Source organism: Colletotrichum graminicola, assembly GCF_000149035.1.
Source record: "Colletotrichum graminicola M1.001 genomic scaffold supercont1.20, whole genome shotgun sequence".
Lineage (NCBI taxonomy): Eukaryota > Fungi > Ascomycota > Sordariomycetes > Glomerellales > Glomerellaceae > Colletotrichum > Colletotrichum graminicola.
Window position 1 is genome coordinate 638767 of NW_007361024.1, and position 51558 is coordinate 690324.

Consider the following 51558-nt stretch of genomic DNA (forward strand, 5'->3'; position numbering starts at 1 on the left):
CTCCGCATGTTCGGATAGATCGCCAACTTTCTTCGTGCGGGGAAACTTCGCTCCCTCCCGGATGAATGAGTGCCCACGAGGACATAGATGGTGTCCGGAGATTACATTCCCGGGGGTCACCGTACCCTTCTCACGTCCGTCCGCACCAAAGACGAAGAAAAACACGGGTGCTTTGGGAGAATATGGCGCGCGCTCATATAATATGCACCTTCATGGCCTTCTGCCGCACCCTTCCTGTCTTTCTCTTGCTTTCTTAGGCGCGCGAGAGTAGAGCTCCGACGAGTTCGAGTCGAGCTACACCATCGTTATTTTGAGCGCGAGACAAGTCCAAAAGCCAACCCCTAACGAGATGCGCGTCTCTTCTCTCCGCGGCGCGGCGCTCGCCCTTGCGGCCCCGGCCGCCGCGGTCCTCAACACGACAGAGACATCCGACCGCCTCATCGTCGCCAACGACCGCCTCTACGCCGCCGTCGCCAAGCCCGGCGGCTCCATCGTCGAGCTCACCCTCGACGGCGTCAACCTCCTCGGCACCACGTCCGGCAGCACCGGCAAGGGCCCCTACCTCGACTGCTACTGCACGCCAGAGGGCTTCTGGACCCCCGGGAGCGTTAAGCCTACCTTCGAGCTCTTCTCGGGCGAGGACTCGGCCGGCGTCCCCTACGGAGGCGTCAAGATGTCCGACACCTACGCTTCCACCGGGCAGGTCCTCGACCAGTACTGGTTCCTCCGCGAGGGCGAGACGGGCCTGCACATGTTCAGCCGCGTCGCCTACCACAACGAGGAGAAGCCCTTCCTCCGCAACCTGCAAGAGCTGCGCACGCTCTTCCGCCCCAACGACCCCATGTGGACGCACCTCCTGACGAATCCGGCGCAGTACGCGCCCCTTCCCTCCGAGGACGCCGTCGCGGCACAGGTTGTTGTCCAGGATGCCACTTGGTACTTGGGTAACACCCCCGAGGACCCTTACGTCCAGCAGGAGGCCGACTGGTTCACAAAGTACACCTTCCAGGACACGTGGCGCGACATTGATGCCTACGGCATGTACGCCGACGGCTCCAAGACGGCTGACGGCTCCGCCTACGGCGCCTGGATGGTCTTCAATACCCGCGACACCTACTTCGGCGGCCCGCTGCACTCGGACTTGACCGTCGACGGCATCGTCTACAACTACATCTCGTCCAACCACCACGGCAACCAGACCCCCAACATCACAAACGGCTTCGACCGCACCTTTGGTCCGCAGTACTACCATTTCAACAAGGGGCCCGCTGGCACCTCCATCCACGACCTCCACGCCGACGCCACTAAGCTCGCCGACCCGGAGTGGAACGCCGACTTTTACGACGACATCGCCCACCTCGTCCCCGGCTACGTGCCCTCGACCAAGCGCACCAACTGGAAGCTGCACGTCGACCTGCCCCAGGGCGCTAGGAAGCCCATCGCCGTGCTGGCCCAGAACGGCGTCGACTTTCAGGACAACGTCTTCGACACAGAGGCCTACCAGTACTGGTCCGACATCGACTCCGGGGGCTACGCCACAATCCCGCGCGTCAAAGAGGGCACCTACCGGCTTACCATCTACGCCGACGGCATCTTCGGCCAATACGTCAAGGATGACATCCAAATCGTCGCCGGCAAGGTGCAGACGACCCACGCGCGCTGGCGCGAGGAGACGGCCGGCAACGAGGTCTTCCGCATCGGCACGCCAGACAAGTCGTCGGGAGAGTACCGCCACGGCTACGCCCGCGATGAGACCAAGCCGCTGAGGCCCGAGGAGTACCGCATTTACTGGGCGCGCTACGACTTCCCCGACGAGTTCCCCGAGGGCGTGCGATTCCACGTCGGCGAGAGCGACCCAGCTAGAGATCTCAACTACGTCCACTGGGCCGTCTTCGGCGGCAAGGGGAACTCGAAGCGCCCCGAAATATACCTCGGCGACGGCAACGTCAACAACTGGACGCTCGTCTTCGACCTCGAGGAGGCCCAGGTGCGCCAAAAGCGCTACGGCACCTTCACCGTCCAGCTCGCGGGCGCCAAGACGGCCGCCGGCAATACAGATATCTTCAACGCCAGCGAGCCGTACTCCAATCTCAGATACACCGTCAGCGTCAACGGAAAGGACCTCGAGCCCTGGGTGATCCCGTACCACCACAGCAGCTCGTGTGCCGTGCGGTCGGCGGTCATCTGCTACAACATCGCCAACAAGTTCGTCTTCGACTCCAATATGCTCAAGGCTGGCGAAAACGAGATCGTGCTGAGCTTGCCGTATGGCGCAAAGAATTACGAGAGCGCGGTGCTGACGGAGGCGGTCTACGTGCAGTACGACGCTCTGCGTTTGGAGGTCAAGTAATAGACCTTGGAGTGGCCTCCCAATATAGAATAGAGGCTGATAATTGTTAATGAGAAGGAAAATAAGATGATGATCCGTCCGAATAAGCGTAACTTTCCTGTCATGTTCACGAAACGGTGTGAAACTTTAACTCGTAGCCAGGTTCCCGCCAACAATGTAAGATGAAAAGAAAGAGAGTGCGTGCACGCGCAGGACAAAGAGGCTGAGTAAGGACGAGGAACGCATCGATCAGATGAAACCGTTCGTTTCAAAACTGCCAAAAGTGGGAGCTGCCCGTGTCATGGCTTTGTTTGTGATAAGGCCCCGACGGTGACGGCCACCAAAAGCGTAGAAATGGCCGTTCCAGGAGTTCAGGGGCGTGTTTGGGCCTGCGGGTTGGTCCCATATAGGCGTCGCAAAGGCGTGAAATTGGGAGGTGACGAGTAGCCGGAAGAAGAAAATGATTAAAATCGGGAATTCCGGCCTGCCAAGTAGGTAGGTATTGTTGAGCTCTTCCGGTATCGACTCGCGGGGCGCGCAAGCACCTCGGAAAGTGAACAGACAACCGTCCTCGAGGTGTTTCTCGTGATCTGACGACAAGGCAGACGCAACGAGTCGGACTAGCAAGCTTCAACAGCCGAGTGACAGTCGGAGGACTTGTCTTGGCCGGCCGCGCATAACCCGGCCACACCATTCCAGGGAAATCAACACCAACCATAATGTTGGCGTAAATGCAGGCGGTCAGTGGTAGGATCTGCGATGCATTGCCGTGCAAAGGCATGCCGTGTAATGCCGAGTCATCCTGAAGATGCATTGCACAAATGTCGAACAGCGAGTGAGGCGCTTTACCGGAGCGGCATGGCGAATTCTCACCGGTTCCCATGGTGTATGCCGGTGGCCCGGTGGAGTTCTCTCTGTGTATGGCAGACCTTTGAAGGTATGTCCCTGGACGAATGCGTTGTCATCAGCAGCGGCTGCTGCATCGTCATTGTCGGCATAGTGGTGGTGAAGGTTGGCAGCATAGTTCCATTCCCTCAGTCGTCTGCCAGACCAGAGATGATGGCCAAATCGAAGGGCAGGGTCATGCTCCCGTCAAGGCTGATTCGTGATCATCATGGTCATACCGGTAGCGTAACTGCCGTGCTGCCCAGGTTGCTGTACTGCTGAAGCTGCATCCCTGCCAGGTCAGGTCTGACGGTTCAGAAGGCAAAGAAAGGGTGGAAGCGATGACGGGAATACGGGAATCTGGTGTGGTACAAAATGATCAGGGCCAGTGGTATACCTGGGTAACCAACCAACCAACCAACCACGAAAAGAAGGATGTGGTTCCCGGCAGCAGTGCACTTGGTACGCTAGAGAATGAGCACCACCCACCCCTGATCCTAGCATTCAGCGCGGGTAGTTGAGTCGCCTTGCCATGGCAGGTTTTGGTGGTGCATAGGTACTTTGGCACTTGGCTAGTACCTATGGGGGGGTACGTATGGTATGCATACATGTAGAGGCAATTTTGTTGGAGCCCTCGAAACAAAGCAAGCCCTGGCATTGTCTCGCGATGGAGTTCAGGAGAAGGAGAAAAGAAAATTCTCCTGGGGTCTCTCCGCTGCATTGAGCTCAGCAGTCTGCGCCGCGCCGGCGGGAAATAAGCTGTCAACCGAGCATCGAATGAGAGAGCGCGAGGACGGAGACTCTGAGCTCTTGATCGGCTGAGATGGTGAATCGAATCCCGTTTCCAGACTTATGGCTATTGTTTGCCAACGTTTGAGTCGATGGCACAGTCATGCACCATGCGATGACAGCATTACTCGCTTGGCAACTGGTCCACCTGAGTCGTGAAGTGGTCTGCGTCTGCTTCCCGATTGAGTCCACCGGCGATATTCTTGGTCATCCACAAGGTTGCTGATCCTTCCGGTCGAGGTAGGGTAAATAAAGCCAGCCAGCTGGCTAGCTATACGAAGCTTGTGTTGGATGAGGGCATGTGCCGGCGACAAGGCTACGATGCTGTGCAACACTGCACGATGACGGGAGCGGTGCGGTGGCTCGACACAGCACAGCGCGAGAACAGGATGCGAGTCTGAATCATCGGAATCGGTCACGGCTGCGTGACCCGGGGAGGGGGGGGGGGGGGTTATGTTCGGCATTTCGTAGTGTATCCTTTTCTCGATCATTTCAGTCGGACAACAATATGCATCTGGATACGACTCTGGGAGAGGGTGAAGAAAAAAAAAAGAAAGAAAGAAATAAAAGCAAGGTACGTCCCTTGCCACACCAGCACTAGGTAGCAGCCGCCTCAGGTGGTTCTGATACCTAGTCAACTACCTAGTGTACGGATAGGTAGTCGTAGAAAACAGGGGGGCACAGGGGAACCAAAGACGGCCCCGCACGTGGCAGTGGGCGATGCGCATATTTCTCCATTAGGAGGGGGTGGCAGGGCTGTCAGGGCCAAGGGGATGCCTGCTACTTGTAGGTAGGTACCTAGGTAGTTTGAGGACCCCCCTTGGCCAAAGCACAACCCGATGTTCCTTATCGCTCGATAAGAGGTACGTACCGCATCTGTCTCAGCCCCTTCTCGCGGTGGGACAGGACGAACCGTCATCTCAGCATAACGTACAATCTCGTCTGAAACACCGTCTCCTGCCAGTCACCTACACGACTTCAGCTCCCAAGCTCCCCAAGAGCTCGCGGTCGACCCTCTTTCCCCGTCAAACTTGTTCCAGCCAACGACGGCGCTTAACCCTTTACCCTCGAGGAGCCGCTCGCTATCCTCTCTCTACGGATACACACGCACACACAAAACCCTGCCCTGGTCCTTTCCTCTCCTGCCCCGTTCCGTCTGCCCCTTTGTGAGAGCATGGGATGAGCTACTCGCCAAAAAAGTAAAGCTTGGATCGGATGAGGAGGGAGCACAGAGCTGAGAGTAGAGATACTATGTACTCTATCCGTTTGGTTTTCTTGCGTGTCGTGGCATGCGGTGCTCTGGCTCGACCAGGAGGCGACTTCAGATGAAGCCTTGTTTTGTTTTGTGCTTGTTTCCAGGGTGCGAGTAACGACATAGGCAAAGACGATCATGGCGCTGTCATCGCAGGATTCAAAGGCCAGCATAAGCCGCGCCTGCGCCGGCTTTTGCTCATCCTTTCCTTCTTCATACCTTGCCGACATTCCCGCTTCTTCCTGTCCAGCCTCTTCACGCCCCTGCCCCAGAGTGTTGCTTCTCCGGAATCCCGCTAACAAGATTGACTCCCGGGATCAGCGTCGCACCCCCTTCCTCATCGCATTGCCCGTATCCGTTTTCCCACCCACCCTCTCCATCACTGCGGTGCCGGTCCACCTGTTGTTCACTCCAAGGCTGGACAAGGGGCACATGGACCTGGATTCCCATTCACCACTAATATATTTACCATCCCGGCCCTCCTCCCCCGGCAGTGCCTTCTCCTGGTTCTCATTGTTGCAGCCAACACATATATCCTCGCCGGTCTCTGCTCCAACCTCTCCACCTCTACTGGACAAGGCCAGCCGGACCATCTCGTCTCTCTACTCAACTCTCTATTCCTAGTACTCACCAATATGGTAGCCAATATCGGAGGGCTCGCCGCCCGTGCAGTCTTCTTCATGTCTGTTCGTCCTGTTGTTCAAAGGGCAGACGTCACAACTTACACCAACAATGCCGCCGACGCCATCCGGACCCTTCAGACCTCATGGTACGATGTTGGCTCGGGTCTCTGGGACAATACATGGTGGAACAGCGCCAATGCCTTCACAACCCTCGCCGACTTTGCTCTCCTGAACCGCGATGTCGCCAACCAGCTCAACATTGGAGGCATCCTCAGAAACACATTCAACCAAGCCCAGAAGGCCACGGCGACGGCCGCCAAGACAATTAACGCGGCTGGTCTTGTCACCACCTCCTATGCCATCACCAAGCGCGAAAACCACCTGCCCCTCGAGGCCCGCCAGTTCAGCGCTCAGGGCTTCCCCAATTTTATCAACGAGTTTTATGACGACGAAGGCTGGTGGGCGCTCGGCCTGATCCGCGCCTATGACATTACCAGAGACCAAGATTACCTCAACATGGCCGTGCGTATCTTCGCCGACATGCAGACCGGCGGCAACACCAACTGTCAAGGCGGCATCTACTGGAGCAAGGACCGTCAGTACGTGAATGCGATCGCCAACGAGCTCTACCTTAGCGTCGCCGCCTCGCTCGCCAACCGCATCCCCAATGACAAGGCCAACTACCTCAACATCGCGACGGCTCAATGGAACTGGTTCAAGGCCAGCGGCATGATCAACGCCAAGGGTACCATCAACGATGGTCTGGACAGCACCTGCAAGAACAACGGTGCCAACGTGTGGTCGTACAATCAAGGCGTCGTCCTCGGCGGCCTCGTCGAGCTCAGCCAGGCCTCCGGCGACAAGTCGGTCCTGACAGACGCTACCAACATTGCCGAGGCTGCTATCAAGCAACTGGCCGATAGCAATGGCATCCTCCATGACACGTGCGAGCCCAACTGCGGCTCCGACGGAAACCAATTCAAGGGCGTCTTTGTTCGCAACCTTCGGTACCTGCAGGCCGTGGCGCCTCGGGACGACTTCAAAACATTCCTCCTCAACAACGCTGACAGCAACTGGTCCACGAACCGTGATGCTCAGGGAAGGCTCGGCGTCGTCTGGTCAGGCCCCTCGCAAGGTGTTTCCGGGCCGACTCACAGCTCGGCACTGGATTCGATTGTTGCCGCTGTTGCCGTCGCGTGAGCAATCTCCGTCTTCACGGGCCGCAGACAGTTGGTCAGGAGTTGGCTATTGAGTGAGTTTACAGCATCATCGCTTTAGACACTCCGTTTTTATTCATCATCTTTTATTTTGGGCGCACGGAAAAAGGTAATGGGCTAGACTCAATGGAGATGGGGATACCCTCTGATACGGACACTCCCTCGGTACCTAGGGCAGGACAAGGGTCCAGGCGCGCTTTGTGGGTTTATTGGTAATGACGATTTTAATGAGTAATGATACCACAGTTCGTCGAGTAGTTCTTGTTTACTGTATATACATATATATATAGGCTCGGGCAAAGGCATGCAAGCCTCCATCAGCAGAGAGGTGTTGGATAATACATGATCTTCCAGTCCAGAATCGTTACCCAGAAGACATATGTGACACGACAATAAGCGCCATGGTGAGTGTCATGCACTCACTTTTTTACTTGTTTGATAGCTTGTTTTTTCTTCTGTGACGATTTTCAGTCTTATCTCTGTTATATCAGCGAACCTATCTATGGAAATCATCGTGCGACTGGGATCTGCTATATAGCAGGAGCACTATTCAACTGCCAGGCCCAGCAGATGGTCGAAGCGCCAACGGTGTTGAGTCGAATTGAGTTGCGGGCAGATGAACAAACTTTCAGACCAAAAGAAGATCTGCCGATTGATCATCGGCCCGGTGAAAGCTGGTCGGTGGAAAGTTATTTCTAGCGCTATGCTGATCACTTCCCCTTTGAATCGCCCGAGATGATCGCTCGGGACCGTGGGATCATGCGGAGGAAATTGAAATTGGAGACCATCGTGAAGTGTTTCCCCTGGCTGGCCGCGACTGCATCGGGCATGTATGTACCCGATAAAAAAAGCTAAGAGAAGCGAATTCTACCTATGTCGGTAGGCATGTTATGCTGATAAGTGCAGTGGAAAGTCTTGGCAGTGTGGGGCTTGGTAAGGAGACAGACGAATGCGCCGTCAACGATCCGCGCATCCCTCCCATCTCCAAACCTGCATTGCCCCAAGCAAGGTCGAACGTCGCTCAAGAAGCCTTCAGGGTCGCTCATGCCACCTGCGCACGAACCCAATGTTCGAGATGGAACAACCCTCTCGTGACTTCGGTTGACTCTCGAATTATTGCCATTACGAAACCCTTGCTGCAGCTGGCTTATCCGGTCGGACGAACTGAAATCCGCCAACCTTCCACAAGAAGAACAAATATACTTTACGCAATGAGACATACTGTACGCTCGCTGTACCTACCCTTTCGCGTGTGTTCCGTACGACACACGGCAAGGGATGAGTAAACACCCGCGCCGGGGAGTCCATGACGTATACTTTACCCAGCTGGGCGGTGCGGCGGAGTACAGCCACGCATCATGATGCGCCTACGAGAGCTCGGGCGCGTAATTCGCGTCTCATTTATTCCTCAGCCGTTGTGCTCTCATGCTGGCGGCTCGAGAAAGCTACTTTTCATCCCTTCCACCACCACCGCCGCCGCTGCCAATACTGGTCCGACACACCATCACGAAACCAGCTCATCTGGTTTGCGTACCGCGCACCGCGGCCGAGTAACATTTTGAACTTGTCGTCTCATCTTCGGCTCAGTTGTCCTTCTTGCCCTCTCTACGGATCGATTTGCTGAGACGGGGCTATTGTCTCAAGTCCACGGCGTCAGCGTCTGCCATGACAGCCCTCACCGCTTCGAGCGACCCCTTCGGCCAGAGCCTCAAGGATCTGACCCTAATCGCGCTGAGCCTCGCTTTCTTGCCATTTAACACAGCCCTGCTCTTCACATGCTATGCGTGGCAGCGCCTGCGACCCGGCCGGGCTTCCGAAGGCGCTCCCAGCACTGCAGACTGGCCTCCCTCGCAGCACCGCAAGACCATCCTCGTCACCGGCGTCGGTATGACAAAGGGCCTTGTCCTGGCACGATTGTTCCACAAGGCTGGCCATCGCGTGGTTGGAGCCGATTTCTCCCCCTATGCCTGCGGCAGCCGGTCCCGCGCCCTGTCCGCCTACCACGTCCTCCAGAAGCCCGGCCGCGGAAGTTCTGACTCATACCTCGACTCGGTGCTCAGCATCGTCGGCCGGGAAAAGGTCGATCTATGGGTTAGCTGCTCAGGTGTCGGCTCTGCTGTCGAGGATGGCATCGTCAAGGAGGTCCTCGAGGCCCGCACCAGCTGCAGAGCCGTACAGTTTAACGTTGCCACCACCAGGATCTTACACGAGAAGGACTCATTTATGGACCACACGCGGGAGACCGGGCTGCACGTGCCGGAGTCCTACCTCGTCACCAGCCGCAACGGGATGATCGCCGCACTCGAGGGCGCCGCGGGGCTATCGTACAACCTCGACAGGGAGGCCGCCAAGCCGAACAAGGAGAGGAAGCCGCGCTTCATCGCCAAGTCGGTGGGTGTCAACGACAGGGGCCGTGGCGACATGACGCTGCTGCCGCTGCCGACAGAGAAGCTGACGTACGACCACGTTTACCGCCTCGAGTGGCTGGGGCTATCAGACAAGGAGCCCTGGTTGCTGCAGGAGTTCGTCGACGGCCACGAGTTTTGCACCCATTCGCTCGTGGTGCGCGGCGAGGTGCGGGCCTTCGTGGCGTGCCGCTCGGCGGAGCTGCTGATGCACTATGTTGCCCTGCCGCCAGACTCGTCGTTGTCGAGAGCGATGCTTGAGTTCACGAGGAAGCAGGCCGCCTCTTTCGGGGAGGGCTTCACGGGCCATCTGAGCTTCGACTTCATGGTGACCAACACGGACGTGGCCATGGCCAAGATGAGCGAACCCGAGCAGCTGGTACTGTATCCTATCGAGTGCAATCCGCGAGCGCACACGGCCGTCGCGCTGTTCGGGGACACCCCGGACTTGGTGGGCCAGTATCTCGCTGTCCTACACGATGACGAGTCCTCGGACAGGTCAGAGACCGATGTGGTGACGCCGCGAAAACCGGCCAAGTATTACTGGATCGGCCACGACCTCTTTACGCTCTTCCTGCTCCCCACGGTGCGACTACTACTTTTCCAAATGTCGTTGGCGGCGTACAGCCGGTCGGTGTGGGCGTTTGCCGAGCACCTTCTTTTCTGGAAGGACGGCACTTTTGAGCTCTGGGATCCGCTGCCGGCTTGGTGGCTGTATCACGTCTACTGGCCCATGATGTTCTGGGACTGCATAGTCAGCAGAAGGAGCTGGAGCCGCATCAACGTCAGCACGACAAAGATGTTTGAGTGTGACTGAGACCCGGGCTTAAGTCAGAAATAAGCGATTCTACAACCCAGGTACTGAATGAAACGGGCTCTTGGGTATAATCTGGGTCGGAAAGGCGCATATGGTTGACGTACTCACCGAACTTCCGAGACCGCAGAGACTTGGTAAAAGGCATTGTATGAGAAAAAAGCTCTTGATTAAAATGGAAGAAACCCACGTTTGATCACAACAAACAGCCCAAATCCCTGATATCAACCCTCCATGCGCCAATCAACCTACCTCTACTTGTAAAATTTAGCACCCCCAAGACAAAAACTATTAAGAACATACTAGAAAATGGGATCTGGGACTGCTAGGTTGGAAACCATGTCAATTCCTACGCCCTTTGCCCGCTCATCATGTCGAAAGGATCACCGAGACCATGGGCTCGGAACCGTTCCGAAGTCGATCCGTGGCCCATTCCGAAGGATCCCCGCCAATTACCTAGTTCAACCCCTCCCTCGTGCGGCTCAACTTTCATACACGCGCCTTTATCCGAGCCCACCCTCGGAAGACCGGGTGAGTCGGCGATTGACATGGAGTGTGTGTGGGGTAATAGATGGTACCATAGTTGATGACAACGCCCATCGGAAACTCAACCCTGGCCAGGAGGGGCCGGCGCTTGATTGGTGGCGCTGTTCTCGATGCACCCACACGCAATTGACTTCGTCTCATGTCTACGTCTCTAGGCGTGTAATTTGCATCCGGCGGCGTGGCATAAGACCGCTTGGAAATCTTTTCCACTTTCCAGGACTTCACGACGAACCTTGTGGCATACTCGCTTCCCACCCAATCTACGAAACCGTAAAGAAGGAGACTCAGACACACAGTATGGACTCGTCCGAATTCCGCGCCGCCGCCCAAGAGGTCGTGGAAGACAGTAAGTCTCTCACCTCTCACTTTCCCGCCTCTTCATCATGATAGTTTATCATCATCATCATCATTACTACGAACTTCCCTACCGACTAATATCTTTCCTCCAGTCACCAACTACTATGATACCATCGCCTCCCAGCCCAAGGTTCTCCCCTCCGTAACGCCGGGCTACCTTCGCCCCCTCCTTCCGGCCTCGGCCCCGGAGGACCCGGAGCCTTGGCAGGCCATCCACGCCGACCTCCAGTCGCACATCGTTCCGGGCATCACCCACTGGCAGTCCCCCTCCTTCCACGCCTTCTTCCCCTGCTCCTCCTCCTACCCCGCCATGCTCGCCGAGCTCTACTCCAACGCCTTCAACGGCGCCCACTTCAATTGGATCTGCTCCCCGGCCGTCACTGAGCTCGAGACCATCGTCCTCGACTGGCTCGCGCGCCTCCTCGCCCTGCCCGAATGCTACCTCTCCACCGCCCCGACCCGCGGCGGCGGCGTCCTCCACGGCTCCGCCTCCGAGGCTATCCTCACCGTCATGGTTGCCGCCCGCGACAAGTTCCTTCGCGACGCCACCGCTCACCTCCCTGCCGACTCGGACGAGAAGGAGGAGGAGACTTGGCGCCTACGCTCCAAGCTCGTCGCCCTCGGCAGCGAGGCCGCTCACTCGTCCACCAAGAAGGCCGCGCAGATCCTCGGCGTCCGCTTCGCCACCGTCCCGGCCCCCGCCGAGGCGGGCTACGCCATGTCCGGCACTGCCCTCGCCTCCGCCGTCGCCGCCCTCCGCGCCAAGGGGCTCGAGCCATTCTATCTCACCGCGACCCTGGGGACGACCGACACCTGCGCCGTCGACGACTTCCCCGGCATCCGCGATGCGCTATCACCCGACGAGCGGGACCGGATCTGGGTCCATGTGGACGCAGCATACGCCGGTTCGGCGCTCATACTTCCCGAGAACGCGCACCTCGCCGCCCCGTTCGCCGCCTTCCACTCCTTCAACTTCAACCCGCACAAGTGGATGCTCACCAACTTCGACTGCTCGGCCCTCTGGGTGCGGGACCGCGCCTGGCTGGTCGAGTCGCTGAGCATCAAGCCGGCCTACCTGCGCAACCATTTCTCCGAGGCCGGCCTGGTGACCGACTACCGCGACTGGCAGATTCCCCTCGGCAGGCGCTTCCGGAGCCTGAAGCTCTGGTTCGTCCTGCGGGCGTACGGCGCCAACGGGATCCGGGCGCACCTCCGGCGCGGCATCGATCTCGGGGAAAGGTTTGCGGAGATGGTCAGGTCGAGAAACGATCTCTTCGAGATCATCACGGGGCCGAGGTTCGCGCTGGTGGTCTTTGCCTGTAAGGGGCCAAGCCGGGAGGAGAGCAACAAGGTGACGGAGGCGGTGTTGGAGGGCGTGAATGGCGAGGGGGTAATTTACCTAACGCCGACGACGTTGCATGGGACCTATGGCATCCGCATGTGCACGGGAAGTAGCCAGATCATCGAGGAGGAGCATGTTAAGAAGGCGTTTGATATATTGGTTGCGGCGACTGAGAAGACTCTGGCCCAGCAGAAGTAAGTCCAACATCCTGTGCGTACAAAGGGACGGACGGATGGACCTGACCATGGCCTGTGACCTCACCTTCAAATTTAACTTCTTGCCACTTGTTTATATGTAAAAGCAAATAGATGCGTTCAAAGAGCAAGATACTTCTTCCTGGTAATATACTTCTTGAGGCAGACATGAGTAGTCGAGTGGCTGAACAGCGATATAAAGGTTGTACATTGTGGGTAACCGGAGGACGTGGTGATACCAGCATCCACGTCAGAAAATACCATTTTCTTACAGTCATGCCATTTTTACACGTAAATAACAGCGTTTTGGGTTAGGATCATAAAATAAAATTCTTGTATATAAGGTAGAATTATACCACCATTTTCATAATCACCAATATGAGGCATGATATGAAAGCAGTGGTATTATCTTATGTGGCCAGTAGTGCTATGAGAATGCGCGGTGAATTTCATATACATCGGACAACAGCTAAGCTAACGCTTCACCATTGCTATCATGCAGTGCCAAACCCCTCGGTCTTCAAAATGATGCCAATGCACCTTGACTCCGATCCCTGTGCTATGCTAGTCCCCATTAAAGCGTCAATTGCCATCATAGTTTCGTTTAATTTGATGCTGTGCATTGTTGTGTTGTACGGCCAACCCCCCTTCACTGTGGACATTTGAATGGGCTAGAGTTCGATGAGGTATCCTCACCAGTAGTCCCTTGAACGAGACGCTGGGTTGCTTCGGCTGCGCTTGTGCTCATCATACCGCCGACCATAGCCATAATCCCTATCAAACTGGTCAACGGCACGAAAATACTCCCTTTCATCCCTAACGCTGCCATCCCTCGCACTTCCCTCCCTCATTCGCGTCCTTGGCTCAGGGGGTTCGCTCTCGGGAGGTGCGTAATCCCTCACCGACTTGTACTCTCTCTCGTCCCAATCCTGATCGTAGTAATCCATGTCACTCCGATCATCCCGGACGCTCCTCTCGTCACGGAAGCTCCGTTCATCCCTGTCCCTTTCACGATCTCGATCCCAGCCGGCCTGGCTCGGATTGCTCCGCGGCGGGCGGGAACGCGACTGTCTCTGTCTCTGTCTCCGCCTCTCCTCTCGCCGGTCTTCTTCTTCGTGCTTCTCTTCCGTGCGTCTGAGCGACTTGTCGATCCCGAAGACGACCGTGGCGCCGATGAGCCCGAGGGCAAAGGCTTGGCCCCAGTCGAAGCCGCCGTTTTCTTTTTCAAACTCTTTGCGTTGTCTCCGGCTTTGGGGTTCCGCCTTCCACGGCCTGGGGTCGGGAGGGAGGATTTTGGCCGCCTTGACCATTTTGTTTTAGTAGATTGTTCCCTGGTAAAAGGCTAAGGTGTGGTGTGGTTATGCTTGTATTTCCGTCTAACACGGCTCAGAGCTCGCCGGCGTCTTCAATGTATGCGTGCGAAATGGTGCAGTCGTCGCAGACTAGTTGTAAAAATAGCTGCGCCTCTTGGGGGAATATATAATGCTCAAATGACCTGAGGTGGCGTGGCTCTCGCCTTTGAGACCAGAACGAGACACAATATGCAGGGGGGAATTGTTGACAGTGGTGGACGCCCCGATAGCAACCAAATCTGACATACGGCGCTGACTGACAAGCATCGAATTTATTTAATATCAGGCACTTTGGGGCTTCTCCCTTCGGAGTCCGATCTCCTTGGTACTACGTCTTGCAAGTTCCAGCCCCTTCACCGCTAGGCCGATGGTCAACCCCGCTCTATTGACCGGCATCTGACACGCATGGATGTTCAATGCCCGATGCTTGAGAGTTTGCCCATTGGGTTGAGAGTGAAGGCTTGTCGTCACTGTGCGGCATGATGTCATGGGCTAGCCCAGAATCGAGTAGTACTCATCTCCAAGCCGTTGACGTCAGATCCCGATTTGGCCATAGCTCCAGCAAAATGAGGCCCGTAGCGGCCAATGGAATGGCGCTCTTGAGACAAAGCTTCAATGCTTAAGAGCCAACCACTAACTCAACAACATTGTGAGACATCCGCCGATTCTTGGTCCTGCCAATATGCGGTTGATCTGTCTTACCCACGCGACCGATGCAGGGATGCCCTTTGGGTACCTAATTGCTGAACCCTTTGCCAAATGGCTGGGTTCAAATAGCGCAGCTTTTGAGCGGGGTGCACCGTTACGACAACGTTCTGCGTAAGCAACAATGCAATAGTGGTATCCTCCATATATACGGAGTACAGACTCTTCGTATACGTTGTCTCAGTTCTACAAATCTACTAGATGCTGGCTCTTCTGGGCGCCATGGTCCTCCGCATCGCCTTCTTAGCCTCGGTCTCTTCCATAAAAGGCAGCGCACCATCATCTCTTAATTTTTGCAGGAAGCCCTGCCCATATTTGTAGCCCATTTGGTACAACTCGTCAAATTTGCCAAAGTCGAGCGTACCATAGTCGTCGATGGGAGGTCGCATGTAGAAGCAGCCGGGCATGGTCTTCGCCCTTTCCAAGGCGTCGACGCTAGACACGTAAGCCAGTCTAGCCTGGATCTCCGCCAACGTCGGAGGATTGGGCGTACCCGAGAACGGGTTCCACCTGTTCCAAAATGCCCACACACCCGAAAGTGAATCACCATACGCCTGTGGGGTGTCATCATCGAGAGCACCAACGTCCACTGCGAAGATAGTATCCACACCCAGCCTCTTCATATGCAAGACGGTTAGGTTATCAATATAACCGCCATCCAGAAGCATGTTGCCTTCATCGCACAGTGGTGGAAGCAGACCAGCCAGGGACATCGATGCTCTGATGTATCTCCATGCGTAGCCGCTAGTGTGGTACTCAATTCGACTTTTACTGATGTTTGTCGTGTTGCAGTAGTACTCTAGCCAGAAATCCTCAATCTGAGTCTTGCCGAATGCTTTGAAGATGCCACGATTGAACTCGTGCCCAGTGGTGTACGAAGCAGTTGGGTACGTGAGGTCCAGCGCGAAACGCCACATACTGGCCATGCGGCCCGCAAACTTCTTGGCGAGACCGAAAATCGGAACAACGTCGGCATGGCGGGCATAAAGGGCACCTATGAAGGATCCGATCGAAGTTCCACCGACAACATCAATGGGAATACCGGATTCTTCCATGGCCTGGATAATGCCGATTTGGGTCAAGCCTCGAGCTCCGCCTCCACCAAGGACCAAACCAACAGACTTGCCACAAAGCCGTCGGGCCAGACGGTGGAAATCACCCTTGAACGGCGCGTCTGGAGAGTAGAACGCGCTGTGTCTTGTCTTCCTCGAAGTGTACTTCTGGATCTCCGCCTGGATGATCTGGACTCTCTCCTTCAGAGTCGTGCTAGTCCTCTTGGAAGGCGGATGCGCGGGAAGGATGTTAGGTCCGAGAGGCATTTGAACGTGGTAGTGTCCGCCATTGATCCACATACGGTTCCTCAACCAAGCTCTGGTTAAGCCCGATTGAGAGTATCTTTCGGGATGGAGAAGAACGAGGAGCTTCCTCGCTGTCGACTTCATTCCCAGCATAAACCGCTCGTACTCACCAATCTCGGGGGAGCCCTCGGCAAGACCCACTAGCAGGATGCAGTCAGCTTGCGTGATGCATGTCTGAGTCCATGGGGAGTTGACATTGGTATCTGACAAATGGTTAGCATTATTGAATATGCTGCGTGCGCCATCAAAATATTGTGGAATTGGTGTCCAATCAGGAAAAAATTAGAGTTAATGTTTGGCCTTCAGCGGGCTTTGCCTCGGGAAACAGGTTTGTTCATCATGAAAGGGACGGGTTGCGTAAAGTACAGTGGAATCGCTTACCTGCGACGTAGACAACCAGACCGTACTTCTCTTCCAGGTCAGCCAAGTATTGAGAAAGCTTGAGCTTGCCCATCTTATTGAATGCATGTTTGCCGAGATGGTTGAGAATTGCGGACTGGTTAAGAGAGGTGGCGCCATTTGCAGGGCCAACCTGAGCCAAGGCGTTCATCAGGCGGTTGCCGAACTCCACTACAGGAACACCAGAAGTGACAGGCAGGATAGCGACTGTCCTCAGGTTAAGGGAAGACGAGCCCTTAGTGATCGTGTTCGTGTTACCCACCTCTTTGGAGAGGAGCTGAGAAGGGTCGTCAACGAGGTTCCTCATGCGCGACGCGATGATTTTGGAAATCTTGATTGTGATGTTCGGATGCTCCTGAGCAAGGCTGTTGAACAGTGTGCGCGGGAACTTGACCAACTCAGTTTGTCGGATAGCATGAAGCGTACCGGGTCTGACGGACTCGGTCAAGACCTCCAGCTCGCCAACACTCTCGCCTTGACCGTACTCGGCTCGGACATTGACACCGCCATCTTTCCTGTCTTGAACAAGACGGAGTCGACCGTTGAGGACAATGTGGATGGCCTCGCTTTCTTCGCCTTCATGGAAAAGCACCTGGCCAGCATCAACTTGCTCCCAATCCAGAGCAAAGTCAATGTGCATAATGAGACGCGGCAGGAGGCTAGTCAATCGCTTGGCCATTGTCAGCAGGACAATAGGATAACGATCAACGATCCGTTCTAGAGCAGATAGTGGGAGGAATCCGACGTATACATCCGTCTTGGCCACCACGTCGATGAAAGATCGGTATGACGACACAGTGCCGACGTATCCTGCGAGTCCGCCGGGCTTGATGAGTGATACACTGCGACGGTATGGCTTCTTGGTCTTGGTGTCCATATTGTCCGTGGAAAATCCGGGAGAGCCATCCATCCCTATGTAACCAGCATGCAGCGATGTTCTGCTTGCAGACTGCAATATGTCCGCGGAAGAATCCTCCTTGGATGTACAAATGTCGAGGAATCCATCTACCACGTAGTAAAGACCGGGGTTGCGTTCGCCTTGCTCAACCAATACTGATCCCTTGGGGAAAAAGACGATCTCAACGTCATCCTTCATGTCGTTCGCAAGAAGGTGTGCGTTGGGTGGTGTATTCAATGTGAACCCACCAGATGTCATCGATTCTGTATCGCCATCACCAGAGGCATCAAAAGGCCCCATGAGGCCGAATGCATTGTTGCCAGGTCCTGGTCTTGACCGTCTTTGGTCATAGGAGAAGAGCCGAGGGGAGCCTTCGACAGACTCGGCTTCACGTGAAACGCTGCCATTGCTGCTGAGACCGATCGCTTTAAACATGCATTCGAGAATTGACTGACGAAAGAGATTGTCTTCGTCCAGAGATTCTCTGCCATCAACTGATGCTCGGGAATGTCTTTGGGTCGAGAAGGGTTTGAACGAGCGCTGAGCGAGAGGGCTAGATCCTTCATGACGAAGAACATCGGCAACGTCAATGGGACCAGTACTCCCGCCCGACGGTCGATGATCAGCGTATCTCGCGGATTGGATGTTGGCCAAAAGATCGCCAGGACTTGTATGCGTCGAAGCTCTCTCTCTTGGTGGTGCGATGGTCGTCGCAACTTGAGAAAAGGACCTCTCCTTGGTGGCCATAGAGTGTTTCACGGCATCCTTTCGAAGGGTAGACGTCGATTTGCGTCGACGATGAGCGTTGGCATTGTGAAGCGCTATGCCCTTGCTTTCAGATTCACCACCAACTCTCTCCCGCTCTCGATCGAATTTCTCCTTCAGGCGCTGAAGAGCATCGCCACGGAGCATGTTGGGCAATTGGCAAGTGGTGAAGGAAAGCATATTTTTTTCGGTCTGCAACACTTCACCAATGAGCCCCAAATAGTTGTAAGCTGTCGCCAACGTGACTCTTTGGAAGCGGGAAAGGATGACCTGGACGATGTGAGAGGTTGCCTTGGGATAGACCTTGGTCAGGCGGCGGAAGGCGCTGGCCGGAATGATAGCGATGGTCGTGTCAACTGTCGCTCTAGCGATGATGTCCGGATGGGCCGAGCCAGACGTTGCTCGACTCTGAAGCGTAGGACGCTTGGGTTGGCGGGCGCTTCCAGAGCTGTCCAAAGAGATGGGCGGGATTCTTGCGCCACCAGGCAAGTTCGGCGTAGCAGCCCGCTTCGGAGGCTCCTCAATCCGCACGCCAGACCCCTCCTCCGCGTTCTCGGGAAACTCGGGCGTGACAGGGAATGGGCTAGCGGGGTCCGAAGGCATACGGCGGAAACCGGTGTTGCGTGAGAATGGAGATGTTCTCAGACCGGCGCTGCTTGCCGTAGGTTCAGGGGCTTCGTCATCCGTCGACCGAAGTTTGACATCCTCTGTGAACAGCGACATGATAGAGAACAGAGAAGACATCGGTGCTCCATTGCGAACTTCCGTGAGAAGTTGATATCTCTGCTGTCCATGTAGCGACACGTCTTCCTCTTCCCCAGGATAGGTAGAATCGGGCCCGAAGTTATCGCAGGGATCTGGGTCCATGGCTCTGGCATTTCGGCCAGATTTGACAAAGATCTCCACTAGACCGTCCACAACGATACAAAATCCCTTCTCCTCTTCCAGGTTGAAGGTCTCGCCAGCGATGAGCTTACGAGTCTGCATGCTCCTCGTCAGCTCGTGGAAGACCTGTCGTTCCAAATAGCCAAAGATCTTGATGGCACTAAGAAACTCGTCCAGGTAGCTCGATAAACCAGACTTCTTGCCCTCATCATGTGTGTCGGGAAAGAGGTCAACGTCAGGCTCCTTTCTCTGAGGCTCCGGCGGAAGTCGGGAGTACATGTTCAGGATGCGGTATCGCACCACCCAACTAACAGCAGATATAATGGCGACCATTATGACCATTCTATACGTATGACGTTAGCAGAAGCTCAAGGACTTATACGTGCGATGGTGCTTACAACGTAGTAGCGTTCATCGTCACGGTCCAGCTCGTTGAGAACATGGTGAAGAGGACGGTTGGGATGGTAATGGTAACGATCCGTATGGCCCAGTAGAGGATCGAGGAGATCAAAGACAGAATGGCGAGAATCAACCGGCCAAACAGACCCAACCAACTAGACGACCCCTGGGCTGCGACGACTTCCTGCGCGCGCGTAAAGGCAGAAGGCAGGGCATCGGAAGAGGTTTTCATCGTTGCCGACAAGCTTTCTGACACCGCGTGAGCGGCACTCGAAATGTCGGAAGACGACATGACTGCGGTGTTGTGGGACGGGAAAGACCTTGCAGCATAGTGCAAAAGCAAAGGGAGTAAAGACAGGTTACATGTTCGGAAAGCGCGACCCTGGGGGCTAACAGGGCGCGTGCCAGAGAGGGAGATGTTTTAAGCCCGTTGTTGGTGGCTGAGTCGCAAGACCGACGGTGAGGGGTGGTTGGTGATTGGAAGGAAGAGAAAAGGAGAAAAATAGAAAACGGAAGAAAACGAGCTTTTTGCGCTTGTGGGGGGGAGCTTGAAGAAGCTTGGAAGTCCAAGGAACTCGGGGGGCGGTCAAAAAAAAGTGCCGCCCCACGCCGCTACAAAGTTCCAGGGCGGAACGTGCGGGCATGTGACGCCAGGCGCTGGAGGTGCTCGCTCAGCGACAGCGCTGTTGGTAATGTGGCATGGAGGGGTACAACTAGCTTGGGAAACTTCAACTTTTGAACATCTAGTCCTAGTCCGCGACAAACGGTTCAGACGCCACCAACTCCTTAATTTTATCGTTCAAGTGTACACGGCAAATCCAGATCGGATTACTCGGTAAACGCTGCCATGCCTTTTGCGCAGCTTATCCTGGGCAGTCCAGGCTCCGGAAAGAGCACCTACTGCGATGGCAGTAAGAGCCGCCCTTGCCAACGCATGCTTCGTGGCTGCCAAAGCTAACAAGACACGTCTAGTGCACCAGTTCATGGGCGCAATTGGTCGCGCATGCTCTGTGGTAAACCTCGATCCCGCCAACGACCACACAAACTACCCGAAAGCACTCGACATTCGCGACCTGGTGAAGTTGGAGGACATCATGGCGAGCGACAAGCTGGGGCCGAACGGCGGCATTCTCTACGCTCTGGAGGAGCTGGAGCACAACATGGAATGGCTCGAAGAAGGGTTGAAAGAGTTCAGCGAAGACTACATCCTGTTTGACTGTCCAGGCCAGGTCGAGCTATACACACATCATAACTCTCTGCGCAACATCTTCTTCCGGCTGCAAAAAGTCGGCTTTAGAGTTAGTCTCCCAGGTACCACCGGTCCCTTGATCAACCTCACTGACCTCGTGACAGCTTGTCGTAGTACACCTCTCCGATTCTTTCTGCCTCACGCAACCCTCGTTGTACATTTCGAACCTACTTCTGGCCCTCCGTGCCATGCTCCAGATGGACATGCCACACATTAATGTCCTTACCAAAATCGACAAAGTCGCCTCCTACGACAGCCTACCCTTTAACCTCGAGTACTACACCGATGTCGACGACCTGTCATACCTGATCCCGTATTTGGAGGAGGAATCGCCAGCGATGCGCAACGAGAAGTTCAGCCGATTGAACGAGGCCGTCTCCAACATGATTGAGAGCTACAGCCTGGTCCGTTTCGAAGTCCTAGCGGTGGAAGACAAGAAGAGCATGATGCATCTCCTCCGGGTGATCGATCGAGCGGGTGGTTACGTATTCGGAAGCGCAGAGGGCGCCAACGATTCCGTTTGGCAGGTTGCCATGCGCAACGAGTCGGCCATGATGGAGATTCAGGATATACAGGAGCGCTGGGTCGATCGCAAGGCAGAGTATGACGAGCTGGAGCGGAAAGAGTGGGAGGAGCAGGCCAAAATACGGGAGGCGGAGGATCCGAACGCGGGTCCGACCCCCCAGCAGGGTGCGGCGGATTATGATCCAGACTTCGGCGACATGTCGATACCCGCGGATAGTGGTGTAAAAGTAGTGCGCAAGAACAAATGATACCCTTCAGCCGTCTTCTTCACCCATTTCATCCTCGTCAGAGACGTCTGACGCGTCAAACATGATAGTGTCTTCAACTTGGACCTTGGGTTCGGTGAACATCGGCAGAGCGCCGCTGGTAGCAGCCGCGGCAGAGTCCTTGGCGGCGAGCACGAGCTGTCTAGCTTGTCGAACGGCCTCCTCTTCAGCCTTGCGAATAGTGCCGCTCACCCTGACGACCTTGAAAGTACACGGTTTGCCTTCCCCTGTCTTAAGCGGTACGCATTTCATGAAAGTCAGGGCAGCCCAAACGAGGCGGTAGTGTGCTCTCTTCACTTTCAGAATGAAAGTTGACGTTGCAGGAGAAAGGTACTTGACTGCTGCATAATTAGGCACTGTTTAGATAAAACTTGAAAAATCACGCTTACCTTGAAGGTTCCCCTCGATAGCGCCAGAACCATAGTCGCCGAACAGGATAGCAACTTCAGCTCTAATGGCCTTCAGCAGAGACTGGGGAGTGAGACTACCCGTTGTCGGTTGGTGAATGAAGACAAAGTCCGGGACATTAGGCGATTGCGATTTCGAGTCCCCTGGTGGGTACAGAATATTGACGAGAAGATATCTCTCCTTGATTCGGACCATTCTGGCGCGTGGGTGGCAGTGTTCTTCCGTGACTGAGTTGACTGCTGAGGTTGACATTCGAAAAAGTTCATGGCTGGCGGTACGTACCGCAATAGGCGCGACCCTGGCTTGCAGATGGGTCCTTGTGGCGGGACGCTCTTCGTACCTACAGTACGTCACTTACTAAGGCGGGGGAGCTTCACCATCCCCTTCTGCGCCTACGAGTTCCCGACGTCACCAAGCATAGTTCACCAAAGTGATATCAGACGTATTTGTGGTGGTGTGCTCATAAATTTTCGGGTCTTTTATAAGAGATCTGTGCCTCGAATATTACGTTTTTACCAACGTTCTGATACCCCCTAGTCACGATTTACACCATGACTGACGCTCCTCTCAAAGTAGCCATCCTGATCATCTCGACGACGGCGTCCAAGGACCCTTCGACAGACAAGTCTGAACTTGTTCTCAGAGATGTCATCGAGAACGAGGGCGGCGGAAAGTGGAAAGTCACGGAAACCAAGATCGTGCCAGACCATGTGCCCCAGATTCAGCGTCAAATCATGCTCTGGGCAGACCTGGGCCCCATCGAAGGAGTCAACTTGATCCTAACTACTGGAGGAACTGGCTTCGCAGTATCAGACAATACACCTGAGGTACGATGAATGAACTAGGAATGTAATATTCAATATTGATACCGCTGTTTAGGCTGTAGCAACTCTCCTTCACCGGACCGCTCCGGGTCTGGTGCACGCAATGCTGGCCTCGTCTCTGGCTGTGACCCCATGTAAGAGAAGGTAGCATCTCATACAGAGCCATACTGACAGCAGCAGTCGCTATGATGTCCAGACCAGTGGCTGGCACTCGCAATACTACCGTCATCGTCACACTGCCCGGCTCTCCCAAGGGTGCCAAGGAGAACTTACAAGCTATCCTAAAGACGTTGCCTCATGCATGCGTCCAGGCCGCTGGCGCAGACTCTCGAATTCTTCATGAAGGCGGAGTAAAGAAGCTTGAGTCGGATGCTGGTATAGACATAAAAGCCACCTCCACGGCATCAAAGCCCCAGAAAGACCACTCACACGGCCATAACCAAGACCACAACCACAGTCACAGTCACCCCCATGGCCATTCCCACGTTCATAGTCAAGGACATGGGCATGGGCATGGGCACAGAGGCCCCGTCAGACACACGAAGCCGGGCGATAACCCTTTGTCTAACGACCCGAGTCTTGGCCCCACACGCAGACATAGAGAGTCACCATACCCCATGTTAGAGGTAGATGATGCCCTACGACTGATCAAGGATTTTACCCCTGAGGCCGAAGTTGTGACCTCCAAACTTGGCGTTAATCTTGTGAACTCGGTGCTTGCAGAGGACGTCACAGCGAGAGAAAGTGTTCCGGCATTCAGGGCGAGCATTGTCGACGGGTACGCTGTGGTCGTGCCCGATGATGGCAACATGAAGGGTGTCTTCCCTGTCACAGCGGTATCCCACGCCGCACCCGGTAATGTGAAGGGCCTCAAGGAAGGTGAAGTCGCCAGAATAACGACAGGGGCCCCTCTGCCCCCTGGCGCCACTTCCGTCATCATGGTCGAGGATACCGTCTTGAAATCCATGACTAAAGACGAGAAGGAGGAAAAGGAGGTTGAGATCCTCGCCGACGGCGTTAAGCCCGGTGAAAACATCCGCGAAGTCGGTAGCGACATCCAGGAGAACGACGTGATCCTCAAAAAGGGAGAACAGATCTCTGGCGTCGGTGGCGAAATTGGCCTTCTCGCAGCCGTCGGTGTCGCCGAAGTCAAGACTTACAAGCGCCCGGTCGTCGGCATCCTCTCAACGGGCGATGAGATCATCGAGCCGGATCGTCCCGGCGGTCTTCGCCTGGGCGAAGTCCGCGACACGAACCGCATCACGCTCATGTCTGCCGTGCGTCAGTGGGGTTTCGAGGTCATCGACCTTGGCATCGCGCGCGACAAGGCCAACTCGCTTGAGGAGAACCTGCGTGAGGGCCTACGCCGCAGCGACCTGCTAATCACCACGGGTGGCGTTTCCATGGGTGAACTCGACCTCCTGAAGCCGACCATAGAGCGGTCCCTTGGCGGCACGATTCACTTTGGACGCGTGGCCATGAAACCGGGCAAGCCGACCACCTTCGCCACAGTGCCGGCCAAGACAACGCTCGGCGAGCGGGTCACCAAGGCTGTCTTCTCGCTGCCCGGAAACCCGGCCTCGGCTCTTGTGACTTTCCACCTCTTCGTCCTGCCAGCGTTGCACAAGCTCTCGGGGATCGAACCTATTGGGTTGCCCAAGGTGCCTGTGACCCTGGCTCATGAATTCCCCCTTGATAAGATGCGCCCCGAATACCACCGCGCGATTGTCACGGTAGGGAAGGATGGGTCGCTTTCGGCAAGCAGCACTGGTGGCCAGAGAAGCTCAAAGGTCGGCAGCTTGAAATCTGCGAACGCGCTGCTTGCTTTGCCAACGGGCTCGGGCCCACTGGAGAAGGGAAGCAAGGTCGAGGCCCTTCTGATGGGTGATGTCCGGGCAGAGCTTTAAACATATAGGCGAAGAAACGCCTAGCTCGAGTAAATCAGTAATTATATGCCAATTTGGTTCACAAGCACAGTCTGACAACCATGACTTGCAAGAGTGAGGACGTTAGTGCTTCAACAAATGTACCGCGATGTACACATGCAGGTCGGAATTATGAATATGTGCATCGTGTCCGGAATTCTCGCACAGAAATCATCTTGATGAAGAGCTATAATACTTCCATAGTGTACAATACAAAATATCCTCGCCCTGCCCGTATGCCATTAACGCCAGCCCAAGTAGTCTTGGTGTAATGCAGTACTCCACTGTACATTGTGCCCGAGGTCGGCATTTGCTATGCTGTCCGTAGTAATCTCCTTCTTTTGAACCCCTTGATGTCATTTACATCGCGAGTCATATTTATGCCTTACCGAAGGCGTTGGCCTTGCCGGAGACAAGGAGACCGATGATCAGACCGAAAAGACCGAGGACGGAGCTGAAGATCTCGACAACAAGGATCTTGACAAAACTGTGCGCCGGGTGATTAGTTAACCAGAACGCCGTCGACACTGATCCAGGCAAGACTTACAGTGTGGGGTCGGCGGCGTCGGCCAGCGCGGCTCCACTGCCGTTGATGCCGACGGCGACACCGCAGATCAGGTTGCACATTCCGACGGTGATACCGGCCCAGAAAAGGGCGAATCCAGTGTAGTAACTGTTGCCGTCGTGCAAAGTAGCACCCTGGACGTTCTCGAGCTGGGCAGAGAAGACAATGGCCATGATGACGCCGTAAATGGCGACGACTTCGCAGAAGATAATGGAGATCAAGTTCTTGGTTCGCACCCGGGGCGCCTTAACGCCCGCGCCGAGAATGGAGGAACCGGTGATGAAGATACCCCTAAATGGTGACGGCCCGTTAGAAATGACCCGCGATACTGAAGGTCGGATGCTTGTGCGTACCATGCCGCGCCTACGACGGAAAGACCGATGCAGAGGGCGATGCCCGTGTCCGCCCACGCATAGGGTGAGATAGATTCAAGGAATTCGCCGACATTAAAGGCCTCGCCCGATCCTGTGAAGAGCATGTCTGTCTCTGTTAGCTCGCGCTGTCGCGAATCGCCAGTGCAGCGCAGGGCGGGTCCATACAAGCTCCCACAACGAGGAGGGTGCTCCCCATGCCTCCCAGGCCATACGTGAGACTCATCGTGGTCGTTTCAGCGTGTATCGTTCCCGGTGTCGTGGATGGTGGTTGACAGCGGAGGTCTTGGTCGTTGCAGCTACGTCGAGCTCTCTAGTCGGCCAGGCGAGGTAAGGTATCTGAGGTGCAAGCAGAAAGCAACCCAGAGTTGGCAAAGTCACATGACGTGTATATCCACTGTTTCCTTAGGTAATCCGCGGCGAAAGCACCAAGATACCTAGGTACCTGCCTCCCCAGGTACCTACCTATTAAGGCAAGGGCGTCGCCAGAGTCAGAGTACACTAACAGGCAACCACGGAGAGCAGCAACGGACCCACTTCCTAAACAGCTGAGTAAGCTGGGTCCAAGGATATCCTCAAACAAGGCCAGTATAAATGCAACCTTGCCTCTTTCACACTCACAACCACCTGAACCGACGCCCGCCCGCAGGAGATCCAAGACAAATCTCCAAGATGGCAGCCGCACCTCAATCGTTCTACGAGCTTTATCGCCGTAGCAGGTACTGCGCCATCCATGACAATTACTATACATATACTGCTGCATATAACTAACTCATGTATCTGACTGCAGCATCGGCCTTGCGCTAACGGACATGCTTGATGACCTTATCAGCGAAGAGCGCATCCATCCCCAGCTGGCGATGAAGATTCTGGCCAACTTCGATCAGGCTATAACAGAGGCTCTGCAGAAGAGCGTCAAGGCTCGTCTCACCTTCAAGGTATGTGCCGCCGGCTTCGTTGGTCCTTCTTCGTCGCCCTCTTCTATCGCTGGCCTTTGGGCCCTACCCTCGGGGTTTCCCTGTCTTTGGAGGGTATCGCGCTCCACCGTTACAAGAATACCCTTGACGGCAGATGCGCAGCCAGCATCATGGTCATTTGTACACCCAACAAACGCATGCTAATACGGTTTCCCTTGCAGGGCAGCTTGAGTACCTACCGTTTTTGCGACGAAGTCTGGACGTTTCTTATCAAGAACGTTCAGTTCAAGCTTGATAACGGTGGTCAGATCGTCACGGCCGACAAGGTCAAAATTGTCAGCTGTAACGCCAAGAAGCCGGGCGAAGGGCCTTGAAGGGTGGGCGCATACAAGACCGAGAGGGCCAGCAGCGGCCTCGTCCATCTTTCTCGTACACGGGTGGATACGCATTTTGGGACACGGGCGACGAAATCGACGAGCGCCCCCCAGTGGCTGCATATATTTGGCGTTTAGGTTCATGGTCTTATGATGGCACCTGGCTAGGGACAATTGGGAGTTTATACAAGCTTACGTTTGTGATACCACAAGAGGTTTTGTACAGCATTGCGCACATGGCTACAATGGGCGAGTCAATAGACTGAGTGATCGCATGGAGAGCGTCTCATCACCTGTGTTCGTGGCTTTGCTGTAAGAGTGACCGACTCTATAATAGTCGAGTGAATCCCCCGTACAAATACCTTGGCGACGCTTGTCTGCATGTGCTACTGACCCTGTGCGCGATGCTGCCTCTCGTCTTAAATTGTTCTTGGATGGTTCTCACTAAACAATGCGATATGTCATTGCTGGCACTCTACGTCATGACATATACGCCGTCCCCACTGACCAATCAAAGTCTATTCTGTTTGGCTTCGGGGCACCGTCGAATGGCAGATTTTGGCGGCTAGAGAGTTTGCTTTGGCCTTCTAGGAACCTCATGGTCGATTTTGTCGGATGGTAGCCAGGCACTCCCTAAACACGCCTGCGTGGGGAAACGGCCGATGCCGGCACGCCGGGTACCTGCATAGCCCGGTGCCTCATTCTCCGGAACCGGGGGCAGCACGCGTTTGCGTTGTTCTCCTTCTCATTCTCCCCCATCGCTAACCTCAGCGGCCTGTGCTTCTGTATGTCCAACGACACGGTTTCCAATTGAGCCCCCTTGCTTCGCGCAGCCCCTTTCGTTTTTGGTATTTATTGCTGTGAACCTTATCAATGTACACTAAGACAACATGAGGTGGAGCGAGAGACATCACCGCAGCTCTCAAGACGGCGTGCAACTGGATTTGCTCTTGCTAGGATCCCCCACACTCTTCTTGTGACCTTCAATCACAATTACCGCTTACTCGTCGTTCTTCAAGCGCCTGCCATCTGGTCTCGCTGCTGCTGCTGCTGCTGCTGTTATTGCCGCTAAGTCTCTTCGGACTCCTTGGAGCGCACAACCTCCTATACGTGGGGCGTCTTTTGTCGCACTGTCACAGCACAGCGCACCTTACCTCATCCCATCGCCAAGCATAGCACCGTCAACCCGTCGTCCGTCTGCCATCCATCCCATCCTATCCCCAAGCAAAGCCAAAGCACAGAAGCAAAACAGGGGTCGCTCGCCCAGCAGTAACATCCTCTCCTTTCTCTTCCCCCTTCTCTTTCCACAATAATGCTCCGCCAAAGACAGCCTGCCGCCTCTGTAACCGCCGCCCCCAATCACCCTCAAAAGGCACAGATACCCACCATGGCCGCCGCAACGTCAACTACCCTGGACAACGAGCACCGCCCGCTGCTCCCACGCCACGAGGACGACGCGCGCAGCAGCAGTAGCCAGCAAGCTACCGAGGCAGTTGACAACGACGAGGCGACGAAAAGCATGGCCTGGGCACGGCGGAACCAGTGGATTGTCCTCGCCGTTGCGAGCGGCGCCTGCGCGGCGTTCAATGGCGTCTTTGCGAAACTGTGAGTTGCCCACTTCCTGTTCCGGCTCAATCAGGCGTTGGGCCAAGTCTTCGCGAACCAACTTCACTCGGATGAGTTTGTTGTTCCTCTTCTTTTCTTAGTAGCTTCCTAGAGCATGCTCGCCTTGGGATTGTCTTGACGCCAATTATCTCAATCCCGGTGCAATAACCTAAACAATTTCCTTTCCACTCAGCACCAAGACTTCCGCTCACAACCCCGTAGGACCACGACTGATTTGACAACCGCCATATCGCAAGCAATCTCCAACTTCCTTCACCTGCAAAACATCGAAGGTGCTTTTGAGGTTATTCTGCGAGCCGTAAGCTCATCTGATCGCCTCTCATCCCCGCCACACTAACCCGTCTTGAAGGTCTTCTTTGGTCTCAACCTCGTTTTCAACGGCATTGTAAGTCAACCGCCCCTCGCTTACGTAGGTAGCATCAGTCAGCTAACATATTCCCATTAGATGTGGACTCTCTTTACAAAGGCCCTCGCCAAGGGGCAATCGACCACGCAGGTCTCCATTATGAACACGTCCACCAACTTCGTCATCACCGCCATCCTCGGCTTCGCTATATTCACCGAGGCCCTGCCGCCGCTGTGGTGGGTCGGCGCCGCCATGCTCGTCGCCGGGAACGTCATCATCGGCCGCAAGGACGAGGAGGCCGACAAGCCCGGCGGCGACTATGCGCCGGTGCCTCAGCAGCCCGGGCTCGCTACCGTGCCGCTCGATGTTCCGGATGAAGACAAGGACTCCGAGGATGAGGACATTGTTGATTTAGGAGACATGAACTCATCTGAGCACCAGGCTTGAGCTGACCTAGAGATATTCGTATAGGATGACGATTGTATATGTCTGTACATGCAACACAAAGAATGTATGATACATGTGATAGATGTTCAGGTTCTATACCCTACAATCGTTTGCGTTGCAACCTGGGAATTGGGTCCCCATGGCCTCTAGCTTCCGTAATATTCTTGTGATCAATCTATCAAACCCTGGCTTCTGGTCACCCGGACCATCGCGCATCCCATAGCTATCATATCATGATACGGACGAAGCTGGTCTGTTACTTTTCAGCAGATTGTTGCTGAAATCGATTCACATCTAATGCCCCGAGAACAAAGTCCAGCCATGTATGCACATGCCCAAATAACGCCGACCAAGAATCATGCTTCCTGAACCATACTTGAACTCCCAGATCTCAGACCACGCGCCAGATCATACAAGACAGATAACATCACCGATTATCCAGCTCTACCGCCCCATCATCGATAGCATCTTCATCGCCGTCCAATATGTGCGCACCAGCGGACCGGCCACCGCCATAGCTTCCACCCATACCCCCTCGCTCATCAAACGACGATAGCCGCACCCGCCCGCCAGACGCCATTGACACTTTCTCAGACACCCAATTCGCAGCATGCCGCATTGCGCTCCACAACTTCTCCTGGCTCTCAGCGAGAGCGGAGTCGTCGCGCAGGTTTTCGGCGTGCTCGGCTGTAAACTGGTACTTTAGGCAGTCCTTGACGGTCACGAGACCCGACAGGCGGCCGTGGTACTCAATCAATACGACTCTCGGGCCAATCTTGCGGAAGAGCTCCATGACCGTTTCGAGAGGTAGCCGAGGGTGCGCTGTAACGGGAGTGGTATCAATGTACCGGCTGAAGTCGACAGTTGTAGACGACGTCGAGTCGAAGTTCACCGTCACGGTGGGTGTGAGCGGGGCAGCTGAGTTAAGGGCTGCCGGCGGGGGTGAAAAGGTACACCGGGCCTGTGGGTCGATGGGTCGCTCACGCCTCACCCGATCAATAGCGTAGCGCAGCTCCGTGCGACCGATGTAGCCGATGAGTATCTTGGACGCTGCATCCTCGACGATAGGGAAGCCTTGGTACGTATCCACCTTGAGGAGCTTCTCGAGCTCGGAAAACGGCATACCGCTCACCGGCAACGATGTAATCTCCGTCCGCATCACCTCCGAGACGGGAACGCCAAAGTTATGTTCCTCCTTGTTGTCTAAGAAAGGGAACCCACTGAACCAGATCATCCTGTCAGCGATGCCGCCCTTGCCAAAGAGCTCACTGACGATCTTGGTCACTCCGACAACGATCATGGTGGGGAGGATGTACGTCAGAGCGCCAGTGAGCTCAAACATGATAACAACCACAGACACGGTGATGTGCATGATGCCACTCAGCGCTGCGGCTGCACCAAGAAAAGCGTATGTGCCGGGTGTGATGCAAGGCTCATCCGGCTTGCAAGCCGCGAAGAATGCACTCGTGGGGTTGGCTTCGTGAATTGCTTGGACAATGATGCCTACTGTGCGGCCGAACGACGCGCCAATCGCCATGGATGGAACGAAAATGCCAGCCGGCACCTTGCAACCATACGAGATGATGACGAGCAGGACCCTCAAAACTGTGGCCAGAGCCAGCGACAGAATGTTCGAAAGCCTCTTGTCGGACTCGCATAGGCCATGGTAGTCCTCAGCTCCCTCGCACTCAAGAAACAGTATCTCCATGCTCTCTGTCATGTCGATCCTCAAGAAGACGTTGGGGTAGCAAATGATGGCCGTTCCGGCGGCGAGTATAGTGGCCTCCGCGATGGCGTACTTTGAAAGGTACTTTTTCCTGAAAGCCTGTACCCGCAGGTTCCACTTCATGACGAAGGCACCGTAGAGACCGCCGAAGATGCCTAGAATAATGTAAAACACCACCTCAAAAAAGTGCCACGACCGGTCGTAGCGAACCTGAAACATGACGAGTTGTCCCGTCCTAAAGGGATTCATGGCTGCAAGCACAGCTGTGGCTACGAGAGCGCAGAAGTAGCTGCGCCACAACGTCTTGAGGGGGAAGTAATTCGACATTTCTTCCAGAGAAAACAGTACGCCGCCAATGGGGCTACCAAAGGCAACGGCAACACCGGCCGCCGCACAAGCGCTTAGGATCTCCCTCGTTTTCGAGGCGTTGCGGCGGTACCTTTCAAATAGCCGCGAGATAACGTTTCCGGTGCACACGGCGTAATGTACACTGGGACCCTCCTTTCCGACGGACAGACCTGAGGCAATGGCCAGGGGCAGGCAGACGGACTTGATCAACAGCGTCCAGAAGCCTAGGAAGCCTTTCATGACGAACCCGGCAATGATGCATTTAATCTCGGAGATGCCGGATCCCGCGGCGTACGGCGCAAACGACTTGACGAGAGTAGCCGAGGTGAAGGCGAAGACGGTGCCAAAGAGGATGTAGAGGATGTAGTTGGCCGGGGCGAATCCCGTCCAGTGATGCCACTCGTCGCAGCCGTTGTCCTCGCCCCAGCAGCAAAAGTTCTCGTTGAGGTAGAACGCCGTCGTACAGTATCCCGTCTTGATATCAGACAGCCATTCCGTTATGATGTTTAGAAACGCCGCGTTCAGCCCGATGGCGACTCCGATCAGCGTCACGACGAGCCAGCCCTGCGCGGCATCGTAGGACTCGCGCAGACGGTATCTCCAGCCCGCCTGGCCGTTATCGAGCATGCCCGCGCGCCGCCTCCGGCGCAGCTTCCTACGGGCCTGTTCCTGAGCGGCATCCTGGACCCAGTCTATGGTGGTAAAGTCCTCGTAACGCTTGATCTCGGCGATCTCGTCTTCGATCTGCTGTTGTTGACGGTGGGCGGGCGCGGCCTCGGCGGCCTCATCGTCATGTTCATCCTGCTCGACGGTCGAGACAGCGAACGAAAGCCTCGAGCTGATGGACGGGCGCGGGAGCCGGTGAGGGCTGTGGGAGAAGGACGTGCTACGGGAAGTCATTGTCGCATCGGCGGCGCTGTGCGCATGTTCGCGCCGGTCGAGAGCAAGTGAAGTGGGGGAGGGTTCCCAATGGGCATCAGGCCAGTGTGGTCGGCTGTCGTCAATGGTAGGTGGTAGAAACCTAGTCAGCGGGACATCGATGACTTTGGGCTGTATGTTGCAATCTTTGCTCGCTGATCAATGAGAGAGGTCTGTGGTGTTGGCCGCAAGCTGCGGACGAGGCTAAATCGGGAGGAGCAAGGATTACGAGGACAATCATGGTTCCCAGCGAATTAATGCGGACGCCGCGAGCGTCTTCGGGGTGTCTGGGGGCTTCCCTGCAATTGGGTGTACTTAAGCTTGCACTTTACGACTTGCGGCTGGTGCAGCAGTGAGGCGGGCGCGTTTTTAGTGGTCGCGTCTCACTGGCCTTTTTGGCGCGACTTGTATCCAAAGTGACACTCTCCTCAACGACTACCCACCGGAAGACATCTCACAACACGACCAACACCAGCGGCATAGCGACGGTATTCGGATTACAAAACATTCTCCATTACACTGCGAGACAATTATTTACGTAGAGGATCTCAGAGACGAAGATACTCGCGGCATCAAATCGTTGTTGTCTTACCCTCCTTGGTAGGCACATATACCAAGTCCCAAGCAGGTAGGCAGCTTTCGTTTTATCTTAACCCCGGGCTATTTTTGCAGCTCAAGGGTTTGTGCAAGTGCATGAAGGACAAAGGTACTTGGTTTATCGCCTGAACGGTGAAAAACTGCGTCAATTCCCTGCCCATAAAAACCACTTATATGCTTGGAGTCCAGGAGCAGACAGACTGGCAAGGGGATCAACCTCCAGATAACTTTAAATGTGCTTTACACCTACTGTAGCCGCCACTGACGAAGGACTTCACTTTGCTTCATTTGTCCTTTGACCGCTCCCATTCAGACACACAGCCTTATCTCAGCCTTCATCAACTGTACTTACTAACTCTCCTTCAGACCCCTATACCGATTCTCACCAGACTTCTGGACATTCATCCCCTCATCCCCTAACCATTCACAATGCCTCCCAACAATAATGCGATACCTCCCCGTAAGGAGGCAACAGGCCAACCTGCCCTGCCATGTATGTTCAATATTTTCATCAAGACCCTCTGGGCTTCAGTCCTAACTCTTTGCTAGTGGCCCGTGTGAAGAAGATAATCGGCACAGACCCCGACATCAGTATCTGCTCAAACAACGCAGCCTTTGTGATCACTCTAGCGACTGTAAGCCCAACCTGCTCTCAAAGGCCATCCCGTCTTCGGACATTTTGTTGACACGCCTAGGAAATGTTTATTCAACACCTCGCCGCCGAGGGCCACAACATGGCCAAGGCCGAACGCAAACCCCGCCGCAACGTCCAGTACAAGGACCTGGGTAAGCTTTCCTTGCGTCACTGTGTTCGAATCAACCCTTACGTCCTTTTACCCTCATAATCTGTCTAATATTTTCCTTTCCCTCATCCCCCTCCCGCCTCTCACCCAAACTTTGTCTACAGCCAGGGAGCAGAGACCAGGCTAACGGAAGCGGGCCAGCAACCGCCGTGAACCACCACGACAACCTTGAGTTTCTCGAAGACATCATCCCCAAGACCGTTCCCTACAAACAGATCAAGGACCAAGCCGCCGCCGCCCGTGCCCAGCCCAGGAAAGCCGACCAGGAGCCAAAGAAGCGCCAGTCCACCCTCAAAAGCAGCGCCGTCAACGGCGTCAACGGCTCCTCCGCTCGTGCTGCCGCTGCCGTCACCGCCGACCCCCTGACGGCAGCACTTCACTCGGATGACCCTAGCGCGCAGCTCGAGGTCGAGTCCCGCCAAGCTGCTGCCGCAACCGCCGCCGCCGACGAGGACGAGGACGTCGACATGACGGGTTAAGGCCCTCGCCGGGCCGCCCCCGGTCTTCCCTCAGAATCGTATATGGACCCCCTTTCATGAGACATCACTCAAAGAGGCAGTCGTTATACGAAGAAGAAGAAAAACGAAAAAAGGGGTGGTTGTTGCATGCAGAATACATACTTCACCAACGTACATACCAAAAACACCAGGAGTTTGTAAGAGAAAAGCACCATTGATGACTTGTATGATGAACAGGCCTTTTCTTGGGTTCCCCCGGATGCCCATTAATAAGAACGTCTTTAAAACAACGGAACCCTTTTTTGTCGTGATTGAACAGAAAACGCCAGTCCATGATACGAACACGTGCCGCCCTCGTCCCCTCCTGCCGGCGTCAAATATGACGTCTGACATTATATGCTTCTCGCTCAGTCCTCCATGGTGGCGTCCCCGTCCAGATGCACACCCGCCGGGATCGTGCCCTCCGTCAGCATCTTCTCCAGCCGGATAATCTCCTGCAGGCTATCGGCCTTCTTGATCATCTCCTTCAGTCGCTCCTTCTCCTTGTCCGTAAGTTTGATACGCGAGAGCTTGGAGGTGGCCCCACCACCGCCGGTTGCGCCGTTTGAGGCGGCGAGGTCGAGCTTCTTAGACTTGATGCCCATGATCTGGGAGTAAGTTTACCGGTTAGCATTCCCAACTTTTGACGGCCGTAGAAGAGTGTCTGGAGTCAGAGTTGGATAGTCATACCTTGGACGCCTCGGCCGTGGGCTCCTCCGCCGTGCCAAACAGCTCCCTCGCCTTCTCCCGCTCCGCTTCCTTGACCTTTTGGTAATCCAGGAACCGCACCGAAGGACAGCGCCAGACGACCCAGTACCGGTAGTTCTACACATAGCATCTCGTATCAGCACAACAACCCCCAGTAACCAGAATCCGACAAGAAAAAGGCGAGGTATATGATGGGGACTAAAAACGCACCTCCTTCTTGGTTACGGGGTTATCCGCCAACACCAGGTGCGTCAACCGCTTGAAGCCCGCCAGCACATCCAAATCTGCGAGCTCGGCCAACTGGTTCGACGCAAGTACGAGCTGCGCCAGGTTCGGAATTGCGTTCGGAAGCGCAGGTTGTATGCTCGATACTCGGTTGTGCGCCAGCAGAAGCGTCTGCAGGCGTGGCGACAGCGGGAAGTTGCCCAGCACCTGGATGTCGTTGTCGGTGAAATCGATGGAGTCGTGGGGCTGTTTTTGGTCCGGGCACGTCAGCGACTCACTCTACCTCTTCTGCCCCTTCTCCTTTCCAGAGATTTGCAGACAGTGTCGCGACCAAGAGATAAGAGCTGAGGAGGAAAGGAGAGGGGATGGACTCACGCCTGCAACACCCAGATTCTCGATCGCCGGGATTCGATGTCCTATTGTTTCCGGTCGGCGCAAACGGCCCTTGCTATCAATCCTGCTCTCCCAAAAAAGTGTAGTATCTGTCCTTTTCACAATAACGCACCTCGGAGGTCAAGCTCCCGCTCCTTGAGCGGATTCAGGTAGGACAGCGAGCCCTTGATGAGCTCCGCCGTGAGCCTCATCTTGGTAGTCGGCTGTTGATGCTATAGGCGGTGGTAGTGTGCTGGGGGTTACCTCGGGGGGGATGGGACTTGTTCGTAACTAGAACTGTGGCGTGATTGATTCGCGATCCGTAGTGCGTCGTAGAGGATTTCGTCGGCTCAATGGCAGTTCTTCGTCGCGTCTTATAGTCGCGTGGGTTTGTAGTGGACTTCTTGACAAGGCTGAAAAGCTGGCGCTTGACAAGGCGGCGGCGTCATAAAATTTCCCGCCCGATAAGAGCTACAGTCTGTTGCGTTGGCAGCGTCCAAAACCTACTTTTCAGTCCGTGCGTTAGAAACACTATTACAACTACCCTAGTTAGGGTCACGTAGGGGGGTTACCCTGCTAAGTAGCTACTACTTACCTGTAGATTTATAGATTTTTATATAGATACTATAGTGTAAATAGCTTTAATTAATAAGCTTATTACTATTATTATTACTACTATTATTAAATAATAGCGCTAAAGAAGGGGGTTACTACCCCTAGTAGTAAAAAGGTATTACTAGCACTACTAGCTAATAGTACTTAAGCCTATAAGGCTGCCTATAAAGGATTATTATATATAGTAATTAAGCGCCTTATAGTAATAGTACTAGCACTAGTAGTAAAGTTAATAAAATTAATAATAATTATTAAGACGCTAAAAAAGTTAGTAGTAGCTATAGTAGTAATAAAGAAGTTAGTAGTAGTAAAGAAGTTAGTAGTAGCTATAGTAGTAATAAAGAAGTTAATAATAACTATTAAGACGCTATAAAAGTTAATAGTAGCCTAAGTAACTATTAATAATAAAAAAGAAGTTAGTAATAGTAATAATAATAATAGTAATAAGCTTACTTATAATAATAAAAAGCCTATATAATAAGTACTATTTATACTAAATCTATTTAATACTTTATTATAAACTTTATTACTATTACTATAGTAATAGTAAGTAGCTATTATAGTAACTACTTTACTACTAACTAATATAATAATATACTTTACTTTTAACCTCTAATTTAATAGTATTAAATCTATATTATAAGTCTAGCCTTTTTAAATAGTATAGTAATTAATAAGTTAGTTAATAGTAAGTATAATAATTAGGTTAAGGTAAAAAAAGTAAATCTTAAAAGATATAAAGGATTACCTTTAAAGGTAACTTACTAAGTAATACTAGCTCTTAAAGTTATAGATAATAGTAAAGTTTAGTAAAAAGCAGTATACTATATAGAGGGTTAATAATATTTACTATAGTAATAACTTTAGTAAAGTAGATAAGAAATAGCCTACCTTACTATAGTCTAAATTTAGCTAATAACTAAGTAACCTTAGCTATAAGACTTAAGAGATCTTTTTTAGTATAGATCTTATATACTCTACTAGTTTAGTTATATTAGTATTTAGTACGTTATAATTTACTATAAAGTTAAAAAGTAAGTAACCTAACTATAGTAAGCTAATTAACTATAGTAAGCTAATTAACTATAGTAAGCTAATTAACTATAGTAAGGTAATTAACTATAGTAAGTAACTAGATTATAGTAGCTAACTGTTATATATTAATTTAAAAAAAATAGTAATAAATTTAATAAGGGATAAGATTAACTAAAAGAGGGATATAAAAAGGGATTTATAGTATAATCTAATAAAGTATTATAAGTATATAGATTACGTAAGTTACTATAATAATATAAAGGTAAGTAATAGTACTAACTAGTGTTTAGTTATTACTAAAGTCTACTATAAGTTACTTACTTATAATCTTAAAGCCTAGTAAGATATAATACTTTATTATAAGGTAAATATAACTTTAAAAGATCTACTACTAGGCCTTATAGTTATAGTTACCTAGCAGCTAGTAAAAAAAGATAATTTACCTATATAAGGTAAAGTTATAAGTAATTTACCCTCTATAGTAGGATTTAAAAGAAGTAAAAATCCTACTAGTAGACTATCTTTACTAACTATAAATAACTTTACTAGTAATATAGTAGTTAATTTATCTTTTAGTAGTAAAAAAGTTAGCCTTTTTATATAGTAGTAGTATTAATTACCTTTATAATAGTAGCTATTTTTAATCTAATAGTATTAATATATACCTATTACTTTATTAATTAACTTATTACTAACGTATTTAGTAAGAGAGACTAAAGTGCTATTATTATTACCCCTATAGCCTAGAGAGCAGTTACCTATAGCGCAGTTACTAAAGGTATAAGATTTTATAAGGTAGTTTCTTAAAGTTAAAAGGTAATAATAAGGCTATAAAGGTAGTACTAATGTAGCCTTTTAATAACTATAGAGCTCTTTATTAAGCCTAGTAGTTATCTAGTGTATACTAAAAAAGTAGTATAAAGAAAAAGGTATACCTAAATCCCTTATTAGCACTATATATGTCACAGGACAAGGTGGTAAGTGCCTGTAGTTAGGAGACAGATAGATAGCAGGGACTAGATACCTGACACACACGTGATACGTCACGTGTGCCCTGGGTATATATCCCTTCAGTAGGTGACCCTTCACAGAAGGAGGGTCAACCATGAATACACCTACTATCTGTTACCTATCTTGTCCTGTGTCACTTGTTTAGCTCCTTGTTATTGTTCGTCTTGCTTCACTGCTCTGCTGTTACGCTTCGCCTACACACTACGTCACTTCACGACACTACTGCAGCCTAGCTTTATCTTGTTAGAACCGTAACGGCTGCCAGGAAGGCTGTGTTAATATAAAAGTTAATAAAGACTTTCTTACTTATATAATAGTACTATAAGTATAGCAGACGTAACTTTACTAGCTCTAACTAATAGCGTAAATTACTATACGTTACTAATAAAGTTAATAAAGTTAATAAAGTTAATAAGCTACTTATTATAAATACTATAGCTAATAAGATAAGTAACCTTAAGAAAAGTAGATTTAGTTAGTTAAATTAAATCTAGTAGTTATAACTATACTAACCTCTAGGTAGTAGATAGTCTCTTTATCTCCTCCCCTATATAACTAGGTAATTATTATAATGTTAACTATTGCCTAGATATTAGTAGTATAGATTAACGCTAAACGGCCAGAATAACTACGGCTGATTTACTATAGATCTACTAGATTTATAGGGATATTACGCAGTAGATTTACTATATAATCCTATAATAGTTTCTTTTCCTTTATATATAAATTAGAACTAGTATTTACCCTTATTATTTATTACTGCCTATTAATACATATAGTTAACTATATTACTAACCTAGTAAAACTAACACTAATTAGTAGTTAACTTTACTATAACTACTACTAAAAATACTATAGATTAGTAAGGTATTATAAGAAGAGGTAATAACGTTATTAACTGCTTATAGAGGCCTAAAGTAGGCCTTACTAAAAAACGTTACTATAAATACCCTTATAACGCCGTTATACTACACGCCCTTATAGGTTAATTACTAAGATAATAATACCTAACCTCCTATAGTTAGTAAAGGCCTAGTAATTTATATCTATTTATATAAGCCTTATTACTTTATAAAAAGAACTTTTAACTATAAAAAACACCTTACTTTACGTACTAACTTATTATTAATTAGTAATTATTTACTTTTTACCTTCTTTTTATTAAACCTATAAAGCTTACTAACTTTCTTTTTTTTAAATATCTTTTTTTATTTTTCTTTAAGTTATTTTATATTACTAATATAATAGCCTTTATTATTTATAAGCCTATTATAAGCCTTCTTTTTTTAAGTTTTTATTTAACTATAAGTCTTTATAATTACTTATACTACTAGTAGTAAATCCCCTAATAGATATATATACCTTTTAATAGTAGTTAAGGGAAATATATATAACTAAGAGGTAGTTAGGCTAATAAAGGGTAATTATAAGTAAGTAACTAAGATAAGCTACTAAGGTAAAAAAGGCGTAAGTAACGTATAAGGTAATAACGCTACTAGGCAGCCTAAGGTAATTTACTTTAAGTATATACTACTGCCTAACGTAGCTAAGTAAGTAGAGGTAATTATAAGTAAATACTAAGTGCTAGAAGGGCTAGAAGAGTTTATCCTTACTAACTAATAGCAGAAGGACTATATTACTAAGTTACTATAAGATCTTATAGCTACTAAGAGGAAGAATACACTTACTACTATTACTACGTTTTATATCTCTAAGTATAAATACTATAACTATTTATATAGTATCCTCTAAGAAAAGGCGTAATTTAACTTTAAAGATTAGTTAACTAAGGACTTTATAGTGTTACTATATAAGGTAACTAAGGAGTTATATAACTACCTTACTAGTTAAGAAGTATAAATTAACTAATTAAAGAATTTAATAGTTATATTATAACTTTATAAGGCTACTTATAATAATAAGTAAGTTATATAAAATAAGAAGATAATAGCTACTGTTACCTATAAAACTAAAGGGTTTAAGAAGCAGCTAATAAATACTAATTTCTATAAAAATATTACTAATATAGTAGTGTTACTTATTAAGGCTATACTTATAGCTAAAGTAACTAAGTAGGTAGTTACTTATAAATTACTAGTAATTACTAAGGTAACCTTATATAATAATCTATTATTTATACCTCCTCTAGCCTTATTACTATAGAAACCTTAGATAATAGTAATAATATATAAAGCTTAAGTCTAGCTACGTTTTTTAACTATAGTAACGCTTACTATAACTACTACTATAATAAGTAAGTAAAGTAGCCTAACGCTAAGGTAATTAATAGACTTAATAAAGTTCTATATAAATAACCTAGGTTTAATATATAGTAGTAGCCTATATAAGACTATTAACTTAAAGTTACTATTTTTTTATAATCTTTATATCTATATAGGCATACTATAAAACCACTATAGTATAGTAGTAATAGTAATACTTAAAAAGGAGCTATATAAGTATTATACTACCTTATTACTTAGTTATTTTAATAATTTTAATATAATAATAGTAAAGCTTAAATAACGCTTTAAAAGTAATAAAGTATACCTTTTACACCTTACTAAGCTTTACTATACCTCCTTTAACTTAATTACTAAAGAAAACGCTAGTAAGAGTAAACTATAAAGGTATAGGTAGTATACTACGCCTGTTAATAGACTATTCTAGCATTACTAAAAGATTAATTAGTTTAGGCACTAAGTGCCTAAAATACACTACACATAGCCTTATAAAGGGTAACTAGGCTAACCCCCTTATAATTACCCCCCTTCTAATACGACGCGTCCTAAGTCGCTTTAGGCCTACGTGCACTAGCGCTAGTAACTATACGCTAGAGCATAAGGTTATGTTAACCCTAAAGGCCCTAGGCAGCCTAGCGTCTAGTAATAGCTACTAGATATTACCTCCTTACACCTAGTCCCTCTAAGCCTAACGTAAGCTGCCCCTTATTTATACCTAGCTAACTAATCTACTAATTAATAACCTTTAGCCCCTTAAGGCCTATACTAAAGAGAGTCTTAACAGGTAGGATTTAAACCTAGCCCCTATTAACAGCTAGAAGACCTACTTAGTGCCTAAATAATTATAAAGGTATAGGTAGTATGCTATGCCTATTAATAGACTATTCTAGTATTACTAAAAGATTAATTAGTTTAGGCACTAAGTGCCTAAAATACACTATATATAGCCTTATAAAGGGTAATTAGGCTAACCCCTTTATATAAACTTAAAGTGCTTAAAGTACTTATTATATAAATTACCTAGCTAGTATAAGTAACTACTTATAATAGCACTTTATATAATAAAGATTACTATAAGTAATTACTTACTTACTACTATAGTATACCTAAATACTTTATTACTATCTTTAATCTACTTTTTACCTTTAGTAGCCTTTATATATAACTATATAGTAGTATAGTAAATTTACTTCTTTACTATAAGCTATAGTTATACTTTATTACTAGTAATAATAGTAGTAATAATTAATATTAAGTTAACTATAAGTATAATAGCTAGTATAACTATAAGGCAGACCCCTAGAGATAGTAAGGCTAGTTATAAGGCCCTCTATAGTTAGCTAGTAGTATAATTAGGGTTAGGGGTTTAGCTAGCAGTTATAAGTATATAATAACTTACTTAGGGGTTATAAGCTATAATTATTAGACATATAAAGCAAGGGGGAACTATACTATAGTATTACTATTATTAATATAGTTATTACTATACCTATTATTCTTATTACCTTTAGAGAAAGTACCTTTTTAGTAATTACCTCCTAGCACTCTATCTATTTAAAGTTATCTCTTTAGATTAGATCTAAGAATTATTAGGGCTATCTTTTAGTATAATTCTTATTTTACTATAACGTTATTATAGGTAGGTGTGGTTTTTATATCTTTTTCCTTTTTTTTCCTTTTCTCCTTTACTAGCGGCCTAGCGCCCTAGCCTATTTATAATAGTGCCTAGAGGCGGATTCTGTTCTTTAAAAATATTAAAGTGTAAGTCTAGGCTTTTCTATATAGTCTAAACGATATTAAAATTAACATAACATAACGTATTATTATTAATAAGTAATCCTTAACAAAAAGAAGTATCTAACTAAAAAGTGTAAAGGCTATACACTTTAGAAAGAATTAAGATAGGTATATAGAAAACCCTAAAATAGATTACCTTACCCCTACGTTTATATTTATTAAGTATATATTTCTTATCCTCCTTTTAAAACACACTATAGTGTTAGTATGTAATAGTTATACGTTATAATTATCCCTACTTTTCTTAACAGGAGGTAGTAAAATAATATTAGTCTTAGGATAGTAAGTGCTATTTATAGATCTACTTTATACTAATAAACCTTAAAAACAGTAGTCTTATTAAGCTAATAAGTGTAGTAAGGGCACTAGTTAGATATACTAATAAACTAAAATATAGAGAAAAATATTAAAAAGATATTAATAATTAAACTAGAAGATACTAATAGCCTAAGAAGTAGCTATATTATAATAAAAAGAAATTATATATCTATATAGGGCTAAGGGTTAAAAGTTACCTATATTAAAAAATAATAATAATTAATATATTAAGATTTCCTTAGACTTTATATAGTCTGTAGAGAACTATAGCGCTTTTATTTTCTTTTTTCTTTATTTATTAATAGACCTATTTTGTTATATTATCCTTAAACTCTACTAGTAATAAGCTAGGATCCTTATCTTCTAAAGGTAAAGGCCTTAAGATAGCTCCTTTTAATAGACCTTCTTTTAAGACTATTTAAGCCTAAGCAGTTATTAAGGATAAAGATAATAACACTATTATATTTATAAAATCTATAGATTTAGTTATGTTAATAGATTTACCTAAGCTAGAAGCTGTTTTAACTATAGCTAACTTTATATAGATTACTAAGCTCCTTACTAGGCAGCTAACAATTACTCTTATAACCCCTTACTTACCTAGAGCTCCTAGATTTAAGGGTAATAATATCTTTAACTTCCTTAAGGAGTATAACTATCTTTTAACCCTATTATATAAGCCTAAAAAAGACAAGATCAAGGAAGTTTATATATACTACGTTCCTAACTATATAGAAGTAGTAGAATCTTTTGTAGCTAGGTATTACTCTTAGAAGACTATTAGAGATAAGTTAATAAAGAGTTATAAATTAGTAGACCTAAAAACCTATTAGAACCCTAATAAGGAGCTTTATAATCTAGCTATTAGTAATTATATTAAAGATAATAACCTTAATAGAATAATAACTCTTTTATTAATAATTTAGATCTTAAAGAGTAAAGCTTAAGCCTGTAGTAATTTAACTCTTACTAATTTAGAGCTTATATAGGTTATCTTCTGTTAATTCTTAGATTAAGTATTAAGAAGCCTTATAAAGAATCTCTATTATAAAGTGACTAATATACCTTTAAAGAAATAGGTTAAAGTTAAAGAGGTATTAACTAGATAGTTAAAGGGGTAGCTAGTACTAAAGGAGCTTACTAAAGTAATAACTTTAGAGCTAACTATTATTAAATCCCTTACTAATAATAAGACTACTACTAATAAGATAAAAGCCTTAAAAAGGAAGTTAAACGTTACTATTAGTTAAGTAATAACTTTAGTAGTTAATACTTTAGTAAAAGATATATATAACTTATCTATTAATAAGGCTGCAGTATAAGCTAAGATCTAGGCGGTTCTTAACTAAGTTATTAAGCCTAATAATAACATAACTCTTAATATTAGTAATTTAGATCTAATAAATTAAGGATACCCTCCTCTATATAATTATTAGGCCTATAGAAATAATAATTATAACCTAGGAGGCTTTCCTAGGGGAGGTAGTAATAGATTTAGCTAAGGTAGTTATAGTAGCTTTAGCTAAAGTAGCTACTAAAGTTACTAACCCTAATAATAGTATTACTATAATTACTTCTATATAAATAACTACTATTAGTTTTATAAAGTAATAAATTATATTATTACTAGCTATACTACTACTTAATATTACTTTACTTATAGTATTTATTTTTATAAAGCCCCTTATTAGTATTTTAGTAGCCTAGAAGATTTAAAGTAACTTATTAAAGTAAGTATTATTAATAAAGGACGTAATAGAAGATAGCCTAACAGTAAAATAATCCTCTTCTATATCCTAACTTACCTAAAGAGCTTTAAAACTATTATTAACGCGGCTTAAATCCTAGGAAGAGAAATGTTCCCTTCTTTAGAATCTAACATTAAGGCCTATAAGGACTACTATAAGTCTTAGTCTTAAAAGGATAGATCTATAAATAATAATTATATTAAGGAAATCTCCTTTATAAAAGACTACACTAAAGCCTTCCTTATCTTAGCTATTTTAGACCCTACTAAATATATCTATAGTGCTAAAAGGACTAAGGTAACGTCCTTTTAAAGAGAACCTTATAAAACTTATTAGAGACACGTCCTATAACCTTCTATAATCCCTAATATTTAATTACTAGGGGAGGAAATAGAAACAGACTATGTTATTAAATTAGAAGAAGACACTATAGGTAATAAAGATGACTACATAGCTCCTTTAGTTACCTTACCTTTAAAGGAAGACTTTAAAGCTTAAGATTTAGTATTATTTAAAGGCTTTACTATTAATAGTAGTTATAATCTTACCTTAGAATTACTTAATAAAAGAACTAATAATAAGTTATTAATTCCTAAAGATTTCTTTTACTAGGCCTAGCTGTAATATAACACTGCTGTCTATAAGTAAGCTAAGGCAGTTATTACTAAATATAAAGAAAAGCAAGCTTATAACCCTTATAACGTCTTTATCCTAGCAGATAAGTCCCTTATATAATACTTTAATAAGGTTAGTAATTAAGATAGAACACTTAAAGCCTATATAGAAGACTAGAACTAATCTTCTAGTTTTCTTACTAATAAGATAACCTTACGCTTAGCGCCTGTTACTTCTTTAAGTAATTCTTAGACCCTTACTATAGACTTTAAGGTTAATTTAATTAATATAGTCTTTAAAGAAGTTAACTTTACTAATAACTATACTAAGTAAGAAGTCTTAGGCTCTTTATAACGTATTACAGTTTAGAACTTTATTATTACTTATTAGTAGATTACTATTACCTTATAACAGAGTAGTAATTCCTAGAATAGAGGTATTATTAACAGCAGATTAGTAATTAACCTTATTAGTAAATCTTTTATCTAATAGATTAGTCTTTCTAATAGTATAGTCTATACTAGGCTTAGGATTAAAGGTATTACTAACTATAAGAAGCGTATTTAATTCTTAAGTATAATTATAAAAGACGTCTACCTTAGTAACTACTAAATTAAGAATATTAGCTTCTTTATTTACCTAGATACTAGTTATAATAAGGACCTAGTCCTTAGTACACTATTTATCCTAAAGACTTATATAGCCCTAGAATACTCCTAGAACTAGATTATAGGTCTATTTTAGTCTAAGAATACTAAGATATATATTCCCTTATTGTTTTATATAGAAGTATTTACTACTTACTTTCCTAACTTTATTTTAGATATAGATTGTTTCTTAGGAGTTTAGTAATTAAGATTACTTCCTATAGGGGAGGGGAAATAGGTGCTGTTACTAAGCACCCTAATGTAGTAACTAGCGATGCTTTTATAGGAACTAATCTTGCTGCTAAACATAAAGAAGAAGAAGAAGAAATTAAAATAACGCCTAGAAGTATATAATACTAATAAAATATATAGAAAATTAGAGAAAATAATATATACCTTATACTAAAAGAAATAAATAACTAATTAGATAATAATAAAGAAGTAATAGCAGTCTTTAATAGTATTAGAGACACCTTTAATAATATATTAGAAGCGTTAATAAAGTCTTCCCTAAGCCTATAGATAAATTGTATTATTTAGACTATTTTAAAACTTTTAAATTATTTAGAGGGCTGTAACAGTTACTCTCTAGACTCTTAATATTATACTTATAGACTTAATTTACTAAGAAAATAACAAAAATAGAAAAAAAAACCTAGAAAATTAGCTTATAATAAAGGTCTAGAAGTCCTAGCAGTAGTAGATTACGCTATTCTTATATATAGAATCTCTTCTACCTTAATAGGATCCCCTACTTTACTCTTAGATTAAAAATTAAATTATCTTATAGAAGAAGTCTATATAATATATAAAACTAAAAATAAGAAAATTAATCCTATTAATAACTTTCTATTAGATAGATTAATACTAGAAGGTAACCTAGAATAGAAACTTAAAGCCTAGGCAGAGGTTAAAGAGGACCTACACCCTAATTCTAAAAGCCTATTTACAGACCTAATAACCCCTAAGTTCTTTAAAATTAAGAAAGGTACTTAACTAACAAAAGAAAGACTAAAAGCTATTATTAATACAGTAGATTACTTACTCCTATAAGAAAAGAAACTCCTATCCTTAATCTTAATAGCAAGAGAGCAAGCTTTAGCTTAGGATTTTAAGTATGTTAACTCTATCTAACTATTAGTTACCCCTCTATAAGTTATTAAGACAGTACCTTATTAAGCCTAGTAATTAAGAAGTATTCCTATCCTAAGAGCGCTTAAGATAGAGGTTATTAAAATCCTTAAAGATTGCCTAGAGCGCAGCACCCTTAAGCAGAGCTACGTAGCGTACTATAATCCTTTCTTCCTTATTTAGAAGAAAGATAGTAAGATATAACTAATTAACTTAGTAATAAAGATTAATAGAGTAACGCTATAAGACAGTAGGCTACTTCTTATAGCAGATAACTTTATAAAGGACTTTACAATATACTAACTCCTATTACTTATTAATATCTTCTCTAGATATAATTAAGTTCTACTAGACAAAAAAAGTAGAGATATAATAACTTTTATAACCCTACTTAGCCTCCTAAGATACTACACTTTGCTATAAGGAGCTATAAATTTAGTAGCCTAATTTATACGTATTATAATCTATATCCTTTATAACCTTATCTTAATATACTATAAAGTATTCCTTAATAATATTACTATTTAAGGACTAACTTCTTACTATAATAAGGAGGAGATTCTAACTTATCTTAGTATTTATAGATTTGTTCTTAAGCACTTAATTAATATTAATAAGGTCTTAGTTAACCTAGAGCTTATAGGATACACTATAGTAGTAGTTAAGTTAGAATAAGCTTAAACTATAGTAGTAATTATAGGCTATATTTATAGTACTTCTAGTTAGCGCCTAGCTAAGAAGAAGATTATTAAGATCTATAAATAGATTACTTATAACAGTGTTAATAATATTAGGTCCTTCTTAGGTATTACTTTGTTTTATAGAATTTAGGTCTATAACTTTTTAATAATTATAAAACCACTTATAGAGATACTTAAGAAAAATACCTACTTTAGCTAGGATAAGAAATAACAGTACGTAATAAATACCCTTAAAACAAAATTAACTTTAGCACCTATATTAATATCTATTAATTATAGCCCTAAAGGAGGTTAAGTCTATCTTACTGTTAACGCTAGTAATAAGGGATAGGGAGGTATCCTTAGATAATTTATTAATAATAAGAAGGTAGTCTCTAGATTTAAAAGTAGCACGTAGTCTAGTGCTAAATTAACCTATAATGCTAGGAAAAAGGAGCTCTATAGGGTGCTTAAGGCCCTAAAAAGAGTCTGTAACTATCTATATAGTTAACACTTTCTCTTAGAAACTAACGCTTAGACCCTTATAGCCTAGCTTAACAGCGCTGCTAGTAACGTCCCTAGAGCCTTAGTTATTAGGTAGATTACCTAGATATAAATATTTAACTTTAAAGTCTGCTATATTAGAGGCTCCTAGAACACTACTGCTAATAGCCTATTATAAAAACTATAAGGACCTTCTAATACAGATAATAAAGCTACTAAAAGAGAAATAGATAACTAGATTAATTTATAGATCTTTTTTATTAACGTTAAATTAAAAAGCTTCTTTAATAAAGCATAATCTTATAGTAACACTAAACAGATTAAAGAAATCTATAATATTAATAAAGACTTCTTAGATTACTTACTCTCTATTCCCTCTTTAGTATTAGATAATTCTTAGACTTACTTTATTAAATCTAAACAGATTACGTATTACCTTTCTACTTAATAGTAACCTCTAGGTATTTAGCCTTTATAATATATATAATTTAAGACTAAAGCCCTTAACTTTATCCTATGTAATTAATTACTTTTTATAAGACCTAACGTAATAAAACCTACACTAAGATAAGTAGTAAATAATCTAGATTAAAGAAAGAATCTTATTATAGCAGCTTACTAAGAAAGTAGCTACTAAGGCTAAGAATTTATTACTAAAAGGCTAGCTAATTAATATATATAGGATAGGTTATATATAAATATTACTAAGGCTATTAAAAGCTACCTAGATTATTAATTATAATAAAGCAAGCAGATTAATAATAAATATATATACACTAAGCCTATAGGTCTGTTATTTACTAAGGTATCCTTAGATATCTAGTAAGTTAGTAAATACTACCTTATTAAGGCCTAGGATCTTTTCTCTAGCTAGCCTAAAGCCTAATAGTTACACTAAGGCACTTCTAAAAGTGTTACTAAATTTATATAAGAAGATATTATTTGCTACTACAGGCTATATAGTAAATTAATTATTAACAGTAGTCCTAAGAATAAGAACTATATTATTATATTTAATAAGAAATATAGTATATAAAGAAAACTAGTATCTTTATATAACCCTAGAACTAATAGCGTAGTTAAGACTAGTTACTAACTAATTACTTACGCCCTATTAACTTTTATAAAGGGTACCTGTTTAGATCTTTATCCCTACCTTCCTATAGCCTTATTTATAGATTAAACTAGTATTTACACTTTAACTAGATACTCTCTTTTTTATCTAAACTATAGTTATAAACCTATTACACTAATTAAAACCTTATTACCTATATAGAGGATATTAGACTAGAATTCTATGTCTATAAAGAAGGAAGAAACGTAATTACGTCTATAAGCCTTCTTATAACTTAATAAGGACTGTTAGAAAGTATAAAAAGTAATTATAAGTTACTATAAGAAAGTAGTAAAGTATTATAATAGTTAGTATTTAAGGGCGTAGCGCCCTAAATAATTAGATGTTAGTAACCTAGTACTAGTATTTAATATTAAGGCTTTAATTAATAAATCTTTAATTAAGAAACTTAACTACTAGTATTAGGGCCTTTTTTATATATATTTATAAGCACTAGGAGCTCTATCCTATAGATTAGTAACTTTATCTAGAGATAAAATTATTAGTAAGACATATAGCAGTAATTAACTTTAAAAATTTATTTAAGTACCTAACAGTTACTAGGAACCTACTAATAATAATATTCTTAGATCTAATCTAGAAGAAAATATTATAAAAGTCTTCTCTATATTTAGTTAAATCTCTAAGGATAAGAATAAGAACAAAGAGGAGGAAGAAGAGGAACTACTATTACCTAGAAGTAGTAATAAAGATAATTCTTTTCTTACTATTATAGTATAATTAAAGTAGTATCTTAATAATTTATAAGAAGCCTATAAAAAAGTTAAGAGGTAAGTCTTTAAGGTTACTATACCTTAAATAGATTATAAAAAAGGTAAGGACTATATTTAAATAGAGGAACTAAATAATATATAATTTCTTTTTATTATAATAATAAAAGCGTATAGGGTATAAGGGACTCTTATAGTATAGTAACTATATAGAACACTATAACTACTAAAAGTAATATAAGATTCCTTACTAATTAGTATATAAATTATATTAATCTATTTAGAATTAATATTAATTATAAGTGTTAAACTATAAGATTAAGTATAATTATACCCTAATTAGGTAGGTAATTACTCCTAATTATCTTATATTATTATAATTAAAAGTAAATTATAAAGAGGCTTTAGTTTAATTAAAAGGTAGGTATAAGTATAAAAAATAAATTATATATATCTATCTCTAAACCTATTAACGCTAACTTATATCTTTATACTTAATTAGGATTAGGATCTTTTAATTAAGTATATATACTACCTTACTTTAGGCTAATTACCTTACCTTACTTTAATTATCCCTTAATTTCTTTTTTATAAGTCCTCTTAAGGAGAAATTATTCTTAAGATTAGCCCTTATATAACTACCTTTATAGTAAATTAGCGTTAGCCTTTCTTCTTGTTCTTCTTCTTAGCTTCTACCTCCTATATATATACCTCCTTTACGTAATCCTATTAAAGCCCTATATCCTCTTAATCTTAGCCTTCCTAATCCTAGCTTAATAACAGTAGTACCTAGGGCGTATATATAGGGGTTATATAAGCTAACTTATTAATTAGGTTATTATATTAATTAACTTACTTCTCTTATATATACTTATTAATTACTAGTTTCTTAAAAAGCTTATTTTAGTAGTATAGTAGTTAATAATAGTAATTTATAGCCTCTTATTAAAGTAACTTATTAGCTTTTTACTAATTAAGTTCTAACTTACTAAGTGTTAACTTATAATTTACTTATCCTAACTATAAGTTTAGATCTTAATAAGTTATCTCCTTTAGCTATAAGTCCTTACTTTACTTAATTAATAAAGGTTTCTAGAGTAGTTAAGCCTAAGTTAGAGGGTTCTTCTTTATAATATCTTTAATCTTAAGTAAAACCTAAGCTAGAGGCCTAGTTCTAGTAACTAATAATAAAGTTAGCCTAAATAAAATAGGAGGTAAATATAGGTTTATAAGTAAATATATAAGTCTTTCTAATTATAGCGTTATATTAAGCGTCTAGAGAATTAGTTATAAGGTAACTAGTAATATTTAACTAGGAGGTATAAGACTTATAGGAGTGTGCTTAGAATTAGACCTTCTTTTAATAGTGTTTATTACTAAGGCAGACTAATTAGGTAGGTTTTAAGGTATAAAGCCTAATAATAGTCTAAGTAGTAAGCGCTATCTCTAGCTAATACCTAATTAATAATAATATAGGCTAAAGATCTAAGGATTAGTTAGTATACTTTATTTAATTAACACTATAAAGGGTAGGCTTAAATATAGCTTTCTTAATAATTATAAAATTTAATTTAGCGCTTAATAATATCTTTATATAAATATTTTTTATATTAAACTATAGACGGCTTTAAGAGCTATTCCTAAAGTATTATATATGGATTTATTAACTTTAGTTACCTTTGATAGTGAAACTGATAGCTAGGCGACCAAACTTAGTATATATATATTTAATCTACTTCCTGTACTTTTTATTCCATTTACTTTAGAGATAAGTTTTCAAGTTAGGGAATATTGTACTATACTAAATTACTATTTAGG

The 51558-nt window shown here is 46.5% G+C and overlaps 16 protein-coding genes across 16 annotated transcripts; 10 read left to right on the forward strand and 6 right to left on the reverse strand.

Moving 5' to 3' along the window:
- Positions 1-349: 349 nt before the first annotated feature.
- Positions 350-2350, forward strand: GLRG_05869 (rhamnogalacturonate lyase; the record flags this gene model as incomplete). The annotated part of the gene is made up of 1 exon (XM_008096554.1): positions 350-2350. One exon carries the CDS (start codon positions 350-352, stop codon positions 2348-2350), a length of 2001 nt encoding a protein of 666 aa, XP_008094745.1.
- Positions 2351-3555: 1205 nt separating this feature from the next.
- GLRG_05870 (uncharacterized protein) lies at positions 3556-3735 on the forward strand (the record flags this gene model as incomplete). The annotated part of the gene is made up of 1 exon (XM_008096555.1): positions 3556-3735. The coding sequence occupies one exon, from the start codon at positions 3556-3558 to the stop codon at positions 3733-3735; it is 180 nt and encodes a 59-aa protein (XP_008094746.1).
- Positions 3736-5890: 2155 nt separating this feature from the next.
- GLRG_05871 (glycosyl hydrolase) lies at positions 5891-7078 on the forward strand (the record flags this gene model as incomplete). Its single annotated transcript, XM_008096556.1, has 1 exon — positions 5891-7078. One exon carries the CDS (start codon positions 5891-5893, stop codon positions 7076-7078), a length of 1188 nt encoding a protein of 395 aa, XP_008094747.1.
- Positions 7079-8760: 1682 nt separating this feature from the next.
- GLRG_05872 (uncharacterized protein) lies at positions 8761-10317 on the forward strand (the record flags this gene model as incomplete). Its single annotated transcript, XM_008096557.1, has 1 exon — positions 8761-10317. One exon carries the CDS (start codon positions 8761-8763, stop codon positions 10315-10317), a length of 1557 nt encoding a protein of 518 aa, XP_008094748.1.
- Positions 10318-11157: 840 nt separating this feature from the next.
- On the forward strand, positions 11158-12757 carry GLRG_05873 (uncharacterized protein; the record flags this gene model as incomplete). Its single annotated transcript, XM_008096558.1, has 2 exons — positions 11158-11206; positions 11310-12757. The coding sequence occupies 2 exons, from the start codon at positions 11158-11160 to the stop codon at positions 12755-12757; spliced, it is 1497 nt and encodes a 498-aa protein (XP_008094749.1).
- Positions 12758-13445: 688 nt separating this feature from the next.
- GLRG_05874 (uncharacterized protein) lies at positions 13446-14063 on the reverse strand (the record flags this gene model as incomplete). Its single annotated transcript, XM_008096559.1, has 1 exon — positions 13446-14063. The coding sequence occupies one exon, from the start codon at positions 14061-14063 to the stop codon at positions 13446-13448; it is 618 nt and encodes a 205-aa protein (XP_008094750.1).
- A 944-nt stretch (positions 14064-15007) lies between these two features.
- On the reverse strand, positions 15008-19806 carry GLRG_05875 (patatin-like phospholipase; the record flags this gene model as incomplete). The annotated part of the gene is made up of 3 exons (XM_008096560.1): positions 15008-16371; positions 16550-19458; positions 19514-19806. 3 exons carry the CDS (start codon positions 19804-19806, stop codon positions 15008-15010), a joined length of 4566 nt encoding a protein of 1521 aa, XP_008094751.1.
- A 555-nt stretch (positions 19807-20361) lies between these two features.
- Positions 20362-21536, forward strand: GLRG_05876 (uncharacterized protein; the record flags this gene model as incomplete). Its single annotated transcript, XM_008096561.1, has 3 exons — positions 20362-20425; positions 20487-20812; positions 20868-21536. The coding sequence occupies 3 exons, from the start codon at positions 20362-20364 to the stop codon at positions 21534-21536; spliced, it is 1059 nt and encodes a 352-aa protein (XP_008094752.1).
- A 6-nt stretch (positions 21537-21542) lies between these two features.
- GLRG_05877 (Rpp14/Pop5 family protein) lies at positions 21543-22157 on the reverse strand (the record flags this gene model as incomplete). The annotated part of the gene is made up of 2 exons (XM_008096562.1): positions 21543-21895; positions 21944-22157. The coding sequence occupies 2 exons, from the start codon at positions 22155-22157 to the stop codon at positions 21543-21545; spliced, it is 567 nt and encodes a 188-aa protein (XP_008094753.1).
- A 356-nt stretch (positions 22158-22513) lies between these two features.
- Positions 22514-24693, forward strand: GLRG_05878 (molybdenum cofactor synthesis domain-containing protein; the record flags this gene model as incomplete). Its single annotated transcript, XM_008096563.1, has 3 exons — positions 22514-22789; positions 22842-22920; positions 22967-24693. The coding sequence occupies 3 exons, from the start codon at positions 22514-22516 to the stop codon at positions 24691-24693; spliced, it is 2082 nt and encodes a 693-aa protein (XP_008094754.1).
- A 396-nt stretch (positions 24694-25089) lies between these two features.
- GLRG_05879 (ATP synthase subunit C) lies at positions 25090-25873 on the reverse strand (the record flags this gene model as incomplete). The annotated part of the gene is made up of 4 exons (XM_008096564.1): positions 25090-25198; positions 25259-25567; positions 25630-25756; positions 25816-25873. The coding sequence occupies 4 exons, from the start codon at positions 25871-25873 to the stop codon at positions 25090-25092; spliced, it is 603 nt and encodes a 200-aa protein (XP_008094755.1).
- Positions 25874-26319: 446 nt separating this feature from the next.
- On the forward strand, positions 26320-26938 carry GLRG_05880 (transcription initiation factor IIA; the record flags this gene model as incomplete). The annotated part of the gene is made up of 3 exons (XM_008096565.1): positions 26320-26366; positions 26438-26585; positions 26786-26938. The coding sequence occupies 3 exons, from the start codon at positions 26320-26322 to the stop codon at positions 26936-26938; spliced, it is 348 nt and encodes a 115-aa protein (XP_008094756.1).
- Positions 26939-28250: 1312 nt separating this feature from the next.
- On the forward strand, positions 28251-29357 carry GLRG_05881 (uncharacterized protein; the record flags this gene model as incomplete). The annotated part of the gene is made up of 4 exons (XM_008096566.1): positions 28251-28543; positions 28766-28862; positions 28914-28949; positions 29010-29357. 4 exons carry the CDS (start codon positions 28251-28253, stop codon positions 29355-29357), a joined length of 774 nt encoding a protein of 257 aa, XP_008094757.1.
- A 427-nt stretch (positions 29358-29784) lies between these two features.
- On the reverse strand, positions 29785-32331 carry GLRG_05882 (voltage gated chloride channel; the record flags this gene model as incomplete). The annotated part of the gene is made up of 1 exon (XM_008096567.1): positions 29785-32331. One exon carries the CDS (start codon positions 32329-32331, stop codon positions 29785-29787), a length of 2547 nt encoding a protein of 848 aa, XP_008094758.1.
- A 1044-nt stretch (positions 32332-33375) lies between these two features.
- On the forward strand, positions 33376-34228 carry GLRG_05883 (histone-like transcription factor and archaeal histone; the record flags this gene model as incomplete). Its single annotated transcript, XM_008096568.1, has 4 exons — positions 33376-33439; positions 33496-33581; positions 33642-33732; positions 33891-34228. 4 exons carry the CDS (start codon positions 33376-33378, stop codon positions 34226-34228), a joined length of 579 nt encoding a protein of 192 aa, XP_008094759.1.
- A 386-nt stretch (positions 34229-34614) lies between these two features.
- GLRG_05884 (U2 small nuclear ribonucleoprotein A) lies at positions 34615-35763 on the reverse strand (the record flags this gene model as incomplete). Its single annotated transcript, XM_008096569.1, has 5 exons — positions 34615-34854; positions 34937-35071; positions 35165-35425; positions 35555-35595; positions 35685-35763. 5 exons carry the CDS (start codon positions 35761-35763, stop codon positions 34615-34617), a joined length of 756 nt encoding a protein of 251 aa, XP_008094760.1.
- Between the last annotated feature and the right edge of the window lie 15795 nt (positions 35764-51558).